This window comes from Archocentrus centrarchus, unplaced genomic scaffold, assembly GCF_007364275.1.
Source record: "Archocentrus centrarchus isolate MPI-CPG fArcCen1 unplaced genomic scaffold, fArcCen1 scaffold_24_ctg1, whole genome shotgun sequence".
NCBI lineage: Eukaryota > Metazoa > Chordata > Actinopteri > Cichliformes > Cichlidae > Archocentrus > Archocentrus centrarchus.
Window position 1 is genome coordinate 734655 of NW_022060254.1, and position 66182 is coordinate 800836.

General features: G+C 41.6%; 2 protein-coding genes and 1 long non-coding RNA gene across 4 annotated transcripts in view; 2 read left to right on the plus strand and 1 right to left on the minus strand.

Moving 5' to 3' along the window:
- The first annotated feature begins 2926 nt into the window (after positions 1-2926).
- On the plus strand, positions 2927-30702 carry LOC115775703 (histidine N-acetyltransferase). 2 transcript variants are annotated; one of them, XM_030723178.1, is made up of 6 exons: positions 2927-3064; positions 23948-24131; positions 27973-28198; positions 29055-29279; positions 29425-29768; positions 29990-30702. In XM_030723178.1, the coding sequence occupies exons 2-6, from the start codon at positions 24088-24090 to the stop codon at positions 30216-30218; spliced, it is 1068 nt and encodes a 355-aa protein (XP_030579038.1). In that variant the 5' UTR covers positions 2927-3064; positions 23948-24087; the 3' UTR covers positions 30219-30702. The 2 variants fall into 2 exon arrangements, with proteins under 2 accessions (XP_030579038.1, XP_030579039.1); XM_030723179.1 differs by lacking the exon at positions 23948-24131.
- Positions 30703-39579: 8877 nt separating this feature from the next.
- Positions 39580-42207, plus strand: LOC115775773 (uncharacterized). The gene is made up of 2 exons (XR_004019382.1): positions 39580-41120; positions 41404-42207. It is a non-coding gene; the product is annotated as an uncharacterized LOC115775773 (long non-coding RNA).
- A 3951-nt stretch (positions 42208-46158) lies between these two features.
- LOC115775614 (peroxisomal acyl-coenzyme A oxidase 3-like) overlaps positions 46159-66182 on the minus strand; it is a 26254-nt gene continuing 6230 nt past the window's right edge. The window contains exons 2-18 of the mRNA XM_030723082.1: positions 64400-64497; positions 64153-64288; positions 63322-63396; positions 63094-63183; positions 60922-61065; positions 60033-60121; positions 55738-55834; positions 55290-55472; positions 53340-53462; positions 53146-53266; positions 51225-51347; positions 50780-50893; positions 50229-50344; positions 47876-48050; positions 47732-47799; positions 46851-46937; positions 46159-46660 (exon numbers count right to left, since the gene is read on the minus strand). Coding sequence (XP_030578942.1) covers positions 46541-46660; positions 46851-46937; positions 47732-47799; positions 47876-48050; positions 50229-50344; positions 50780-50893; positions 51225-51347; positions 53146-53266; positions 53340-53462; positions 55290-55472; positions 55738-55834; positions 60033-60121; positions 60922-61065; positions 63094-63183; positions 63322-63396; positions 64153-64288; positions 64400-64497 — 1959 coding nt within the window. The 3' untranslated portion in view covers positions 46159-46540. The remainder of the gene's footprint in view (positions 46661-46850; positions 46938-47731; positions 47800-47875; positions 48051-50228; positions 50345-50779; positions 50894-51224; positions 51348-53145; positions 53267-53339; positions 53463-55289; positions 55473-55737; positions 55835-60032; positions 60122-60921; positions 61066-63093; positions 63184-63321; positions 63397-64152; positions 64289-64399; positions 64498-66182) is intronic.

The following is a 66182-nucleotide window of genomic DNA, read 5'->3' on the forward strand; positions in this document are numbered from 1 at the left end:
ATAAGAAGCACTGTGGGAAGCATCATGAGCAGATGTTACAATATTCTGTCCACAGAATATTTTGCCAACAGTCTTGGGGATCATTTAGATGATTTTTGGCAAATGTGAGATGAGCCTTTGTGTTTGTTTTGGTCAATAGTGGTTTTAAAAAAAATGTGGTTAATCACAGTTAATTCAAGATTTAAGCATGTAAGTGTGGAAAAATATGCAAAAGAACCTAAGAAATTAGGGAGGGGGCAAATACTTTTTCACAGCACTGAATCTTAATTTGGATTTTATGTCTTCGAAAAGTTTGATTTGGCCGTTTTCACTGCCATTAAACCATTAAAGTAGAGCCAACAGAAGTCTAATGAGAATATAATGAGCTCTTTCACACTTTCCCAAAAGACTGAGGGACCTGTCGGGCAAATCCTGCAAGTTTGCCAGGTCAGCTCTGACCTGGGGAGGTCAGTTCAGGCAGGAAATGTCACGGCTCAGCTGTGTGGCAGGCAGAGTAGGACCCAAATGCAGGACTTGGAGGACAGGGAGTAAACTTAAATACAGCTTTATTGGCTGACGCTCACAGGGAAAGATATACAAAATGCAAATGGGGCTGGGCTGGAGCTGGAAATCTGAAACAGAAAATAGAGCAGAAGGAACACAGGGGAGCACAAGAGTCCAGAGAACAGGGAAAACGGTCCAGGGGTCAATCGGGCCAAGAGGCTTAGCAGAGGAGACACAATAGTTCTGGAGGCTGCCCAGGCCATGGGACAAAGCTTAGGGGCTGAGACTGGCATTGAGGACTGAGCCTCAATGCCTGGCCAGGGGACCAGCCAAGTGCCCAGCAGCAGAAGCAAAACGTTCAGGAGCTGCCAGCTGTGATCCTCTGGAAGCCAATGAAGGACAACTGGTGGACAGTGATGGGGAAGACACACAGGAGGACCAGGTAGATGGAAGTGATGGAGATGTGGGTTCATGCTCAGGTTCAGGCTGCTTGGGGGCCCATGAATGAGCCCACTGGTTCTGGATGCTCAGGCACAGGATGAGAAGAATCCACGGGTTCAGGTTCAGGTTCAGACTGGAGCTCAGGTTCAGACTGCCTTGCAGGTTCTGGGTGTGCTGGCACTGGAGTCTCTGAAGGCACTCTCAGGATACACAGGCTGCACAGGCTGGGGCTGTGCAGGACTCACATTTGGAAGTTCTTACACAGGATATTCAGGACCAACAGGATAATGGGACTGCCCAGCAGGGCAAGCAGCCACCCCCTCTGATGACTGGGGCTCCTGCAGCTTCAGCTCAGGTTGCACAGGATGCTCAGATTGCACAGGATACTCAGCCAAGTGGGGTTGATGTAGAGGCTCACCCTGGGAACAGAAACAGGTGCAGGGTCAGGCTGGGCCCTGACCACACTCACCCTGGGAACAGGAACGTCCAGAGGGTTAGACTTAGTCTCTTTTGATGCCCAAAGCACAGAAACATTCAGATGGAACATCACCTCGAGCTGGCTGAGCAATGAAATGATCAGTTTCAAATTTAGTGGATTTCAAAACACCAAACATTGTTTTATTATCGGCCCATTCAGCAACAAAACCTCACATGTTATTATTTTCTGGCACTGAAGCAAAACAAAGCCAAGACTTATGATCAGTGATTTATGCCCTGCTTTTTCCTCTAGCTTGTAGCTTGTGTGATGGTGTAAAAATGCACCACATCAACCAATTAAAAAAAAATTAGATGGCAATGTTTGACATTTGGTTGCTGAGAAAGACAGATACCGATAATGATATCGAGTTTTTAAATGTGAGAGATTTTACTGTGTTTGGAGTGTGTATTTAGTGTGTTGTGTACTCATAGACAAAGCAGATGCTAAAAAGCCACCAAAGGCAGACTCAGATGTAAATGCTGTCTCCCGGTGTTCAACAGGAGGAGGGCCACACCTGGAAGTGTCAGGCCTGTGATGGCCCCCCCCCTCTCCAGTGGACAGGAACTGTTTTTTGGAGCGGCACAAATAACCTGTGTGGCATCTTATTGTGACACCTGATTGTTCTGTAAATAGTTGTACAAAAAAAAATGCCTGAGGCATTGCCTGCATTTTATGTTTTTTGTTGGTCCAATGTATTAATACAGTATTCCAAAATGAATAAATAAGTGTACAGTCACATGTGTGAGGTTGTGGTGAAAAAAAAAAAAATCATACCAAACAAGACTATGCAGACAGTTTTGAAGGTGAAATCAAAAGTAGTGAAAAGTGGCCAATTATACCTCAGAGCCCAGAGGATTAAAATATAGTGTGTATATTAAAATCTTTTGAAACACAAACAGTAGTAGGAACACACAGCTGTTATGGGGTCCATCCTTAATTGGATGTTTCTGATCTCCTTTGTCTGACTAAAAACTTTTTGTCCCACAGCAGCCATCTCAGCCGGGATTATGCACTTGAATCGGAGGGGTAAGAAAACAGACTGCAATCAGCAATCTACTGATATCTAGTGATGAGATTTTACACTCTGGACCTTTAAGTGACATCCACGTAACCTCAAAACTCTCTAAAGTCCCAAGCACTTCAAGATGGAAAAAAGTAATAGTGGTTAAATATTATAAGTCTTAAAAACAGGTCAAGAAAAAAATGGCCCAAATCATCATGCATTGAGGAGTGTGAACATTTTTGTTGTGTGAGGAGAAAACACGTCTTGCTGTATGAAGCTTTCAGGTAGAAAAACACCTATGTTTGAACAAGACACGAGTTCTAGTGGATTTATGGCCAACTGCTCATCCTGCTTGTAAGTCTCTGCACGTCCCTGATGGTGCCTCAGAAAACCCACGCAAACGGACACACAGAAATAGCGGAGGGGGAGGGGGATGCTGAGCCGCTCCAGTGAACCCAGTATGGATACTGACGTAGGAAACTGGGATAGGCGGAGCTTGCGGTTCGTATTGAGTCTCCGGGAATCACCGACACCGGCCGGTCTGTGGCTTTCATTCATCGGTGGAACTATTCAGCTCGCAAATTGGCCGTGACACCATCAGCCATCCTGACTCCTCCGAACACCGACACCAAGGACGCTACTGTTGGCCATCATCCGTGGTAAGACCCGCAGAGTTTCAGGCCGAAGGCTCGGCGGCAGATGCGAGCTCTGCGCTGTCCTGCATGTTGTCTGAAGGAAAATTACCAGCCTATACTACCATCCTATACGGGCTGCCGAGCGCGCGGTGCTCAGCAGGCCAGCTCGCTTTATTATGACGTCTTGCATGGATGGGATTTATTTTAATGGGCAGTAATGCAGTATCACATTTTTGGTGGTATTATTTCAAAGCAAGCAATCCCACTGTTATGCTCTGCGTCAATATAATTATAATTATAATAATAATAATTATTAATATAGGTCCTTGACGCATATCTACTCTTCGACGCATATCTCGTCCTTGAGACACCGCTCACCAAATCAAACGGCGGCGGCGGACGTACGTTTTCTTGTTTTTTTTTTTTTATTTTTAAATAATTTTTCCGCAAAAATCTGTCCCCGTTCAAGTCAGCTGCAGGGCTGGAGGGGACTAATCAACCGATGTTTTTAACGCACGGAAAATTTCAAAATAAAAGCCCATAGTTAATTTTAGAAAATTAATTGGATGTTCAGAAATAGACCAGATTTAAAAAAAAAAAAAAAAAAAAAAAAAGAAGTCCAGAATGAGTTGATTAATATCGATCTCCGATCTCTCCTCAGCTTTTTTTTTTTTTTTTTTAGCCAAACAATTTCACTTTTTCACAGCCAGCACCAGAGAAAGTCTGACAGCAGTGACAATCCCACCGTTTTTTCCCCACCAAAAATTGCATATTCCATTTTAAATATATAGTAGGCTCTTAAAGATGACAAGAGAGACTTTGTTTGATTATTTAGACTTCTCTGGGGGTTTTCTCGCTTATAATTTCTAATATGCGTTTTATTACATGGCAGGTCAGTACGAACATGTTTAGTCTAATTCCATTAATCCTTATAGACATATATATAATAAGCATAATGAGAATATGCTCAAACTGAATCAACTCCCAATGCATAAGGGGTTAAAGCCTTTAAGTATCTTAAAGTATTAATGTAAGAAATGTGTGTATGAAATTAGTCAAATAATTCATGGCAACATAGTTGCACTGGTTTTTTATTTTATTTTGTCTCTCCACTAATTATGGATAGTAGTTAGATCAGACTCTGCTGTGTGTGAAGGACATTAGCTGTGACTCTCACCGGCAGTGTGTAAAACTGTCTTACTCACACTGTGTGCAGAGATGCACCCACTGCTGCACTGTTCCATGTGACCCTCACACTTAGCATTAAAGCAGGTTGATATGCCTACCTTAATTGAATTCAGCATTAAAGTAATTAAATTAGGGCTTTAGTTATTGTCATTATTATTATTGTTCATTTAATAGTAGGTGGCCTTCTTGCTGGTTAATAGGATTTGTGACAGCTTAGATGTTTTTTATGTTTCTTTAATGCAGCACATTGTGAAATTCTCCCTTTCAAACCAGTCCGGCTGATACACTGACACGAACCTGGTGTCGTATATCAAAATCAATAATTTTGTTTTGATTCATTAAACATTAATTAAATAAAATAGGAATTGCTTGCCAGAATTACACTTGTATCTAAGGTCATAAATCATTCAGTATATTTAGCTTTGATAGTCCCTTTCAGTTAAAAGACTTGAATAATTTTAGTCTGTAGTTTGATTTGAACCTCCAGGTGATATATGATGATATTTTCTGTTTCTGCTAATATGAGCATAATTACAGAAGCAGTTATTTATTAAGGATTAGTGTCGATGAGATTTGCATCTGTTTGCGACATTGCAAGGTCTTCGAGGTCCTCGTTTTAAATCCAGCTATCCAGAGACTTATCCAGAAGGTTTGATGCTCGGTCAGATCTGCAGGTCTTGATCCAGAACTTGCCATAGGAAGATCGCTACATTTTCTACTCTATTGTTCATTTATTTTCCAAGCGGCACACTGGGTAGAAAATAAGGTCATATTCATGTAGTGTATCTCTATTCTACACCACCCTTTCTATTATATGGTGCTGAATGTCATCCTGGATAAAACTACCAAAAAAAAAAAAAGAAAAAACGAAAAAAGAGATGACCCAGTGGGGCTGTAACACTCATTACACGAAACTGAATTAAAGAATGGCCCTTTCTATTCATAGATCTGTGTCAATAGCAGGAGCAGATAGCAGGGATGGGCTGTGTGAAAAGAATCAAGCATATCTTTCCTATATACACTTCCAAGATATTGAAAACTCAGCTTGTCATCACCAGTTATCAAAGGTGTGCACTGTCACCCTCAGCTATGCTAAACTGGGACAACAAAAAGCTTGTGTCTGTTGAAAATGAATATGAAGTCTGCAGCTGTGTGGTAGGCTTTGTTATTCATGCCTCTCTCTTTAAAAAAAAAAAAAAATCAGTTACCAGCAGACACAAGGGCTCAAATTATATAAGATCCTGTATAAACGTGATTTTAAATCTCCCAGCCGGGGATTTGTGTTCTGTGGGAGCTGCAGTATTTACCTGCAGATGGGGGATGGGGGGGTTAAGGGTGTCGAAAGAGGCCTTTTTTTGAGAACGGATATTACCACGAAATAATCCAACAGTGTTCCAACCATTGCTGACCCTCTTGTCCATGTTGCTGTTAAATCCTTAAGAGAGCTCAATTCTGCATTTTATAATGACATCTATGTGAAGGCTTGTGTGTGTATCTGAATGGTCACATGATAGGCATTTAGCCTGAAAAGCAAACACAACGTGACATGAAGATGTCAGTCCATCCAACAAGCCAACCACTGTGGCCAACATTGCAAGCAGGCAGTCAAGGTTATAGTAGCAACTTTTTTTTTGTGTCAAATGAGAAGACAAGATCAAGATGTCTGTCTAGTCTAGCTTACCCTATACCACAGATGTCATTAGATACATGAGACTCATGCAACATTAACAGATGTGAGGCTTATCTCATTACCTCTCCCATCACTCTTTGCCAGTGCTCTTTATTGAGTAGCCCTCTGAAATGGAGTCAAAGGACCAGGGGTTCGATCTTTAACTATGAACTGAGATGCAAGTTGCATTACTGGACACAAACTACTGGTGATAGTTATTCACTCAAAACAGTACGTCTGTGTTGTCTTGTATTCATATAACATTCATCATGAAGATTCAGTAGCACACTGTATTACACGGCATAAGATATTCCAAAATTATTTTTGCACTGTTACATATTATGAAGCATATTAACACTGGTATGAACTGGCATGTTGGAATGAGGAATTTGCAGGTTCTCCCTGTATCTGTGTGGGCTTTCTCCGGGTACCCCGGGTTCCTCCGACAGTCCAAAGACATGCATGTTTAATTGGCGAATCTAAATTGGCTGCAGGTGTGATGTGACTGGTTAGATAGCCTGTCTCTCTGTGTTAGCCCCGTGGTATGCTGATGACCTGTTCAGGGTGCACCCTGCCTCTTGCCCTGGAACAGCTGGGATAGGCTCCAGCCCAACCATGCCCTTCAATTGGAGTGGAAGGAAATGGATGGGTGGATGTTGGAACGGTCTGTTTGGTGGCCCATCTGGACTCTACATAGCTGCTATGCTACAGTACATATGTGTGCTCAAAATGGAGAGATGGCTCCATGAGGCATTTGCAACTGCACAAAGATTGCTTATGGATAGGTTTCCCTTTTCATAATAAATATCAAACATACTTTTAGCAAAATAGAGGTCATTGGTTACAATAATTCAGGTTAGTAGAGAATTACATTGTTAAAATGTTGTGATGTCACATCCGTTTTGATATGTTGGGAGGTATGTGTTCATGCAGAATTTCTACTGACTTAAATGTAATGCAATCGATTTGCTTAGAGGAAACAAACAAGCTAAAAACAGCATCTGACATCTGAAGAAAACATTTGTTTTATATTCGCATGCAGCAGAAACAGAACAACGTTGGCCCTATGTCATGTTTATGTCATTAATTAAACCTGGAATAAAATAATATTATAAGTGAATTGAGCATACTGACACAAAATCTGATTCTTACTTGGGTACAGGGCTACATTTTGGTTGCAAGGAACCAAGTGGACCCATGAAGGCTTCTATTGCCGCGTTTCCACTAAAACCTACTCAGCGCGTCGACTCGCCATGGTCTTGTTTTGCTTCCATTACAATTGAGTAACACCTCATTGTGGGTGGAGTCGATATAGCGACGCAGGCAGCAGTCTCTTGACATAATTTGTATGCGACTCAAACACAACGCAGCAATGGATAGATAGATAGAGGCAAGCTAACGGTAGCTAATGCTAGTTTACTATCATCATCATGCATAAGTCCCCCCGTACAATATTTTAATGGACGAAGGTTATCATTGTTAAGTATTATAATATGTATGCTGTGTGCATGTTTCAGATGGCCCTCTTGTTGCAAACCATCGGTCTGGGCATTCAACCGAGCTTCCCAGCGCTTTGCGTGCCTGCTTTTTCTTGCTGTCGGGTTTTAAAAATGACGCAGTTGATTCCTGGTGAAGGAGTCACTGTCATGACACTGTCATGATGACACTCCCTGGCCAATCAGTGGCATGCTGTTCTTTGACGTCACATTTTTGGATCGCCTTGGATGAGTGGGTACTAAAAAAGTACCTCGTACCAGGTACTAATGGAAAAGGCTACAAACCGTGCCGAGTCGAGTCGAGCAGTGCTGAGTAGGTACTAGTGGAAAGGTGGCATAACACAGGCATCTAATTAAACCTGTGGGGTCTAGGGTAGAATTGGCTGCTATTGATTTCTTTGGATTTCACCTTTATATTTCACCTTAAAAGCTGTTTACCTTGCCTTGTTTGATATCGTTTTTTTCAGCATAAACTTACATGTGTGACTGTACAGTTATTTCTTCATTCTGACATACTGTATTAACACATTAATACATTAATAAATTCAAAATTAAGAAGAAAAAAGTTATTTTTTTACTGTGAAAACCACAGACATGTTCAATAAAATTTTTTTTATAACTTAAAATACAAATATAAGTTGTAAATTTTAAAGACTTATGCACAAATTTACCAACTATTCGTACTAACATGCTGCAGATGTTTTTGTTTTTCAGAACTATCAGGCATCACAATAAGTTCAGATACACCATTGAAAGCCCAGAATTACCACAACAATCATGCCCATCGTGAGTGTAGGTAAACGTTTGTCTACAGCTGTATGGTGTTTCCAATTTGAACAAGAAGACTTCAGCCAAAAGTGTAACTTTTAAGTCTAATGTGGAGTCAGTTTATTTAGTTATTTATTTGCTTTTTAGTTTGAATTTTCACTTGCAACTAGTTTAAATGACGATAATGAAAGCAGAGACGTATTCGACGACTAAAGTTCAACACAGCCTGGCTTTCTTTGCATTAACTGGCTCGACAACCTAAAACCCCATTTGAAAATAGCAGGTCTCACAGTGCTTCAGGCTCTGTGCCCGCTCACATACAAATGGGCGTTTTACGAGTCATGTGACTCTACTACGGCACAAAATGATCCCCATGAGTGCCGCCTACTCCAATCAGAGATGTTATGGGATTAACAATCTATAAAGAACACAAAAAATGCAACACTACTGCAAATAAGACAAAGAGCTTAATGCTGCAGAAAATTGTTAATGTGGTGATTTAGTGCACAGAGCGGTAAAATAAGTATTTCAAGTTAATTATTTTAACCCTGAGTGCATTCTCAGAGTTGCTGTTTGTCTCTAAGGTGATGGCTGCACATTCGAGCTCTGGAACTTTAAATTGCATGAATGCAAAAATGAAAACTTACTTAAAGCTTACTGTCCCACAGCCTAGTATATAAGACGGGGAAACTGCTTTAGTTTGTCAGCAGATCAAAGTGAAATGCATTTAATTCATTGAACAGCTATTCTTTGCGTGTCTTCTAGTAGTGACAATTCTAGCAGTGTAAAAGAGACTTAGCAGCAACCAGCTGTAAAAATATTTTCTGCATAACCAAATTAATACATGCACATTCCTGTGACAATGTGCATATAAACCATATCCTCCCAGCAGAGGATCTGTATTGCACTTAAAACATGTTGCAAGTAAAAGAACCAAAAAGTGGCACTTCCAGATGATTTTAAAATGAACCTGCTCCCAACCAGGTTGTGTGTTCACATTAAGTTAGCACAGTGATTTAGCTAGGTAAAGTGAGAGCCACTTTTCTGACTTTAAGCTTGACATACAGTAACTTGCTAAGCCTTTAATTTTGCTTCGTAGTACACCCCCTCAGATTCTGTTAACCTAATGCAGTGCACTGAAATAGTCCAATATCATAATTAGCTCTGCTTTATCAGTGAGCCACTGTCATTTGATCCCCAGAAATATAACACTATCAGTTCTTGCATTTTTTGTGATTGAACAGGTGCGTTTTAATATATTCCTCTCTACATGAGGGATGTTGTGATATTTTCCATGCATGCTGTTAATGAATGAAGTGAAACACTGCCATGAAATGCTGCCATGTAGCTTTTATGGATGCTGGGGTGGGGGGAGGGGGTCTGATATGAACTGATCTCTTTTGACAGCTTGGTATTTGGAATTGAAAGAGTGGAGGCATTATTGTATTAATCATGCAAGGGAGAGAAAAAATAGGGAAACACAACATGGACATCCACTTTTGTCAACACATTTACCTACGCAGTCTAGTCTCTTTGCCTCTAACACCGGCAGTCGATGTGCGCGCAGGAGGGGGATGGGCACAAGCGTCTGCTCATATTCTACTACTCTGGTTGCAGTTGGTTAAGCATGTCATCGTGTAAGATCCTAACAGGTTAGTGGTAAACTCAGTGTGCACAGCTTGTGGAGTCATGCTGTGTCATAATGATGAGCTAATACTTTTAGCCCACCCTGCTTTACCCACATCTCATCACCAGTGACTGCAAACCAGTGTCTAATAGGGCAGTATGTTTTATAAGTGATCATGTGACCATTTGTATCGCGCTTGCATAAGTGCAGTAAATTGATTTATGCCTGCTTTGAGTGACTTTGAGACCTTTATAGTATTAGTTTGGGCAGCATGACATAATGAGCCAGACAGATACCTCACGCTTAAGGGTTTTTCCAGTTACCCAGCCCCCAGGAGGGGGGTGCCTGGTTGTCTGTTTATTTACCAATATTACAGCAACACTACCAGTCCCATTCATACTAAATTTGCACACAAGGTGGCCAGTCACAACTAGATCACCTGATTACATTTTTGCCATAATTGGTTCAAGGTCAAGGTAAAAAATAAATAAATAAAAAATCCCTGTGTTAAAGACAGGGATTTTTTATTTATTTTTTAAAATGATATCTCCCTCAAAACCAGATATCAGATTCATCTGATATTCGGTACTCAGTTGTGGAGCACGATTTTGGCCACATCTCAGCTGGAAAAAGACACAACATCCTCATTTGTAGCAGTAAGAAACATATCACTATAGATGTGTAACATTTGATCAGGATATGATCCGGATATGTGGATATGACACAACTTTTGAGTCTTAATCAATCCCATCACTCACTTCCCTTATTATCACCCACCTGACAGATCACATATTCTCTCATTATAAGAAATAAAGCTGTAGTTGTAATATACAGTTCTGTGAAAAAGCATCTGAAACACTTACATGTTTCAGATCATCAAATAAATTTTAATATTAAACAAACTTGAGTAAATACAAAATGCAGTTTTTAAATGATGATTTCATTTGTTAAGGGAAAGAAGCTATCTAAACCTCCCTGGCCTTAAACCCCTGAAACCTAACAACTGGTTGTGCTGCCCTTAGCAAGAACTGCAATCAAGTGTTTGCACTGAGTATTTCACATTGCACTAGAGGAATTTTGGCCCACTGTTCTTTGCAAAGTTGTTTGAATTCAGCCACACTGGAGGGTTTTTGAGCATGAATGGTCTGTTTAAGGTCATGCCAAAGCATCTCAATGGGATTTAAGTCTGGAATTTGATTAGGCCACTCCAAAACCTTCATTTTGTTTTTTAGCCATTCAGGACTTGCTGGGGGGGTTTGGGTCACTGTCCTGCTGTACAACCCAAGTGCCCTTGTGCTTTGGAGCAAAAACTGATGGCAAGACATTCTCCTTCACGATTTTCTGGTAGACAGCAGAATTCATGGTTCCATCAACTATGGCAAGTCATCCAGGTCCTGAAGCAGCACTATTGAACTGGTGAATGATGGCTTCCACTCCCGGTTAGCTTTTCCCCTTAATAAATTAAAACATAATCTAAAACCTGCATTTTGTATTTACTCTGGTTATTTTTGTAAATGTTAGCGGACTGGTTCTTATATAGCACTTTTCTACCCTACTTGAACACTCACAGTGATTTATACAGCATGCCTCATTCACCCATTTACACCAGCACTTTTTACAACATCTAAGTGCTTTCTATCTAACATTCACACTCCAATGAACACATTGAAGAGCAACTTGGTGTTCTTTGGCATGCAGACTGGACAGCCGGGGATTGAACCGACCTTACGATTTGTCAGTGACCTGCTCTGCCTCCTGAGCTACAGCCACTCCAAAGGATAGCTGTCTGAGGATGGTATAGACTGTCTAATATGGTTTATATCAAATAAATGTATTTGAAGATTTGAAAAATGAAGTTTTATAAATGCTGAGTCTGTCAGGCCTTAGTGTTTGATCAGCCCAGCTTAATCTACTGCTTTTCCCCAGTGTTTTAAGAGCCATTAAGCTTTTAAGAATCTCTGTGAGCAATGATTGTTTCTTGCATTGTACATTGTGCATTGTGCATTGTGAATTGTGCAGGTCTTGCAGGGCTCTCACATGCATGAAACCCAAACTGAACTTTCAGCTTTCACAGGTCTTCACCTTTAAATGTAATGGTTACATTCTGGGAATTTGGTTTTGTCCCCATAATGTAAATGATGTGACTGCACAATCAGATTCAGGTTCCCACAACATACACACACGTAATCATATTTAAGGAAAAGTTGGACTCTGGATTTAGAGTGAGCACACCAGGAATGGTTTTAAAAGGATTATTGAAATGTAGATAATAGTTAATGGAGAATGAATGTGGAACAAAAGGAAGAGAATGGTTTAATTTGTGAAAGATGGACTGCGGGATGGATCTTAAGATTGTCACTTCTCCTTCCTGAATGGGAAACAATGGTGGCTGATACCCTAAAGAGGCTTCAAAGGGTGACAATCCTGAGGCAGAGGAAGTAAGAGTGTTGTCAGCATATTCTATCCAGGGGAGGTGTGTACTCCAAGATGAGGGATTTGAGGAAGAGATGCCAACCAGGAGTTAGAAGCAGCTCTGCATGCTTCAAACTATCTTTCTGTTTGACTGACGGTGAAAACCGGAGGATGGAGTGACTTTGGCACCTAAAGCTTCACAGGATGCCTTCCACACTTGAGATGAAGCAATATCAGTGGGGATGCTTTGGAGACAGAAAACGTGTACTAGGAGATGAGCGGTTTTAGGGACTGAGGGGAGTTTTGGTAGGGCTATGCAATTAGCTGAATTGATGATGACCTGTGTCAAACTCTAGTGCAATATGTGACCATGGATGACTGGGAGTGGGGAATGGGTGTAGGAGATGTGAGAGTGACTGTGAACTAGTCTTACCGCTGGCACATAAAGAACAAGGTTGAACATATTCTTGGGTGTCTAAGGTCGGCCACAAGAAAGAGCGTTTTAACAAAGAGATGGTACGGCTTATACTAGAGTGGTAGGCAAACTTGGTGATGTGGACCCAATGAATAACCTGTGAGCGAACAGATGAGGCTAAGTGTAATCTGTTTGCTGGGTGGGGGTGGGGGTGGTGGGTGGGGACTTTGGAGGGGTTACCGGAAAGTGGGCAGGTTTCCAAATTGCAGTGCGGAACAATAGTCCAGAGTGGGCAAGCATGTGGTGACCTTCTCTTCACAGATTTGGGATTCTAGATGTGGATTAAGAGGTAAGTGGCTGGTGGTGTGCTCCTGAGAGGAACAAGTTTCTGAGGCTAAACTTGACTCAGGGTTACTGGACACAAACACAGACACTAGCAGATAACCAAGAGGGCCTGATTGTCACCAGGAAGTTAAATACCATGAGGTTGGTGAGGTTATTCAGAAGAGGTGTGAGAAGGATGATTTGGAGGAGCTCGTGCCCACAAATCCACCTGCATCTCAGAGACAGAAGAGAGAAAGGGGGAGGGTGGGGGGTGGAACACACAAATCCCAAGCCTGCCCAGGCCATATCACACACACACACACACACACACACACACACACACACACACACACACACACACACACACACACACACACAATGTTGTCCTTGGAGATTAATGGCTGTACAGGCGCTGCAGTGCAGAGGAGAGGCCAAAGAGAGGCTAAGAGAGAGGAAAGATGAGAGGGGGATGGTAGGATTGAAAGAAGGGAGAGGAGTGGAGGTTTTTTAAAAGAGCTGAACAGATGGTTCAGGGGAGGCTGAGGTTTGACAGAGGAAGGACTTGAGATAAGTGTTAAGGCTTAAATGGAAAGAAAAACCAAGAGGAGATGGAGGGGGGTCTTGCTTGTAAATATTCCTCACTTGTGATGCACTGCTGCAATGTCAAACAGGGCTTTGCTAAATCTGTGAATGGACTGCTTAACTCACTCCCTCCCTCTCTCTGAAACTGGACAGAGGAGACACAGAAATACAAAACACAAAGCCCTCATTCTCGCTGTCCTCTCGCCTTCCACAGTTTCATCATATTTATTACGTCCGCTGACAGCTGTGGCTGTAATGACACATAATCCACGCCCCCCCCCCCCCCCCCTACAACACACACATTCCCCCGTCTCCTCCCCCCTACGACCCTCATTCATTTTATAGACAAGCAGTTTTTGCCAGAAGCATTGGCTTTGTTTGTAAACATCCCTTGAACAAGAAACCAGTCTCTGAAGGAGAAATCTGATTGCTTCAGAGATTTTCTCAGTGTGAAGTTATAAATTATCATTATGACATATAAAGATGACATGCAATCATTAAGAAAACTCATATTACCATGTCCCGTATGTAATTATGCGAACATATCCATGCATACATAATAATTAGAAATAAAATAATATTTAAAATGCTGCTTAATACTATGACTCTGTGTCACCTGCTTCCATCATCCCACCTTGGTGTCTGTGATGGTTCATCATAAGTAATCGATAAAGTTATGGCTCTTGTTCCATTTGATAGAATTGTCCATGAATGGATTCTGCTGGGAAAAAAAGATGATTTAAGTGACTTTGAATGTAGCACGGTTTTTGGTGCCAGACAGGCTGGTCTCAGTATTTCAGAAACTGCTGCTCTGCTGGGATTTTCCCACACAATCACCTCTATGGTTTACAGAGAATGGTCCGAAAAATAGAAGATATCTAGTGAGTGGCAGTTCTCTGGTGGAAAATGTGTTGCTGATGGCAGATGTCAGAGGAGAATGGCCAGATTGCTGCAAGCTGATAGCAGGGCAGCAGTGACTCAAATAAACATTTGCTACAACCACAGTATGCAGAAAGGCATCTTCATGCATAGAACATTGTATCTTGTAGCAGATGTGCTATGGCACCAGCAAACCTCACTGGGTGCCAGACCTGTCAGCTAAGAAAAAGAAACTGAGACTGTGGCTCATTAAAATTGGACACTGAAAGATTGGAACAGTCTCCAGAGTCTCCATTTCAGATTGTAGGGTCAGAATTTGGCATAAACAACACAAAAGGATGGGCTCATCCTGTGTGGTATCAGTGGTTTTGGCTAGTATACCACCTGAGCCTTGAAAAAGGCGACTGGACTTTTTTGAAGACATCATTTTTTGAAGACATTTAATCTCTTATGCAAGAGGCTTCTTCAGTTCTAAAACCAAAAGGTGGAGAGTCCCAGGTATTTAAACCGTAGTGGGGGGTGTCTGCTTCTGAGACATTAAGTTCACCAGGGGAGGACACCAGGCATAATAGGTTACTGTTCTTGGACTGTGCTGTGCTCATTGGGGAGGATGGAAGCCTCAACATTGAAGTTTACCAGAAGTCCACACACACAGACCAGTACCTATCTTTGACTCCCACCACCCACTGGAACATAAACTTGGGGTGATCAGGACCCTGCAACACTGGTCAGAAAGCAAGAAAGAAGGTCAGACACCAACTAGGGCGAAAGAGAATGACAACCAGAACACCATTGTCATCCCTTATGTAGCAGGTTTGTTAGAGAAACTCAGGAGATTTTTCTCCAAGTATGATACCCCAGTGTGCTTCAGACTCAGCCACACTCTAAGACAAAAACTGGTTCATCCCAAGTGCAAAAACTCCCAAATACAAACTAAGCAACATAGTGTATAGTCAATACACCCAATCTTGTCTAATCTCAGAAACTAAGCAGGGTTGGGCCTGATTAGAACTTGGATGGCGATCGCCTGGGAATACTGTGTGCTGAATAGGGTGGCTGTAGCTCAGGAGGTAGAGCAGGTCTACGATCCCTGGCTACCCCAGTCTGCATGCCAAAGTATCCTTGGGCAAAATACTGAGCCCCAAGTTACTCTCTGATGTGTTCATTGGAGTGTGAATGTTAGATAGAAAGCACTCAAATATGGAAGAAATTGCTTGCATGAATGGGTGAATGAGGCAGGTTGCATAAAGTGCTTTGAGTGCTCAAGTAGAGTAGAAAAGCATTATATAAGAACCAGCCCAAAAAGCCACTGCACAAACACATGGCACAACATAGAAGAGCCACCTTGATGGGGCAAGACTCAGCTGTACATCTGCACCTAAAGGATAAAGGTCACTCCTTCGAGGATGTCAGTGTTCACATTCTGACCCAGGAAGACAGGTGGTTTGAAAGAGGAATAAAACAGGCCATCTATGTCCACTGTGAATGGCCGTCATTGATCCTTACGACACCAGTGGCTAGCCTCTTACAATGCAGTTTTGAGATCCCTTTCCAGGCTCCTCAACTCCCACTCACACCACATGACAGTGGGGCAAGGTCTCACACTAGGGTTTAAATACCCAGCACTCTCCACCTTTTGATTTTAGAACCAACGAAGCCTCTCTGATAAGAGGTAAGACACTGAGACTACCATGACCTGGATGACTGAGAATCTACACAGATGCTTGAGCCTCGTTTAAATGCCATAGCTCATGACCATAGTATACTTGTTGTTAAGTTTCCAGCAGGATAGCATGCCATGACATGAAGCTCAAACCAGCTGAAATGTTTTTCTTGAAGATGACAGTGAATTCACTGAACTGAAATGCCCTCCACAGTCGCCAGATCTCAGTCAATAGAGCACCTTTGGAATGTGGTGGATTGAGAGATTTGCACAGAGGATGTGCAGCTGACAAATGTACAGCAACTCCAAAATCTCTGAGGGATGGATGTTTCCAGCACCTGTTGAGTCTGTGTCATAAAGAATTAAGGCATTCAATTCCATTACTTCAGTTAAAACCCTGCATGACTGTGACTTCTTACTCAGTGGTCTAATTAAATGAAACACTTGAGCACTAATTGTAGCTTAATCAGCCTTTGACCAACACATAAGAGTAAAGTTGTGAAGCACAGAAAAAAAAGATTGAAAGAAATGGAAGCAAAAATATTTCTGGCTTAAGATTAGTTCGATCCCCGGCTGCTCCAGTCTGTATGCCAAAGTATCCGTGGGCAAGATACTGAACCCTTACTGTGGCTGTGTGACTGTTAAAGCATATGAATGTATGAATGTGTGTATGAATGGGTGAATGAGTACTCAGAGTAGAAAAGCACTACATAAGAACCACTCCATTTACTTTGCACTTTTGTTTTGTAAACTCATTAATCTTAAAAGCTAATCAACAGATTGCAGATCCCAAGGAAACAACTGTGGAAAGTGGTAACCCTATATACCCTTTTCTGAATTATGCATGCCGTATTAGATAACCCATTATCCATTACCAGTGCTATGTTGTACAGGTGGTGGCCTTAAACCATTTAACACATATGCTAAAGAGATTCAGTGAGTGCTTGGGGAAGGTAATGCTTAGCGGATTGATGCTTTCTCTGATGCTGGTTGCAGGACTCCACAGTTCTTGCCCAGGTAAGGTAAAAAATCTGTAAAGTGTGCTTTTTGATTTTTATGTTTGGTAACTAATTGCTGACAAATGTCAAAATTCATAGCATAATATGTGTTTCTTTATTTCCAGGAAAAACAGGGGAAAAGGTCTTGTGCTTTTCCCTTCAAGAATGGATCCAATGGCCCCTAAAACCTTGAACACAATAAAAGTTTCTGTTCTATTTCCATTTACCAAAAAAATAAAACTTTTAAACACAAAATGTTTTGGGATCTTTTCTATTTTGGGGCTCTCTATGGGACCACCGTGCTTAAAGCAGATAACCCATAAGCTAGACAGGAAATGGCGTTTCACTAATTTCTAAATTAGTTTAGTCTAAATTCATTTAGCCTGGAAGAAGAGTGTTGCTCTATACATTAAAACCCTCCTTAAAGCTAGGACATCTTACTATTCATCACTGACTGAAGAAAATAAGAACAACCCCAGGTTTCTTTTCAGCACTGTAGCCAGGCTGACAAAGAGTCAGCTCCGTAGAGCCGAGTATTCCTTTAACTTTAATTATAAAGTTAAAGTTTCCAGTTAAAGAAACTTTAACTAGATGCACCTGTGACCTGCCCTTGCCTGCAATGAACAACTGGTTAACACGAGCGTATCACCGCTGAGATGTCTTATCAAATGCACTTTGAATTACCATAAATACCGTTTGTCCTATCGAAAAAATTCAAATGGTTTCTGAAAGCTGAGAAATTGCGCTTCACAGACAACATAAGGTTATTACGGTAATTGTTGCCAGAAGTCCACGAACAGAGGGATATTTGAAGTACGCTCTGTTCCCGATGACACGTTTGGCTTTATAGGGTTAGTATTGTGTAGGACCTCCTTGTGTTGTCAAAACAGTGCATGGGTATTGAGATATCTTGAGGGTGTTGTGTGCTGTGGAACATTGACAGCTGGGATGTCAATGACTTTGGGATGTGGAATGGCCTTCTTCTGTTGGATCCCACAGATCCTCAGTTAGATTAGGATCTGGGGAGTCTTTGTTGTGTTTCTTTTCTTCCAGCAGTCGGCGCACAGTGTCTCTGAAACAGGCGGCTGCCATCAGGGAGCACTGTTAGCATGTGGAGGTGTGCTTGATCTTCAGTAGTCTTTAGGTGCATTGTATGTGTCAAAGTAAAATCTGCACAAATGCCAGAACCCAAGGTTTTCCAGCAGAACATAGCATTGCAGTGAGATGATAAATATTATTTATGTCATCTGTCAGTGCTTTTAATATTGAGGCTAGCTTGTGTAACTCCAAACCACTGCATGGAAAAAAATGCTCTATTGGAGCTTTTCTTATCATTGACTCAAGCGGTCTTTGCTATAATCTTCCGGTAGCTAGATGCATACCTCTTGGATCTGGAATGTAAGCTACACTTGTGACATAGTACTATGTCACAAGTAGACAGAAAGACTAAGAGAATATTAAAAGTTTTGGCATGTGTGTTTGCTGAGGACTAGCAGTGGTAGTCGGGAGTGTGTAAAGAAACTGTTGATACTGTATTGCAAGAGTTGCCTAGTAGTCTCCTGTATGAAGTACCTGAATATTTAAATATGCTTTGCAAATTTAGGGCCTGTCTACTTCTCAGTCAAGCCTGCAGAGCCTGCATGACTGAGAGATGGCTTTTTAAACTCTAAATTACAGTGACATATTTTTGGGTAAGTGTAAGAATTGTGGGTTGGTCTTGATAGCATCTTCATATACACTCCCCTCAAAAAGTATTGCATCACTGAGGCAAATCTCTTTATTTTTGCTGTAGACTGAAAACATTTGGGTTTGACATTAAAAGATGAAACATATGAGACAAAAGAGCAACAGCTCAGCTTTTATTTGCAGGTATTTATACCTGGACCTGACACACAATTCAGAAGATAGCACCTTTTGACTGAAGCCATCCATTTTCCTGTGAGCAAAAGTATTCAAACGTGACTGACAGGTGCGTCCTGTTACACTGACTATTCAAACAATAAATCGCGTTGAATGTCTACACTCAGTTTCAGATTTGGGTTTGCCTGTGCAGACTGTGCATTTATAGTTAGAGGAGTAACCAACATGAAAACCAGAGAGCTGTCTGTGGATGAAAAACAAGCAAATGTGACGCTGAGAGAAGATGGAAAACCAGTCATTGCACAAACATTAGCCATAGCCAGTAACAACCATATGGAAGGTCCTGAAGAAGAAAGTCATCACTGGTGTACTAAGTAACAGGTGCGGAACAGGTAGACCAAAGAAAACAGCAGCAGCTGATGACAGAAACATTGTAAGTGCTTTAAAGAAAGACCCTAAACAGCTGTTAGCAACAACCTCCAGAGGGCAGGAGTGAAGGTATCAGAGTCTACTGTCCACAGAAGACTTCATGAACAAAAGCACAGAGGCTTCAGCAGAAGATGCAAACCACTAATTAGCAAGAAGAACAGGAAGGCCAGGCTGGAATTTGCCAAGAAGTACAGAGAGAAGCCTCAGGAAGTCTGGGAAAAAGTTTTATGGGCTGATGAACCGTTACCAAGGTGATGGAGAGGCTAAAGTTTGGAGAAAGAAAAGATCCCAAACATACGAGCTCATCTGTGAAACAATGGAGGTGATGTCATGGCTTGGGCTGCATGGCTTCATCTGGGACAGGCTCATTGATCTTCACTGATGATGTCACCATAATGGCAGCAGTACAATGAACTCAGAAGTCGACAGAAACATTTTGTTTCTCAGTTTAAAGAAAGATGCAACCAAACGGACTGGGAGATCCTTCATCATTGCGGCAAGATAATGACCCCAAACACACTGACAACACTACAAAGGAGGCAGGAAGTGGAAGGTTTTAGACTGGCCCAGTCAATATCCAGACTTAAACCCTATAGAGCATTTTAGCTGCTAAAGAGGAGACTGAAGACATTAACACCCCCCCCCCCCCCCCCCCCCCCCCCCCCCCCAACAAAGAAGCAGCAGTGAAAGCCTACACCACAGAAGAAGAATGAAAATGTTGAGTTATGTCACTGGGTCACAGGCTTGATGCAGTTATTGCAGCAAAGGACTTGCAATTAAATATTCAGTCTTATTCACTTTAATCTATTTTATCTGTTCCAATATTTTGATCACAAAAAAAGATGTGTGGGCTCAGACAGAAGGTGCCATCTTCTGAACTCTGTATCAGATCCAGATGGAAGTACCTGGAAATAAATAGTCCATATGTTTCATCTTTTAATGTCAAACCCAAATGTTTTCATTCTACAGCAAAAATAAAGGGATTGGCCTCACTGTTCCAATACTTTTGGAGGGGAGTGTAGTAAGTTATTTAAGGAAATTTTAAAATCAAAAGACCTGAATGTTTTTTTTTTAGAACTGGAATAAACTTTATTTTCAAGTCAAGTCCATATTTTTTTCAAGTTTTATTCTGTACATAAAACCATAGCTGCAGGCTGTGTGAGTACTTTTAATTCCACCTAATCAAGATAGCTATACTCCAGAAGAAAGAACTCAGCTCATTCTTTGCATGGAAACAGGATAATTGCAATTTCTCCTTATACTGATACGGTATGTCAGCAGATACAGGTGAGTGACAGTAAATCAGATGGAGCTTGAACTGGATCCAGTCCTGAAATATTTCAGTGCCCTTATTTGGTGCATTATATATACAGGTCAGAAGTTTACATACGCTCTTCATGGGCATGAATGTACTTTTGGGCTTTGAAGTGATTATAAAGTGCACACCTTTAATGACTTTAAAAAACAACAATTGTATATAGAAGTTTAAACTTATCTTGGCTTTTGTCAAATCTACACAGGGCCAAAACTATATATACACACTCGAGTATACACCCACTTAAAGTTTTAAGAAGCGGTGCTGATGTTTCTACAATGTTTTTTTAAATTGACAAGGCCTGTTAACTTCTCATTAGTGATCATGACTGACTACGTCTGGCAGTTTCTCTTTGTCAGTATGAAAAGAATTTGTGTGACAGCACTCATTGGATTGACTAATGCTCAGAACAACGGTCCAAGGAACTCACTTAAGATCTGAAAAGCAGAATTGCAGATTTACACAAGTTAGAAAGGTCTCTTGGAGCCATGTCTAAACAGCTGTAGGTTCCAGGATCATCAGGTTAAATCAAATGGAAAGGTACTCAAGAATGGAGTTAGGCCAAAGCAATTTTGCAAAAGTTATTGGTAGGGCAGCCAGGGCTCTGGATATTGCCTGAAAACCTTACAGCATCTGCATCTAGGTTTGAGTGGACTGTGCATATATGGCCCTGACAAGTGCAGGTGCCCTTCCTACCTGGTGTGTAGAGAATTGAATTCACCAGCAGCTAATGGTTGCTCGACTTTCGTCACCTGTCTCATTAGGTGCAGTAAGATTCTGGCGCTTCCAGCTGTATGTGTGAGCTTCAGATGGCGGTGCTTCTCTTCTATCATGAAGTAGCAGGCAGATGTGCGGTAGCCTATCTAGGTGCAACAAGGTCTTAAAGAGGGCCAGGTCTCTTTGCCTCAGCCAACACCTGGGATCCCAATATGAGGCCCAGGGGATCTCAGGCCCCTTCTGGAGGCTTTTTGCAGGCACAACAACTGCTGAAAAGGAAGGGGAGAAGAACAAGCAGCTAAGGTACTCCAAACAGCCTCTCCCCTCCTGACTTTTCCCAGAGCCTGGCTGGCCTCCTGAAGTCCTCAGATGGGTTCCTGGACTTTATCCCATTCTGGACCTCAAATGGCTCAATGGGTTTCTTTGCACCCTGGGAAGCAAAATTCCAAGGGTCAGGCAGGCCATCAATAAAGGAGACTGGTTTACAACCATCGACCATCTGATAGTCCTACCAGTAGGACAATTAGATTTATGTATTTCATTCTTAGATTTATTTCTTTAGTCTAACAAACAGTAGCTTTGTCCAAGACAGCATGTTTTTTAGGGTTCTAACAGACTGTATACTGGTTTGAATAACAGTTAACCCACTGAAGTAATGCATTCTTATCTGATCTTGCTACAGAAAATAGAACTCCTCACATGCTGGCCAAAGGCTTCATTTTGAGGATTTTGTATTATGCCTCAATTTTGTGCTTTTCACAACAAACTGCTCTGACTCATTTTATAAATCTAACAGTCCTACTTCCTGTATCAGAATATACATAGCTAATGTACTGGAAGTTCACTGACCACACCTTCTGACCCTACTTTGAGGACCATTTTTTTTCTGTACCCATAATTAATTTTTTTTGGCTTGCAATATCCATCCAATACTGATTAAGTGATAATAAAGAAACCTGTGGGACCTGTAAGAAAATGTGAGATTCTGATCTCCTTGCAGGACCAAAAGTCAATGAATGGAGCAAATCCAGGTGGTGCTGCTGCAGATCTGCATGAAGGTCCCACTAATTTTGATGACCCATATGGCCTAACATTTGCAATTGTCAAAGTCATGGGATCTTCAATAAGATTTTAGATAATTAGGGGTAAAGTTACTTTAGTGCTCAGGCCTCCCAAAATGTGGGGTTGACCCACTTAGCATAGAAGGGGTTAATCTGAAAATTAATATATATAATCAACCTTATTACCTTGTTAACCATCTGTCTGTCCATGCCAGTTGTCTAAATAAAGGTAAAAGATAAGTCTGTCTGAAAACTATCCATCCATCCATCCATCCATTCATTTCCGCTTATCCTGGTCAGGGTCGCGGGGGGGCTGGAGCCTATCCCAGCTGTCATAGGGCGAGAGGCAGGGTACACCCTGAACAGGTCGCCAGCCTGTCACAGGTCTGAAAACTATGCAAAATAAATAAATAAATGAATAGAAATGGGAGGTAATAGGGTGTAAGAGATGTGGTATACTCATCAATCTAGTGGAGGGATTTTTTTTGCCCACTTCTACTTATCTTGCTACCTATTTGGTGGGTAAGTTTCTTAGATTTCTTTTCACCACAAAGCTTTCTATACACTGTAACATCCAAACGCTTTCAAACACTGCACAGTAAGAAAAAACCCCAGGTTTCCATGCCTTCAAGATACAAATAGCATATTTGCAATAACTCTTTAATCTCCAAAAAAATGTAAGAGTTACCATCAGCTATAACCCCAGTCCTGTAACAAACCATCTGGTATGGAGTCATCTTTATTGTAGTGTATTCCTTTGGTCCTGAAGAATTGTGTAGCTGCACTCAGATGGCTTGTAATCACATATAGAAATGAAATAGGATTCACTTTAAGCTTTTTGATCATTTTAACTGTATTTAGAGTGAGATGTTACCGTTTGTGACGTTAAAGTTTGTGAAGTTTAACACATCTTACAGCTTAACCTTACAGAATTCATTGACCTTTTGAGATTGCTTGTTCATCGGTTATACTGTTGTTGTTTTTTTAAAATATAAACCCCCCCCCAAAAAAATAAATAAACAAATAAATAAAATAAAATAAAAACATAGGGATGCTAGTCAGTTTGTCTGTTGAAGGATACAAAGTTTAGTGGCAATGTGCAATTACCTTAGTTAATAATTTGCATTAAAAACATAAGAAATTGTAGTATGTTTCAGTAGCGGTGATTTTACGTATTATAAATATTATAAATTATAAATACTGGTGTATTTGTTATCTGTTACAGTCTGGTGACTGTAGACAGGCTTTCAACCTGTCTACAGTTACATTAGAATATCCACTGAATTTTGGGTGTGGTTTATAGAAATGGGGAGTTGTCCTGCATTGCTTTAAATATGCACTTTCTTGAATTCTGATTAATCCTACACAGAAGCAGTGAGTGTAGGTGGCAATCTTGGAGTACATTGCACAGTTGTCTTAATTTCATCACAACAAGCACAGGGTGATTATTGACAAACTAATGATTTTCTGGTACCTGTGTGTCAATGGTTTGTTTCATGTATAGGCGGGGCTGCGTGGGAGAAATGGACCCTGCTATCATGCAACAGAGTGATATGCTAATGTCTTTGCATCAACATGGAGCCTACTGGCATGAAGCACTGGAGCCAAGGATGTACCCAGGAGACATGAATCATTTTGGTGTCCATGTTCTCATCACTTGACCAACAGGATAACCTACTGAATCCATGGTGTGTTCCTTTGAGTTTTGTATTCTTTGGGTGCTTAAGAGACCTGTTCTTTACAGTATGACGGTCCGATCAATTTTGTGTGTAACTGTCGGGAAACAAAGTGGAAAGCTGGCAGCATGTTGCAAATGAATTTTATTTGCTTTCTTAGCAGAGGGAAAATGGTATGTTCATGATGAATGTATGCTGCATTTGGCTTTGCTCACCACAGTGTACTTGCCTTATTACCCATCAGTGTCACTTTGTGTGCTGAATTTTGCAATGTTAAACTATCCTATGAGTTATGTCTTTGGAGATAATTCATGTGATATTTGCTTAGCTTTACTCACAGGTTGTTAAAGAACATCAGCATTGCTAAAAAATAATAATAAAAGATTGAAGCTATTAGTTTTAGCAGGGGTAGAAACCGCAGTATGTTTTACCTAGGCCACTGTACAATGCATTGAGAGTGCTGTATTTTTACACTATGCTAAAAAGGCAGAAGCACAACAATGTGCCAACCACATGGCTTATTCTCTGGCTGTAAAGAATTGAATATGTTCAAATGTAGAAAAATGTATGTTTGCCATTTGTGTCCTCGCAAATGGCAGCGTGTGCCAAAAATATCCCAGCTTTGGGCCGACAGTGTGCTTTGGTGTCATTTCAACTTGTATTGCATATTGCAGTGTTTGTCACCTGGTGCACATGGCAGTACCGGTGCTTTTCAATCATGTATGGATGCAGAAGCATGGAGATGGCACACAGGGAAACCTCAGTAACCACTTGGTTTCCTTCTTAAACTACTGCAGCTGTACATACTTCAACCATGAGTATAAATGGTTACAGGAATGTGTTCACATCATAGTTTGCACCAAAGTGGACCAATGCCTTGGCTTTAATCAGAGGAATAGTTTTTCAAGTTATTCTTATCTCGGTCAAAAATGGTGTATATTGAATTATAACCTCAAACAGCCAGATTTATTTTTAATTTTTTACTGAACTCAACTGAATTTACTGACAGTTCTGCTTGTTCTCCATGACTCGCCAATAAAGTCACGTCATGGTCTGTTCCTTGTTTTTGTGAATCTTTTGGTTGCATTTTTTTTTTCTCCACTGTGCGTTTTCATACCGCCAACTCTAAATCTCCTTCGTGTGGCTTGGGCATCATTAAATACTAGACCTATGTGTGCACTGAGTGTACTGACATTTACTCTCAGTTTTGTCTGGAGTACATGCCAGCCACTGAGAGAGAGCCATTAAGAACACGAGCGAATGATAAGAGTGAATCAATGAGTGTGTGAGAGGCAGCAACACAAAAACAAAATAGCATTACTCTCACTGGCAGGACCAGGGTACCGAGCCAAGCCTGACAGCTCATCTCACAGCTTCAAAAGCATGATGGAAAAATTCCAGTGTCCCCAGTGTGTATGTTTGAATCTGCTGTGACCAGACAGTGTTTTCTCTGCAAATGCCCTTACAGCTCACGTGGCCCATTGATAGATTGCTGGAACATGGCTAACATTTCTGTGTTAGACACTACAAACCAATAATTCCCCTATGACACGAACCGGCCACTCCTCCAGTGCTTAAACACATCACAAACCCCCAACAAACAGGCCATAACGAAGGACTTATAATAATTCAGTTCAGCCAGGACAACAGTGAACAGAAATAATATTATGTTTTAAAGGTTATCTTACAAAAAGTTTAAAATGGGTTGACATTTATATAGTGCTTTTCTAGTTTTACTTGCCACTCAGAGTGCTTTAGATAGAAGCCATATTTATTTAGCATCCAAGCCAATTTCCGCTCACCAGCAGATGTAACACGGACATGTTTGGAATGATGGAAGAAACCAGAGCAGAAGTGAAACTCCAACCAAAAAAGCCTCAGGAGAGTCCAAACCCAGAAACCCAGATCAATGCTGTGAGCCACTAGTGCTAACCACTGCACACCTGCTCAATTGATAAAAACAGCAAAGGCACATGTCATCCAGCTGTTATACAGAAATATGGCCTAATTTGTTGAGCAAAAAGAAATCACGGTGCAATGTCCATTCTTACTACAGACTGTGTTTATTGTTCATTTTTGAGGTTTCACTCACTAGTTTACGATGGGCTGCTATTACAAAATTTGAAGCTGTTCTCCATTTGCAAAATGTATATTTCAGAAGTTTGTGATATTGAAAGATAATAAGCTTCTTATTATTAGTTTGTTAAATTATGAATTTTCCACAAAAGTGATGTGCCAGCTGTAGATATTATGTATATATTGTATAAGTGAGAGAGAAAGGCAGCAGGCTTGACAGGCTCTGTTAATGCTGTCAAAAACTGGTTTCTATGAAGCTACTGTGGGGACACGTATACAGGAGCTGGTACAGCTCCATTCACCACTGGAGCCACCTTTGCATTTACTTTCTGCATACTCTCTAGAGTTCCTCTTTCAGCTCATGGTGTAAAGTGCTACACCTCTTGCTGAACTGGACTCATGTGGTTTTGTGTTTTCAAAACCACATGAGTCCCCTACTTCTATGTCTGCCATTTGTACTTAGAAGCCATAACTCCGTGGGAAAGATATACTCACTTTCTTCAACCTGGTTGCTAGTTGGTTGGTATGCTGAGGATTATGTACAGTCTATGCCTTGGGTATTACCCTGCTGCCGGTATGTTCTACTACTTTCATTTCTTTTATTTTCCCTGTGAACCATCTTTTTTCAGCTGCCAGTAAACTGTAAAACCCCATTAACAGCTCCTCCGTGGAAGGCACCATATGGCTGTACCCACTGGCAGATCGGTCCTGTTCTTTTAGAGGTGTACCCAACAAATGATAGAATCCTTGTTTCTTGCTTTGGTAATAGTTCAAGGCCTTGTGGTTTGCTGTTGCCACAGCCTTGACTTTTCCACCTCTTGTATACAGACTGACAGGTGATGACTGGTATGCCTACCCAGCTGGTCCACGGGAATAACTGTCCCATTCCTGTATGGGACCACAATGGAATCATTGGATGGTCTTTACCTTACAATATGAAGCGCCCTGGGGCGACTTGTATTCATGATCACCACTCAGAATTATCTGCAGCTGTTGTTCTTCACATTCCTTAATGTTTCATAGAAAGCAGAAGAGAAAGACTTTATAGTCTTCGAGGTGTTTTATTTTGGCGTTGCACAGTGGGGGGTGCTCTGTGTGTGTTCTGTGCTGTTGTGGCAGAGAAGTTTCATCCCAGGATCTGCATTGTTCTTGCCTTCAGCAGCTGTTTTTGTGAACTGTTGCTAAATAAAATTTCATTAAAATGGAAAAAAAAGGACCTATGGAAAACCTGTGTGCGTCCATAAAGCATCTGAGGACTGACCAAATAGACCCAAAGATAATTAGACCCAATGCAAAATGGGACATACCAACAGTGTGTGAGAAAGCACTGACAGTAGCATCATGTACTATTAAATAATTTGATTAATTAACAATGACTACTGTTGGCCGCTGTCCCAGACAGCACTACTTTTTTTAACCTCTCGGTTTACATGCATGGCTGGCACAGGGGCAAAGTTCCTTTCCATTAATTAATGCAAAAGCTTGTGGTCCAATTGCAGAAGCAGTCAGCACTTAACTCTCCTTCTCATGTATGTTTAGTTTCCCTTTTGGTTGGTGCCTTGGAAGAATGGATGTGTGCCTCTTGGTGTGGCCAGCAGTTGAGTGATTGATGTTTTGTCCCCTTTGCCAAGGATGGAGATACTAGTGAACATGCAAAGATTCAGCAGTTACTACAGCTCCTGAGCTCTACTATGTTCTGCTTTCATCCTGCTCTGAAACACAAAATACAATTTAATATCATCCACAATAATCTTTCTTCCATTTTTTATCTTATCAGTTGTTCCAAGATGAAGATTGATACCAGCCTGACAATGTCCCAGCTCCCAGAGGCCCTGTCCCAGGCAGGCCTTCAGTTTGCTGTGGCTACTGAGGAGGACTTTGATGACATCATGGCTATGAGCCAGGACATCTATGGAGGCCTTGACTACCTCCCTACTAGATACACCAGTTGGCTGCAGGAAACCAATCGCACAGTAATATTGGCACGCAAACAGGGAAAAGTGGTAAGTTCAATCAGTAGCAACTGTGATGAGAATAAGATAAATGGCTATAAAGTATCACCGCGTGGTATTCGTGCCATTTGTGCCCCCCACCCCATGATGTAACCTGATGCGCACCACTCGAAAAATGTAACTACACATCAGGTTGATGCAGCTTGCAAGGACTCTGATTACATGCAGGGTTCAGAGGGGATTTCTGGTTACATACGTACAGTAGGCCCCGCAATAACCCAACGCAGAAGCATAATTCATGCCTCAGGCAGAGCGCCGTGAGAGAGAGAGGCTGCAGGCAGATGATAAACTTTTTTACTTTTACAATAATTCATTAAAATGTGTTTCTGATTTTGCAGTAGCTGTAGGACAGTTTTAAAATGCAGGCAGTCACTGGAACAATCCGTTTCACAGTGACTGCTCTGTTTTTATATCTTCGTTATTTTAGCACAACTAATCCCACACTTTATCCAAAGTTCATTCTTAAATTTTCCATAATGCTCATCTTCAACAATAATTAAATTATTTAGAGGTGTTAGGTATTGTGCTGTTTGTTGTACTCCTTATTTAGTAGTAGCTTCTAAAATATATTTTACCTTCACGAATCTGTAATGTAATTATCAAAATAATTAGTAAAATGAATAAAACACTTATAATTGGGAGAATTAGTTGAAAATTAACTTTTTTCTTTATTCTCCATTATTTCTCTTGTAGGATTGGGGTCAAAATCTTCCCCGTAGTATCAAAAATGGTGTTGAGTATCAAATATTTTCCTGGGTGTCGGTGTGGGGTTTGACGTTTTAGTATCATGATAACCCTAACAGGCTATCATTCTCTGTCTGTCATCATCTTCTGCTGTTCTTGATAGATTGCTCTGGAGTCTGTTTGTGTCATTGATGATGGAGAGACTATGCTGGTGGAAGGTCTGCGTGTTGCCCCTCAGGAAAGGGGCAAGGGCGTGGCAGGGGTGCTGCTACGCTTTTGCGCTGAGCTGGTTAAATCCAAGTATCCAGAGGTCAAAGTGAGCCGCTTGACCCGCGATGATCAGCTTAGACCGAAGGACTTTGAAAAGTACCGCATCATAACTAAGCAGGTAAAGCAAACCAGCCTAAAACCCCTCTGCATTGATCTGTCCTCATGCTTAACATCTCGTTGTTAGCGGCCAACAAAATGAAAGCAAAATGTCATTAGCCTCTTTAGGCTCTTCGCTCTTTCAGCACTGGCTTCTCTCTCTCCAGGGAATTCTGCTGGTGCGCTTTAGAGCTGAAGACCTCAAGCTGCGTCTCTCTGAGCTCGGGTTAGAAGGAGCCAATGAGTCCACTCTGTCCACCTTTTGCTCCAGCCCTCCTCCAGTGCGTCTTGACCATACAGCAATCCACCAGCTTTATCTGACCACTGACCTGATGCAGGGAGTCCTCCCTAATGCCACCATCATTCAAGACTGGCAGCCATTCAAGATTTTGCAAAGTAACATGGCCATCCTACTAAAGAAGGAGATTGACTGGATGGTGGATGATGTGTCCAATCCTACTGTGGCCAGCCTCTGTACCTTTCCTTTCAGGGTTCCCATTGGAGATGACTGGTAAGTGTTCCTCCTTCACTTATTGATAAGGCCAAATTGATGTCACTGGTTACAGGGACAGGGAAAACTGTTCTGAAGAAAGTGTGCTAACTGCTGTCTACCATGACAGAATCTTATACACAGTACACATAATTTCTTTAATACCTTCTTTACATTTAGAAATAGTCTTACTTTTAAGAACAGTCAACTGATGCTTTTTTTTTTTTTTTTTTTTAAACCAGGTATTATCTGAACATTGACATGTTTGGCAAAGACCTCAACCTGGCTCGGCAGCAGTTCTTGTGCCACTTGCAGCGCCACACTGCCACCTTGAAGGGTCACGTGATGTGCCAGATGTTCCTGGACCCGCCACTCTGGAAGCCCATGGCTGAATTCTGCCGCAACATCTTGAGCGTGGAGCTGGTGAAAGAGTATACCGAGCAATGCGTGGTGGAGTGTGATCTCGTCTAGTTACAGAAGGTGGATGGAAATAAGCAGAAGCTGTAGGGGTGCGACAGGAAGGAAGACGGGTTTAATCAACAAGGAAGTAACACAAATCAGTTACACTTATTAAATAAATGCAATGCTGTACTGAGGAGGAAAATCACGTAAACAAAATGTAGTTTCAGATTTAAAACAAAACTTTGAAGAATGCAGAAAAACAAATGATGGGAACTTAAATTCATTAACGCATCATGTAATCAACTACAAGAGGTCTGTGACAAATACTGAATTTATAAAGTTTGTAATAATTAATCAGTGTTAGAGAGGTGTTGATTTTGCTACTGAGGTGTATTTAATATGTTGTTCCCATAAAATACAATAAGCGAAGGCACAAATACATCTTGCCATGGATTTAAACGGACTCATGGAAAACATACTAAAACACACTGTTAATGCATCAGAATGATCAAATCTGATAGAGACCCAATGAGTAAAGTACAATGTGAATACACTTGAGGATTACTGGGTTTGTCAAGAAGTCATGCAATCAGTCAGGAGTGCACATTTATGTGACAAGGTCCTTCAAAGTTTATAAAAAAGAAAAGAAAAGAAAAGAAACTTGAATGGGAGTTCTTTAATTTCTCTGAAAACTATTTATTTTTGTCATTGTTCTAAATCCTGAGTGGGCCCCATCGCAGTTGAGCTACAAAGGTGTAAATAAAGGGTGAGCTTGTGGAAGCCTTTCTCACGCTGCTTGCAGTGATGTGAAGTAGAAATTGTGCAAACAACATGCAAAAGCTCTTTTTCTAAAAATAAATAGAATTACTGTTAGGACATCTTAGACCTTTGAATTCAGTGTTCTCTGTGTAAATGGAGCTTCTAAATATGTATAACGGCTGAGTTGGGTCATTAAATCTGCACAGCTCTAAAGGCACTTTATTAAAACTATCCTGGAAGGCTGTGTCGACATTAGAATGAGGAGGACTAGTTTAAGATCAAATACAGTGCCCTCCGTAATGTTTGGGACAAAGACACCATTTTTTGTAGTTTTGCTTCTGAACTGCTGCAGTGGACTGTAAATCAAACAACCAACCAACTGCTATTGAAGTGCAGACTTTCAGCTTTAATTCGAGGGGTTTTACAAAATGTCACACAAACTGTTTAAGAATTGCAGCCATTTTTATACACAGCCCCCCATTTTCAGTGGTTCCAAATGAATGGACTTCCTTGTTACTTTATTACAAATGAAGCACAAACACATGTAAGTGAGGGAGGCCATCATAAATTCAATTGTATTCAACTTGAGTTATATAGCACCAAATCACAACAAACAGTCACCTCAAGACACTTTATATTTTATATCTTGGTGACAGTGGGAAGCAAAAACTTCCTTTTAACAGGAAGAAACCTCCAGCAGAACCAGGCTCAGTCAGCAGTCATCTGTTGGGAATGGTTGGGCATTAGGCTGAACAACCCAAATAAACCCATCAGAGAGACAGCAAAAACTTTAGAAGTGGCCAAATCAACAATCGGGGGCATTGTTAAAATGAACGAAGGCCGGCCAGCTCAGCAACACCAAAAGACTTCAGGCAGACACTGGTTTCAGTGTTTTTTCCTTCAAGTATTAAAAGGAGTCTTTATATTTAAATTGACGTTAGTTTGTCCCATTCATTTTTGAACCTCTGATAAATGGGGCCGTGTCTAAAAATGGCTGCAATTCTCATAGAGTTCATGTAAATGTTTTTAAAACCCTTTGAATTAAATTAAATTAAATTAAAGCTGGAAGTCTGCCCTTCAATCACATATTGATAGTTTGGTGTACAGAGACAAAACTACAACAAATGGTGTCTTTGTCCCAAACATTATGGAGGGCACTGTGGGTGTAATTTGCAGTTCCCATCACTTATGTTGATGGGTGCATCTTTAACCAGCATTACCTTAGGATTGTCCACAGCAGGTGGATCCCTGACAATTTATCCTCAATTATGGACAGGTTTGTTTTTTTCTTTCAATTTCAAATCTTGTACTGTAAATATTTATGTTACTAATTTAATATTTAAATGCTGCAATATGATTATTAACTTCTTAAGCTGTACGGGAAATGTAGGCTTACTGTTTTAGGTTCCTAACACAATGCCAAACGAAAGGCTAATGCTTCAAAAACACTTAACTGATGACAGAGCAGCTCACTGGCTTCATATAAAGCAGGAAAGAGAGTTACAAAAGTCAAAGTTTGCATTAACAAAGTATTAAGTATAATGTTACATGTTTTGATATCAAGTAGCATTTGAGGATTTTGTCAAAGATAATCTTAATCTGTGCACAACCAGCCCATTGAAATCACAGCACAGATTAGACAGGCGTTTAATGCATGCAGTGTTGGTCCACACTGAGCCTCCAAACAGCTTTAGTGCTACTTTTCATAGACTGTGTAAGTGTGCTCTGCTGGATGTGTTTTCATGATGAGCGTTCGGAGGTAGAGGAAAAAGTCACTTTGATAGTCCCCTGGCTTTTTTAAATGTAGCACCACCATCATACAAAACTGCTGTAGTTCATTTTGTCTAAAAAAAATCCATTTATTCCCAAATCCCTGCAAAACCAATGTTATTCCCAACAGCCTTAGATGTAATTCTTGTTTAGCGCTGATACTCGAATCAGCTGCTAAATTAAGATGGCAACATGGTAACCATTACACCTGTTGAATATTCTCATGCAAACCGTCTACAGTCCCACAAAGTTGCTAGCTTAGCTTTAGATTTGTTCCTTTGGTGCATGGCCGTGGAAAGAGCACAAAACCAATCCCATTAGTGTCATATAGAAAACAACATGTCACATTCATTGACCTCCACCTGTCTGTAGTACATTACGTCCTTGCGCTTCATCTCCAACATATTTAATTGTACCAGGAAGCTTTATGGGCATAACTGTCCTTTAGAATTCTCCACGGATTAACTTCCTGCGTAGACCTGCATCAGCGTTCACCACAGTCTTTATTTCTCCATTTGAATGAGCAGATACAGAGAGTGAGACCAGGCAGTTAGTCTGAGCCACACAGGTGAATCTTTTTGGAAATACACTTTAGTTTTACCTTCCCATCGCCTCGACAAGCTTTAATCTTGATGCTGACTACCTTCTTCTTCTGGTATGCAAATATAGGTGTGAGGATGACTGCGTCTATTTTTTAAGAAAGACACACAAACAAAGAGTCAAATCCTAAAACTTTTACACAACGGAATTATTAAACAGGCATCATCACATCCCGAACACATTCCTAACAAAAGTGGTCAGTCAACTCTCTTTTCACTCTATAGTTTGTAACCAAAGAAAGTAAATCCTCAGCTAAGCCGATGTGCCAGGAGAGAGTGGAAAGTTGAGTATTTTGTCCGACAAAGAAGAAAAGAAATTGACAACTTCACTCTGTCCCACACTGCTGTAAGCAATAGTCTCAGCCGGGCCCGCCCTAAATATGGTTTTGGCTCTGCTGCTGCGTCTTATTCTAACTCGTCAATAAGACTCCGGGAGATTTGAATTCCACTTCGGTACATCCGGTATTCCAGCTTTCCTTTGAGCCCAAGATAACTGAAATTTGGCTTCCAGCTCTGAGTTAGCCATAACGTACAGCACCGTCACCTCCTACTGAGATATCCTAACCACAGACACACACGTCAGCATATGAATGTTGACTGCTTTTGTGTAATGAAAGTCAGTTCATGAGGCTGTGTTGATTTTTGTAATCACAGGAAAAAAAAGCTTTCTAGTGACTACAAGGGAACAACAACAACTCAAAGCCTTTGTCCAACAAAGACAAGTGTACATGTGCAGCTCTGTAGGTGTAGAGTTCAATTTACAACCCTAAAACGCACATAGAGACATCACACTTTTTAAACACATTTTATATAAGTAGCTGGATATTTTCATCACAATCAAATATACCTTGTGATAAGCCTAAACCTAATCTATTACTAGCAACTAGGAGTAGCCGAGACAATTAAATGGATGATAGTTTGTTACTTTTTTGTCATAAAATTGTAAAATAGATGTAAATACTGTACCTGTGCCTGGAAACATGATGTGAGCTTGTGTGATACCAGAATGAAGAAAAATGAAGACCATAAAACTTGACCGAGTAGCGACTGGAAAGAGACTGCAGAGTTTCTCTGGGGTACAACGCTTAATAAATTTATTAAACCACCTGTCATAAAAACAAGAAAACACAAATATTTTAGGAATCTGTGAAAAACATTCTTAAAACTACAAATTATTTTGTTATTTATTGGCACACTGGATCTCTCTGAGAAGTCAGAAATTAATCAAGCATAACTTCATCCCCTAAACTAAATGTTTGTGTTCAGGAATAACTGTAGTTTGGCATCGTAATCAAAAAATAATGATGTGCTTCCTGCTTCTTTGTAAAATAGTTAATTAGAAAATTCGTGGATAACAACAGTAGTTATATTTTAGCATTATGTTCCCATTTTGGTGGCTGTGACACTCCTCAGCTTAGACGTGCACAGATGGGAAATGCTGATGAGTTAGTGACAAAGCTGATTGGTGGTGGCATGATCAATACATGAGATTTTGCATTTAGGCATTTGAACAAGTACCCTGTGCTTGGAGGTAAAAAAAAAAGTACAGAAACATACACACCAGCCTGATGCTCACGATCCAAACGTTTTTCACTCTACTGTTTTTGGTCAGTTAAATATTAACAATGCCATTTTGTCTGCAGTTAGAAGAAGTAAGTATAAGAATTGTGACACCATACAGCTGACACACAAATCACTGACAGAGTTGATGATGAGGGAAATAGGAACCAAAATATTTTTTATTAGAAATTCAAACCACTTCAGATTGGCTTCAGTGCTCTGCAGCGCTTTCATATCTGAGGATATTAATCAGAGACAGTATGTTCAGCTGTTACAGGTTCTCTCTCTTTGGTGCGGTTCTCACATCAGGAACGTCACTCTCACCACTTTGGAAAGAGTGCTGCAAAAAATGTGCAGTAAAAAAAATGTTCAGACGCAAAAATGAATGAGAAGGAAAACTTTACAAAACTGGTGAAATCGAGAAAAGCAAAATGATATTCAGAAAATAGATACAATCTGAGAACTTTGCACCAACAGTCCAGTAAAGTCATGCTGCATACAGTCAGCAGACACTTTATTAGGTACATCTGTTTGCCTGCTTGTAGACATGATCACGAAAGCCTGCTAAAGTTCAAACCGAGCATCAGAATGTGAACAAAGGATAAATGTGGCTGGTCGTTGGTGAGTAATTCAGAAGCTGCTGATCCGCTGGGATTTTCCTACACAACCATCTCTGGGGTCGACAGAGAATGGTCCGAAAAAGAGAAAGTATCTAGTAAGCGGCAGTTCTCTTTCACATATTTGAAAAAAAGTTTGAGGTAATTTGGTTGCAAAGCTGGAAGGTGTAAAGAAACGTGAGACAAAGGTGCAGACTGTTTTGATGAGCTGTGCATCGACACAATAACAGATATCTGCAGTAGCGAAGCATGTGCAGAAACAACAGCAGGGTGCACAAAAACAACGAGAGGTGGGGTGGGGAGAACGTCACTGGTGTGAGAGCTGCAGTGAGAGCGATGTTTCTGATGTGAGAGCTGCACCAAAGCGACTGAGACAAACTGTAAGTCACAGATCAGAGGAGTTCTCCGAGCCAGAGGCCTTTCCTTTGCCATGTATGCAGTAAATAACGCACAAATAAAAAATAGGTTGATTTCATGATTTCATTCATTTCATTGAATGCTGATGACTGTGTGTGCAAAAGGAAAGCTCAAAGAAGTGCCAAATTTCATGCTGAACTGGTTAACTGAAGGAAGTTATGAAAGAGCAGCAAATTTTATGTCCTTTTTTTTTCCCACTTCAAGGATCATTTGAAAATGATATGCCTCATTTTTACTCAATAACCTATAATAACCTATTTGCTTTGAGGCTACTTAAATCACTTTGAAGGGTGTGATGATTGTATACTTAGTATACAAGTAGATCAATAAAGACAAAGGCATTATAGGGCAAAGTATTATATTACTGTATGTTTTATGAATTACTGTATATACCATTAAGTTAGTGGGTAAGCAACATGCACTTTAGTTGTCTTTGGCAATAATAGCTAAGCTCCCATCTCATGTACAGTAGCACCAACCTCCTGTTGTTGTCACACATCTTGAAGTTATACAGTGTCATAATGTAAGCTGTCACTTTGTTCCTTCAAACATTAATAACAGTTCACATCAGAAATGAAACTATATTTTTTTTATTCTCTGGTCAGGCGAACAGATGGTGAAAGTTTGCTGCATGTTTGGGTTTGTTAAACCGAGAGACAAAAAAAAAAAAAAAAAAAACCCGTGCATTTAGTGGTCTAGTTTATAGGTATTTTATAAGTGTGATTACATTTTGTGAAACCCTATACTTTTACATTTTAGCGGGAAATATTAGCCTTCCTACTCCCATACATTAACAGGTGTTGTCACTGGATACCTTGAAAACTAACAGTGTTACATGCAAAATATAAATAAGATGAATTTTAAGATTTTAGACTAGCCAGTGTGATGCAAAAATGTGTAGTCTTCAAAAATCATTTTATTTTAATATGTACTCAGTGATGCAAATCTTTATAATATGTACTTTTCAACCTTTCCCTGTGCTTCATTTGTGTTGCTTGCTTCATCATGTCTTATATGATAAGGCCTTGGACCTCTAGAATGACATGAACAAACCTTCCTCATTTGTTGTATTTTAAGTAAAGGCAAGTAATGAGTCTGTGCTTTCTTTGATATTATTTTTCTCTTTTTTAACAAACTGTTTAAGATGTTTGGAAATATTCTTATTTGCTTTCTCTCTGCGAGTAAGTGAAGAAATGGTATTTCCTGTCTTTAGAACGTGAGGTGAGGAAGGAGCTTAAAACACGGTTAGCTACAAGCACAGAGCACATCGATAATCGGAAGAAGAAAGTACTAATTGGTGTTTTTAGGAGACAGGCTGAACGTTATGAGGAAGAACAGTCTAATCACCCAGCCAATCAGCTACAGGGTCTTCAGCTCCTACCCAAACTGGCAACCTCACTCACAAACCAGACCTTTTGTCATACACGTTCTACAAGAAGTACAGTACTGTGCAAAACCCTTGAGACACCCTCATTTTTTATATTCTGCTTCCAAGGAGCCAGACAATCCTGTAACTTTTAAAGTGGTCCTGAGAAATAGTTCTCCAGCTCTCTGAAGGACTTTCAGAGTTTGGCTTTAGACATTGGCAGCTTTTTTTTTTTTTTTTTTTTACTCATTTTCAGTCCAGTTCTCGTACCTGACCATTTTCAGAGTAATGTTTTTTTTGTTGTTGTTGTTTATTTGTTTGTTTGTTAAGCCATTTAACACTGACCTATCAATCATTCTTAAAAAAAGGTACCAAGGGATGAACAGATGTTGTGTCTGCATACGACACACAACTTAGCAAAGAACTCAAACTCGAGCTAGATTTATTGTAGAATGTAGGCACTTTGTTACTTAATAGACTGTTGCAAAAACACAATTTATTCTGATTTCTTTAGTCAAATCTATGAAAAATGCCAAAGATAACACAGTTTGATTGGCATAAAATTATATTTTTGCACCTGATTCCTAAAGACTATTAGTCAAAAGCTGTGCATATCTGGCCATGTGTCCTTATGTAGGACAAAAGAAGATGACTGGAAAAGCAGAGTACCAGTCCATTTACCATCTACTGTTTGCCAAAGCCTAAAAATTGTCTTAATGGATGGGTGGATGTCAAGAAGCCATTCTCATGAAAAACAGAGAGAAAGGCCAAAGTATGCCACGTTATACAACAACTGCACTGGAGTGATAATCCAAATGTAAAATCTTTGGTTAAAATCATAGTCAATATGCATGGAGGAGGTCAGGAGGGAGTTATAACAGTGAGTGTCTACAGCCATCTGTGAAACACAGTCATGGTTTGGGCCTGCATTTCAGCCAGCGGTGTTGGAGATCTTGTCAAAATTGATGGAACCCAGAAAAGTAGTATCAGATTTTAGGGGTGAAGATTTGGTGCTTTGTGGATCAGCTCAGTCAAAGGTGGAGGTCCTGGCAGTCAGACCCCCAGTTGACAAATCTGGCTATAGGAACATGGAACATCACCTCTCTGGTGGGGAAGAAGCCTGAGCTAGTGTGTGAAATAGAAGTACCGGCTAGACATAACCAGACCTGCCTCAACGCACAGCATGGTCCCTGGAGCGAGTCTCCTGGAGAGGGGCTAGTCTCTGTACCACTCTGGAGTTCCTCTCAGTGAGGGTAGGTCTACTTGTATCCCCCTTGGTTTGGTGCCTGTTTATTGGGCCTTTCCCAATTGCTGTAGCCAATGGCTGGTGCCTTTCATAGCAGTAACTCTCAAACTAGATGGTGGACACCAGAGGTGAAGGGAGCCATCTAGCTGCTTGAGGAGTCCTCTCAATCTTGACTGGCTTGTAGGACTCTGGAGACAGCTGATAGGCACTGATAGGCCAAACGGAGGGGGGGCTGGCCCACTGTTATGGGCTACTTGATTGAAGTAAATCCGCTTGGTACCTGCCAGGAACGGGTTTGTCTGGTTGAACTCTGCCAGGGCTGCCCTTTGTCACTGATTCTGTTGATAACGTTTATGGACAGAACTTCTCAGTGCAGCCACTAAGTGGGAATTTTGCTTTGGTGGCATCAGGATCACATCTCTGACCTTTGCTGAGGTTGTTCTGCTGGCTTCATCAGGTGGTTTGCAGCTGAGTGTGAAGTGGCTGGGATGAGAATCAGAATTTCAAAATCTGAGACTATGGTCCTCAGCTGGAAAACGGTGGAGTGCTCTCTCTGGGTCAGAGACGAGTTACTGTTTAAGCAGGAGTTTAAATATCTCGGGGTCTTGGGCTCAGGAGTGAGGGGAGAGTGGAGTGGGAGACTGACAGATTGCCGATTATTAGCTATGTTCTTACCCTCGTCTATGGCCATGAGCTCTGGATAGTGACCAAAATAATGAGAACGTGGATACAAGTGGCAGAACTGAGTTGAGGTGGTTTGGGCATCTGACAAGGATGTCTCCTGGACACCTCCTAGATGAGGTGTTTCCGGCACTAGAGCAGATCCAGGACACCCTGGAGAATGCTGGCTTGGGAACACCTCAGTGTCTCCCTGGATGAGCTGGAGATAGTGGCCAGGGAGAGGGAGGTCTGGGCATCTCTCATTAGACTGCTGCCCCCCTAAAGACTTTTACACAGTACTACAGGTCTGTGTAAAAGTCTTGAGCTCTAATTTCATAATTATATAATTTTATATATAATTTTTCTCCAGCATGAAGTTGGAGAGAAATTAGATCCCATTCACAAACCATATTGATTGGAAATGGTGCCTAGTGTTACAATCAATTAATATTTGTAAAATTCCTTTAAAACAGTAAAAACTCTCACAGAAAAAAGGGGGTACAGTAACACATTATATTACTGCATTACTGAAAAAGGTAGTGTAATTACAATAATGCTTTACTTTGGAACGTGTTACATCCAACACTGCACACACTGTAAACTCTGTGTGGTATTTCACTATACAAATAGAAAGCTTTTTGATTTGCAAGTCAAAGGTTGGACACACTCGCTGTACTCAGACTTTTGACTGTTAACTGTAACTTGGCATTTTTCTTGGCAACGGTTGATATGGTGATATTTGATAATAATTTCCAGACTCGTCTTTTCTCACCAGTTGAGTCCTTATTTATCCTGTTGAAAAATGTCCTTGATGAAATGACTTAAAACAGATCTTTGGGTTGAACCAACTTTAAAGGTTTAGGAGGGGGGAATTCCCTCAGCTGGAAGCTACCATCCAGTCTGTTGCCATCTGGAGGCTTCAGTGTCACAGCTGCAGCAGGCGGATCGTGTAGCCTATTTTTGGAACAGGCTGACCAATGTGATGATTTAATTAGCCCATTTTGATTATGAACAGAACATAATCAAAAGCAGAGGTTAATTAGCCCACTGATAATGCTCCTGAAGACTCTGATTGGCCACACCATCATTGAGTACCATGCTAGAAAGAACAAAGATTAAGTGAAATGTGTGGTACTTTCAGCTACTCTCTTATTTGCCAAAGGGGTCACCACAGCAGATGGATCCACATATTTGGTTTGACAGATTTTACACCAGATGTCTTTCCAGCCATAAACCTCCCATTTATCTGGTCCAGCACTAGGAGTGCACTGACCTGTGACCCTTCTGTGGCTGTGTCCGTGTCTCCTCCCAGTCTCAACCTGGGAATCCTTCACATGTAAGGTGAATGTGTTAAAAGTAAAGTAAGTGACAGCTGATATGTGGTGGCTGGGACTTCTGCTAACTGGGTTCAGTTTGGGAATTCAAACATTTCTGTCTTCTTGTGGTGGAAACATTTTCACTTTATCTGGAGCAATTTCCAAAATGCTTGAATCCATTTACTTGTATAGGGCAAAAAAGTTGGGCCAGAATGACAGAACTCAACATTTTCCAGCTAGTATGGTGCAACCCAACTGATGATTCTCTGAACTCTCCCAAAGTCATGTCCAGTACTGTGAGTACATTGCTCATTGCCCTCTTCTTCATTCTGCAGTACTTGTTTGACATGAATTATGTTTGCGCATGCAGGCCAGGAATACGTAGTGGCTGGGCTTTCCTGGGATCTCCCACTTTATCGTCATCTTAAGCGAACCTTTCTAAAAGGGGATATATTGTTACCACTGTCTTTATTGCTGCAATAATATCTGGAGCTTTAGTGTTTTTGTTTGAGTGCTGTTTGGGTGTCCTCCGTCTGGTTGGATGGAGACTGGTACCTCTGCCCAAAGATAAACATTTACATCAACCCGACTGGAATTCCTTGTAAGGAACAGCTGACCTGCAGGGAGACGCTCTTCGGAGAAAAAGTATAAGAATGCATCGGTAAGTGCAAACGCCCAGCAATCAAATATGGAATTGTAAATGAAAAATGGGTTGCTATATTTATAAATATATCCATATAAAATGTCATATATTCACCTTTGTTCATATTGGAAGATTTACAGTGTAGTTTGGAAAGATATGTGAACCTACTGCCCAGTGACATCAGCACAGACTGTTCACAGCAAACCTGCAGTGCAGTTAAACTGTTGTGTTTTGTCTTTGTTGTTCATGCTCTGCTACTCTCCTGTTCTCGCTCTTCTCTCTCCCCTCACCTCCAAATCAGTTGAAGCAGATGCCCGTCCCTTCCTGTTCTTCCTCACCACCGAGCGGTATTGTCATTGTTGTGAACTGGCACTGAAGTATGCATAGAAACAATAGCAGTGTGTACAAAAGCCTAGTCAATCCTCTCCCTGTGCCCCTGACTCTTATCTGTCCTCTATGTGCTCCGTTCCCCCCTCGCCGTACCACACATTCAGATGCCGCATCTCCTGACAAATCCTGGTTCTTGTATCTAAATGGCACCTTCTTGCTCCATTACTCAATGAGTGAAACATGAGCATCGTACATGCGTGTGTGTAATTAGCAGTGACATGACACACACGTGTGAAACAAGATTGAGAGCATGTGTTTCTGTTTACTTTCAACTGCAGGGCAGTTTTACTGCTACCACTGACAGTGTGGGACAGGCCGCCTTCTTTCATACTGATTTTTAAGTAATTTGATTGAAAGCACTGATGTAATGCTGCACAGTGTAAAGGAGAATCAGAGTTCGAGCGCTCTGACTGACAAAATTGCAAATTGTTCTGATGAGTTGTGAGATTCAGATGAGAAATGTAACAACACAATAACAAATATCTTTAATCGTGAAGTATGCACAGAAACAATGGCAGTGTGTAGAAAAACACAGAAAAGGCTGATGTGGGTGGTGAGATGCATTACTGGTTTGAGAACTGCATTAAGAGTGGTGAGGATGATGCTTCTGATGTGAGAACTGCACCAAAGTGATTGAGAAAAAACTGTAATTCCAGTGGTTATCTCATCTTTCTGCCATCAATACTGATTGTGTTCAATAAAGAAATGAAAGATTTTAAGTGTCCTTGTGTGTGTGTATATGTGTGTGTACGTGTATGTGCGCACTGTATAGATTTTGCATAATTAACTCACTGCAGCAGCAAATCTCACTTTTCTCTTCAACATATTCCTGGAGAAATTTGTTTGTTTGGAAGGTTACCCGTAAACAGTTGTAATTTTGAGAAGATCATAAAGGAATAATGACATAGTATTATAATTATGTTACAAGATAAGGTAGTTAAAGAAAAAAAAAAATTCTATGCTTTGTTGCTGGTGCAAAGAAGCCAAAACAGGTGGAACAGTTTCGCTTGCATGAGCCTGTCAGGCTGCTGGATTCTGGACGAGCTGCAGGACAGAGGCTGGCGGCTGATGCCCAAATAAAGGCAACGACCGAGCCTGGATGAAACGAAGGCAGGAATTACTTTCTCAATAACAGCACTAACGTCAGCATATATTTGTCTATCAAATGTGAAGCTGCTGCCAGTAATCACTCACAGGTTTTTTTTTTTTGCAAAGGGTGTTTTGAAATTTTCCAAATGGTAAAATTAAAGGGGGAGTGAGTCAGGAGGTCTGAATACTGTCACTTCTGATTTTAGTTTATTCCAGCTGAGGACGTTTAATGGTAAATGGACTCCTTATAACCACTTTCCTACTCGAGCACTCAAAGTGCTTTATACAACACGTTTGCATTCACACATTCATACACACCTTTTCTGCGTCTAAGTGCTTTCTATCATTCACACACTGATGAATACCTCAGGAGCAACTCAGGGTTCAGTATCTTGCCCAAGGATACTTTGGCATGCAGACTGGAGCAGCCAGGAATCAAACCACCAACCTTCTGATTAGTAGATGACCTGCTCTACCTCCTGAGCCACAGATTTTGTGTCAGCTCATCAAGGCTTTCAAAGGGGTTGTGGTATTGTTTTTGAGGGTGAGATAGATTTATGATCATCTGCATAACAGTGATTTTTTAAAAAATTGATCCTCATGGGAGTGTATGAAGCGAACACAGTACAGGACCAAGAAAGGACCCCAAGTGTTAGGGGAGCAGGTGATAGTGAAAAGCCAGCCAACCCGATGGAAAAGCTTCTGTCCATTAAATATGATTTAAAAGATTAACCCTTTCATGCATAGTGGTCACTACAGTGGACAGCTATTCAGAAGCTGAAAACAACTGAAACAGTCCCTGTGAGAAGACAGTGTTAATGATGCACACTTGGCCTGATGGTGTCAAAGACCCCTTTGAATAATAAGGTGTGAATAATGTCTATATCAGAAATAAAACAGACTCAAAGTGGTCAAAAATAGCAAACGGTTTAGGAGGAGCAGTGGAGCCACAGGCAGGGGGAGTGATATGAGACCGGATACCGGGAATCTTAACAAAAAACTAAGGAATTTTCACGTATAGCTGGACTGTCTAGAAGGTCAGTGGTGGGTGAGGATTGACAACAGTATTATTTATTGGCGTTAAATAAAGCATGTGGTCTGTGGCAGCTATTACAGATAATGTGTGGTGCATTCTCAGTTCTTGCTGCTCTAACAGCATCCTGGTAATTACACAGAGCTTCACTTAACGTGTCCATTACCTTTCAGCTCACCCACAAATCCTTGTGAGAGCCTGAGGGACACTGCTTAGCCACACATCCATTTTAACATGCTTCATTATAAGGTGGGCAACACGATCAAGAACATTTGAGCAGATGATCAGCAGTCAGCTGAAGATTAGTATTTTGATAAACAATAATAAAAAAAAAAAGTAATCATGGGTGAGTGGGAGCAAATAGTTAACAGATACCTGGGAATGTACAGCTGGAGTGGTGAAGGAGACTGGCAGGGTGGAGTTTGGTGTATATTCTGGACAGAGGAAAGAAGACGAGGACACTTGGTGGTGGAATGAGGAAGTACAGGAAAGTATTCAAAGGAAGAGGTTGGTAAAGGAAATGTGGGATATTCAGGGAGATGAAGAAAGTAGAAGTAGTGGGGGGGTTAGGCACATGGCAAAGGCAAATGGAAATGCTTCTAGTGAGTTGTATGGGAGACTCGACACTGAGAAAGGAGAAAAGAAGTATCAATCGGCTCGACACAGAGATCGAGCTGGAAAGAATGTGCATCAGGTCAGAGTGATTAAGGATACAGATGGAAATGTACAAGTGAAGAGAATGCGTTGAGAAGATGGAAGGAGTACAGTGGTGTGAAAAAAATATTTGCCTTGTCACACTTAAATGTTTCAGCTCAAAACTCATTGTAGACAAAGATAACCTGAGGAAACACAAAATGCAGTTTTTAAATGATGAGCTCATTTTCAGGGGAAAATAAGCCATCCAAACCTCTGTGTGAACAAGAAATTACCCTTGAACTGCGATTAACCTCATTGTTTGGAAAGTCACCGTCACACCCAGGCCTGATTACTGCCAGACCTGCTGAATCCAGAAATGAGCTAAAGAGAACCTGTCTGACAAAGCGAAGCAGGCTAAAAGATCTCAAACAGCAACACATCACGGCACGATCTAAAGAAGCAGTCGAGAAACAAAGTCACTGACATCTATCAGTCTGGAAAGGGTATCAAAACCAGGCTTTGGGGCGCCAGTGAACCATGGCAAGAGCCATTATCCATGAACACAAAACTCGGAACAGTGGGGAACCTTCCCAGGAGTGGCCGACCAACCGAAGTTATTCCGAAAGTGCATCAATGGCTCATCCAGGAGGTCACAGAAGAACCCAGAAAAACATCTAAAGAACTGCCAGCCTGAAATTCCTCAGTTAAGGTCAGAGTTCATTATTCAACAATAAGAAAGAGACTGGGCAAAAATGGCCCCCATGGCAGAGCTTGAAGGAGAAAACTACACCTGACCAAAAAGAACACAAAGACTCATCTCACATCTGCCAAAAAACATCTGGATGATCTCCAAGACTTTGGGGAAAACATTCTGTGGACTGATGAGACCCGTTTAATCTCTCATAAACAGCATTTCATAAAAAGATCATCATACCAAGAGTCAAACACGATGGTGGTAGTGTGATGGTCTGGGACTGTTTTGCTGGTTCAGGACCTGAATTGTGTTTACAGCAGGGATGAATCGTTCATGAACGGGCCGGCTCAACTCAACTCTGCTGAGAATCCATGCAGGCAGGGGCTGGACTTTATTTTGATGTCATCACTAAACTTCTTCCAGTTTAGTGAGGACCCTGAAAGACTTGAATTTGAAAAAAGCGACTGGACCTCCTCAAGTTTTTGATGACGTTTCACTTCTTACCCAAGAGGCCTCTTCAGTTCTAAAACCAGAAGGTGGAGAGTCCCGGGTATTTAAACCCTAGTGGGGGTTGTTCCCTTGGAGGTGGTTGCTGACCCACTACTGTTCATGTGCATCATTACATGAGCCAAGGCGTGAAAAAAGACGTGTCATCACCACCAGGTGTTTTGGGTAAAACCACTGAGAAACCTTGCCTCCCTCGATCAAATGACCTATTGAGGTCACCTGAAGTAGCGTGAGAGCGGAGGCTGAGGTGCCTGTGCATTGTGGATGGCTGACAGCTGGTGTTGTAAGCCACCACCGCTGTTCAGTGATGGTTGTTCACAGTGGACATAGATGCTTCTTCTACTCCTCTTTCAAACCATCTGTCTTCCCTTCAGCTGTACCTCTGCACCTAAGCGTTTTTGAGGATGCCAATATTCGCATTTTTGGATCGGGAACATTGACCTTGTTTTGAAATGCATGTATTGTGAAATGGACCCGATTTATTTCACTGTAAAGCTGGTTCTGTGCTTTTCCTGAGATCTGCTCAGTCCACCAGTGTGGACTGTCTGCATCTCAGGTTAAAGCAGAGGTGGTTATAGTTATAGTCCACTAGTTTCCTTGACTCCCTTTCTTACTCCTGCACCAATTCAAGGGTGCAAGGCAATATGCGCATACACGCACACTTCAAAATTAATCAAAATATTACATTTTTGCCAACAAATCCCTTTATTAGCACATTAAATAAGTAGACATTTCTCATGTGGAATTACAAATACAGGATGCCATAGATTGTAAACAGTAAACATGCTAGTTAGCATGGACAGAGTGATGCAGCAATGCTGAAGAATCTCAAGGAAATCAGGGCTGCAACCAATTTTCTAAAAGCGATTAAAGTGAATCTTAAGTGTATTAAAGAGGATTAAGTGAAAAAAAAACAACTTTCTGGCTCAGTTTATAAACACTGTAATGCATTTCTATACCACATAGTTTTGGCAAAGAGTTTTGTACATATAGAAATTACATTTTCATGTACCTTTTCCAAACTATTACATTGTAAAATTAAAAAATTCCAGCACTTAAGCTTCAGGCACTGAAGAGCGTGGCTGGGTTTCAGAGTTTTGGACGCAGGGATCCAAGCTCAGGTTTGTTTGAGCAAAACTCTTTCCACCAGGAGGGACGTTCCAGCACCTTACTGCCCTGCATCATCGTGGACCACAGGTGGTTGTAAATCTGCAGGATGGAGAAAAAAATAATCAACTTATTTAACAGGGTCTCAACCTTTTCTAAAAAGGTCATGAACTGATTTATGTTATGACGGCTGAACATAAATAAAACTGAAATGCATCACTGCCCTTCTTGGAATGACACGGAACAAGGTTTCTACTATATAATTAGAGTTTTTGTGTTTGTGTGTCTTTACCTGTCCATCAGCACAGCCAATAGGTGAGTTGAGGATGAAATCAGTGGGTGCCAGAACATCCACTAATGCTACTGCATCATTCTTCAGCTGGGGGAGAGACAGCACATTTTAAAGTCAGGTAGAGAGCTGCATCAGCCACATCTTGCAAGTGAGTGGCAGACCTGACTGAGACCAAGGACACTGACCCTAAAGGACACCTGGCTTGATTGTCTTTTTTTTTTTACTTTGATGTAAACCACAAATTTAATGAACATAAATGGCTCAGTTAAAAGAGAAAAGAAAAGATCTGCTGGCAACATGTCCAGGGTGTACCCTGCCTTTCCCTCTATGGTAGCTGGGATAGGCTCCAGCCCCCATGCAACCCTGGACTGGATAAGTGGAATGCTGATGATGGATGAGACAAGTAATTGAAATGATAAAATCATGAAGTTTTACTGATGTCATAAATCAAGTGAGAAATGAGACCAGGAGTCTCCTCCTGCTGGTCATTATACAGAATGCAAGTTCGAGGCATTTCTTTTCTGGCTTCATGTCTTCAAACCTGGACGCTCCGTCAGCTTTTATACACAGTACTGAATCCTTTTCAGATATGACTGTGTAGCATATTTGCAACATTGTGTTAAAGAGAGGGTTTGTCAGCCAAACGAGAGTCACTTTTATGTTCCTCACAGCTTCATTCATAAATTCCCACAATCTAACAAAAAATACAGAACATAAGCAGATATAATGCACTAGTTTTCTTAACATATTTTGACATTTGCCTTGATAACTAGTGAAGCTGTGTCCTAGATGTAGGTATCTGAATGCATTCATATACACTCGAGCCATAAGCAGACAGAGATCCATCCTTCTGTCTCGATCTCTGGTTGCAGTTTGTGTACCTGGGAGCAGAGAGTAAGGATGGCCATCTGGACCAGCTCAGCAGGCTTATGTCCGCTCCAGTAATTACCTACAAATAACACTGTGTTAACACATCGATATCATCAAGATTTCTCTGTGTGTACAGCATTGAGCACAATACATACCCTGGTACAGTGTGGCCATGTGACTGCTGAGGCCCCACAGCCCATACAAAGCACAAAGCTTGCTTAATACTGGCCTGAGACCAGCTGGTGTGTTCCGATCAATAGTCTGCTCATGAAATCTCTGCAGGCAGCTGTGCTCAATGTAGGCCATGGCCAGGGATCTGCAGTAGTAGACCTGAACACACACACACACACACACACACACACACACACACACACACACACACACACACACACACACACGAGGGATGTTTAACAAGGGGAAAACAAAAAAATCTGACTCTTGAGATTAAAAATCTTTTTTTAAGAGTCTCCTAGTTTATTATTTCCACCCACACTGTACACATTGTATTCTGAAAACGTGGACTGTCCATAGATTAAAGACATTGATTCTGGAAACAGATATTTGCAATGAATTCTCCAAATGTCACATTTCAAATATTTTACTACAAACTAAGCTGACGTGTTAATTCCATTTAATTCCTATGGATCAAGTTGCAGCTGTAAGTAACTAGTTGCCAGTATCCTGAATTGTGTGTTATTTGTATGTTTTCTGTAACTTTTGCTGCTGCAGATACAGGCCAGCGGCCTCTGTTAATATTCACACCAAAAATCAGAAGGAAAAAGATGAGATATTTGAGAATGAAAGTGGCATGATTGGTGGTGCACACCCTGCTCTGAATATTTCTGAAATGATCTGTTTATTATTATGATTTACGTGTTAAGAGGAAGATGAGCAAAGATGAGATTCTGAGGCCACCAAGGCAGAAGCCTTCTACGCCTAGAAATTCTTTCTATAAAAATTATGAACAGAATTGGTGGTAAAGGGCAGTCCTGGCACAGTCCAACACCCACAGGACATGAGTCTGAATGATTACCGGCAATATGGACCACGAGCTCGCTGCAGTTTTATAGGAACTGATAGCCCGTAACAACGGGATAAGTTCCACAGCACCCCCCACAGGATGCCCTGAGAGACACAGTCGAATGCCTTCTCCAAGTCCACAAAGCACACGCAGACTGGACGGACAAATTTCCATGCACTCTCTCATACCTTTGAGGAGATAAAGAGCTGGTCCGGCGTTCTGCGACCAGGACAAAAAATACATTGTTCCTCTTAAATCAAAGGTTTGACTAATGGATGAACCGCCCTTTCCAGCATCCTGGCATAGACCTTCCCGGAGAGGCTGAGGAGTGTGATTCCCCCAATAGTTGGAGCACACCCTCCGGACTCCCTTCTTCTCAAATACTGGGTCCGTGCAAGGCAGGAGCAAAGAGCCTGATTTATTTGTTGAATCCAAACCAGATGACCTTTCGATGAACGGCATCACTGAGCCTCATTTACTAATATTTGTGCAGAAACATTCTTACCCGGTGCAAAAAACGAGATTGCAATTACTGTCAGATTTACGAAACAAATGTGCTAACCTGTTTTGTTCTCTCCACTGTGCATATTATTGATAAATGAGAATAATTCTGAACCAACAGCCGTGTGTAATCTCCATACAATCTGCATACTGCCCCACCCCATTTCTTTATATAAGGAAACATGTTCACCTCCAGGGGAAGGTAAACCTACACGTCTAAGGCAAGAAATAAGGAGAAAGTCTGACTGTAGAAAACTGAATAATGGTGTCTGATATCCAAGGAGGAAGTCAGAAGAGGTGCAGCTTTCCAAAAAAATCCAGATTTTCCAGCATCCATGGGATAGTGCCAAGAAATTATACTGTAAGTGATGACATCCAGCAGTGACGGAAACCATTTTAATGAAACATTTAAGATATTATAAAATGAGATAAGGGGTAATGGACTATGTTTAAATTAAAAGGTAAAGCCTACACTTTTCCATTTAGTATTTTGATTACATACATTTTTTAAAATTATAATTCAGAGCATTTTGTGGCTCGTGGTCTTTTGGAAAACTGTAAATGATGACCAATAGGCAACAACCGAAATAATAATAATTATTGTTATTATTAGCAGTATTTATTTTAAAAGACTTCTGTTTAAATTCAGGCAGCCAGGCTGTCATTTGTTCGTATGCATGGTCAGAAGGACTTCTAAATTTATTCCCAAAGTACGAACAAATTTAGGTACGAAAATACAGATAACACACAGATTTGTGTGTGAAATGTTTGTATGCACGAGTTGTGGGTACGCACTGTTAGCGAATGACGTCCATCGTTCTGTCAAAACTTCATACAGAATCAAGCCTCAGCTTAGCAGCCAGAGCCACCTAAAGCAGCATGTGACCGCTGAAATCCCACCAAGAACCAGAGTTCTGGTTTTGAAGTTGAGCCACCTGAATTTATCAATAATGGTTTATGTGTGTGTCTGCACATGTGTGTCTTACTTGGCAGTTGTTACGCGCAGCAAAGTCATCCATGCCCAATGCTCTCTCTTGTTCCAGCCTCTTCTGACTCGCCTCCAGTAGGAAACACACCAGCCACTTGTAGGCTGCTAAAGGCACTGATATGACAGACAACAAAGAGGATGTTCACTAAGCTGAAAAAGGTTTGTACAATATAGTCTGTAGCCAAATGACCCCGCCTTATGAATTCACATCTGAAAAATATATACATTTAAATATTTAAGGCTAACTATAATAAATTACCAATTTATGCATCAACTATGAGAATAAATTCCTCATTTGTTCATTTTATGTAAATTTGAACTTCAGGGCTAATTGATTAACAATAACTACACTCACATAACTTTACTGTAAATTATTTATAGTTATATATTCAATTCCCCTCATTTGCAAATATCTCCTCTGCTTTGAAATGATAAGTATATAACAGGATCTAAGAGCTCATATGTACCATTGTTCTATGGAAAACGGCTAATTTGAGGTTCTAGCAGTTTGGAAATATACAGTCTAATTAAATGATAGAGCTGAAATACCTGCAGAGTCCATGCAGTCGTCCACTGTGAGGGCAGTAAACCTGCTTTTGAGGATCCCCTGAGAGTCATCCAGAAAATCCACGGTGTGAAAGGGAGACTCAATCCGCAAACCATCTGAAACCCACCCAACATTCATTCACACACACACACACACACACACACACACACACACACACACACACACACACACACACACACACACACACACACACACACACACACACACACACAAGAGAAGCTTTAGTGACTTACCAAAGTTCATTTACTGACCATTAATGCAGCTGACACTGCACATAGCATGTGTTACTGAATCCTTCAAATACTTGTTCAGGGTAAAAAATAGACTCATCTGAGCCTTTTAGCATGGCTACATTTAGATGATATTAATATGTTGGAAGCCACTTGGATAACAAAGTATACAGGTCTTGGTGAACAGAAGACTAACCACACTGCTTGGCGTGGCGCCAGGTGAGCAGGTAGTTGCTGGTCTGTTGCAGCAGCACGTTGTTGTCTCCTTCATATGTGCAGTTTGGGTCATTGTCATCACGAAGATCACCCAGCCGATTCACTGAAACAAAAGAAGGAAACTGACAGTTAGCTCTATGTGTGTGTGTGTGTGTGTGTTTGTGGGGGTGGGGGGGTGAGAGTGTGAATATATGCACATCAATCAAGCATAACATTATGACCACTGCTACATGATGTGAACACCACTGATTTGTCATGGCACCATGGGTGGGATATATTGGGGAGCAAGGGAACATTTTGTTCTCAAAGTTGATGCGTTAGAAACGGGAACAGTGGTGAACCAGCGACAGGGTCATGGGCAGCCAAGGCTTACTGATGGACGTGATGAGCAAAGGCTGACCCGTGTTGTCTGATCTAACAAATGAGCCGCTGTAGCTCAAATTGCCGGAAAACGTAATGCTGGTTCTAATAGAAAGCTGTCAATACACAGTGCATTGCTGTTTGATGCAGATGGAGCTGCATAGCCGCAGACAAGTCAGGGTGCCCATGCTGACCCTGGTCTTTGTCCTTTGGCCTGGAAGCTTAAGGGGCCTGTGCCATATCTTAGCTGTTGCTAGGACTGTTCTCAGTGTCTACAATGTTGCCTTCTAGTTGTGTTATGTTCTGGTATTCTGGACATTCCAATGCCATTGCTGTAGATCCTAGTGGTGTGAATCAGTGAATCAATGTCTTGTTCACTCCTGGCATACAGCTGTAGAGGTGGGGGCTGATGTTTGCTCCATTCTGTAGTTGGTATCTGTAGCCAGTCTTGTTAATCTGGCTGAAGGGGTTCAGGCCTATGCAGAACAGTAGTGAGAACAGAACATCTCCTGTGTGTGTGTGTGTGTGTGTGTGTGTGTGTGTGTGTGTGTGTGTGTGTGTGTGTGTGTGTGTGTGTGTCAGTGACGATGGACAGGTCCTACAGGTCTTTGAAGGCACCTGAATCTGATTGGACCATGTGATTTAATGACGATAGGGAGTGTGGATCCTTCTAGTCTGTGTTACGCTGCTCTAAAATAAAGATGCGTGGCGTGCATCAGCTTCCTAATTGCAATGACAGAACAGCAAATCGGTGAAATTCTCAGCCTGGCGCGACACGACCTCAGCATGGGACGGCGCAGGGCGATCAACTGCTGGCTAGAACCCTGACCTTGTTAGCAAACCCTGCACTTGATAGTTACTTGTGCAGTTGGCTTGAAGTTGGCATCTAGTATTGTTCTCCACATCCCCACTGAGTTTTTGGTGAAGGTTCTTAGGGTTCTGTTGAGCTTGTACAGTTCTAGGCATTCCAGGATCCATGTGTGCGTTATCGAGTCATAGGCTTTCTTGTAGTCAATCCAGGCAGTGCACAGGTTGGTCAGTCTGGTCTTGTAGTTGCAAGTGACTGCTCTATCTACTAGTAGCTCCTGTTTTGCTCCTCTGGTGCTACTGAAAATCCCTTTCTGGGTCCTACTCATGTATTGAGCCATGTGCTTGTTCATTTTAGCCACAATGATGCCTGACAGGAGTCTCCATGTTGTGCTGAGGGAGGTGATTGGTTGGTAGTTGGAATGGACTGGTCCCTTATGGGGATCAAGACCGTCTGGCCTTCAGTCAGCCATTCTGGGTGTGTCTCCATTAGCAGCCGGTTCATTTGTGCTGCCAGGCAATCATGGAGTGCAGTTACCAAGCCCTGGGAGTCAAACCACCACCCTATTGTTCCAAAGACAGTAGTGTTGGTAAATGGACTAGTTCTTGTATAGCGCTTTTCTACTCTGTGTGAGCATTCAAAGCGCTTAGTGTTGCCACTACATTATAATATAATAAAAATATAATATTTGTGTATGTGAGTGAGTGTGTGAGAGAAAGAGAGGGAAACTGACTGGCTAAGTATCCATGTCCACCGCAGGCCTCCCTGCACTCCTGGATACCCTTTTGAGCAGTCCATGAGCCCAGTGGTTTACTGGAGCAGCCAATTGCATGGATCTCCCTGCCCATTTCTGCCTGAGAAACACAGCTATATTAAATGCCACTTTACACAGAGCACCCTAAATCCACGTGTTGCACGCTTACTCACTTCTCGGTCATAGTTTTCCTTGAGCATCCGTGCAATCTGGAACTCAACAAAGTTCTTGAAGATGGATTTGGTGAAGTTTTCAAGAGCGTATGCTGCTGCCAAGTACGGAATCAAACGCCATTGCTAGAAGACACAATAAGGCAAAATAATATAACAGCAACATTAAAGCACTTTCTCTCTAAATCTCATTACTCATTTTTATCCAGTAATGGCAGAGATGATAAAGTTTTCCATTAAAAAACAGTTTGCAATTACAACAGTTTTCATTTAGTTAAAAAAACTGAGTTGAGGGTAGATCTGCCCCCGGGGTCTAATTGCTATCTGGGTATTAGTTTCTGTCTCCTGCATTTTATCCTGGTCAGGTTGCAGCTGAATAATTAGATTTATAAAAAAATTGTAAAATTAGGATTCCAGCTTCATCTCATAAAAGTTCCAGTTGGGTAAATGATGACAACAGACATAAAATAAGTTGTATATTTTATATCAAACTTTTATTGTATCCATGAAGATTTCTTTCCTTACTCACACCCGCTTAACTCAGCGTGAACATACTCTGATCAGCTGTTCTGGAATGAGAAACTCAGAGTCGGTTCAGTCAACTCTGAGTTGCTGAGTTGATCAATTCAGTTTATTTTTAAACTCCACAGTTTGTTGAACACGTTTCCTGGAATAGGGCCCTTGTATATGAGACCTATGCAGCAGTGTGAACAAACCAACTGTGGGGTCTGAAAGGCCTGAAAAGTGTTTGGAGGATGTTTCTGAAATACTAATTTATGAGCTCAGATGACAGTATTTTATCCACATCTTAAGGTTTTTGACTCTATTGGTCACTTTGTGGTGTCTTTGATAAACGGGGTGTTGTCTAACCTAAGTAAGTAACAGTGACCCTAATCTTGACCCCAGTGACCCCCATTTACAATCCCAACCTTGCTTTGGTCATAAGCCATCTATCTGCCCATGAAGTTTAGTAAGTGTGCCCCGCAGACCCCTGCTTGCCGTGGGTGCTCACATAATACATTCTGTTATTCGACAGGGGTATAAAAACACGGACCTGTCACTACTCATGAGAAGACATACAATATTCCTGATAACTTTCAGACTGGTTTCAGAAAGTTACATTCCACTGAAACAGCTCGCCTTAAAGTCTCAAATGACCTTTTCATGGCTGCACATAAGGGTGACTGTTTCGTCCTTGCAGACCAGAGGGCCTAATACTCCTGAGAGCATTACAGCCCAAATCAGACAGCAGTTGGGGTAAACCGTAAAAGTTAATGTGCAGAACCTGGCGATAATTTTTGATCAACCTTTGACATTTGATGCTCACATCAAGTCTGACCTGTTCATGTTTTTCCCCAAGAAATATAGCTAAACTCAGGAATGTTGCCTCAAAATCAATTGGCGAAGCTTCTCCATGGCTTCATCTCCTCTAGCTTGGATTATTGTAATGCGCTGTCTGAGAACCGCATCTATTAATTAACCACCTGTTTAAAAGTGGGTTGATATGTGAAGCTTTATGGGAGCGAGCTAAAAACCTTACAGCAGCATTTTGAGGCTTTTGCACTGGCTTCCTTTCAGGTTTAGATTTCAGTTTAAAATCTTGGCTCTTACTTTTATGGGCTGGTAGGGTGAGAGAGCCGCATGTATATTACCAAACGGCTCCACCCCATTCTACATGCCGGGGTCTTCGGTCCTCAGACAGGGGCCCTTTGTCTGTTTCTCCATTGTTTCTCCAAACCTTAGACCTTAAACTTTGGAAATACCCCGGACTCTGTGGCATCCTTTAAAAAGCAGCTTAAAACTCATCTTTTCAGACAGGCATTTAGATAGTGTTTGGGTCATTTTGCTTGGTTCCTGTGTGCCCATTTTGCCTTGGGTTTTTACTGATACCTCATTTTGTGGCTATTCTTTGTCTTAAGAGCTATATAAATAAACTTTACCTTCTATTCTTACCTGTAATTGGTACTCTAAAACAGGAATTTCCTCTGTGTCTTTGGGTCCAAACTGTCTCCTGGCAGCTGAGAAGCGAATCGCCACAGTCAGAGCCAGCTTCAGGTTGATAAGCGCCATCCTGGTGATATACACTCTGCCTCCTGATAAGGCACCCAGAGACGCCCCAAAACGTTTTTTAGGGTCCTGGAGCAGATGAAAGAAACATTATTATTGATTAAAAACAAGTGGAAGACATACACTTGTATCAGAACTTACTGCTCATGCATGTTGTGGTTGAATCTTCTAGAATTTAAGCCTTCAACAATTAGCAGTAAATGGTTAATTAGCTTTTTTTTCAGGAAAGCCTGCAATGCTGTTCCAGATAGAGCAAGTTACCAAACAGCTTTACGTCAACAACTTGGTTTTTGTGAAGTCCCATCTTTGGCTGCCACAGAAAACCTATACTGACCTTAAATGGTGTCACATAGCTGCCATCAGGAGTAACATCTCCTGTCTTATTCAGCAGGTTCTCACGTGGGATCCTCACATTGTGGAACATTGCAAATCTGTTGTGAGTGTAAGAAAAGTAAACGTTACAGAAAAGAATTGGTTACACAGACAAGACAGAAGCAGGTCATCCAGAGGATTTCTAAATGTTGTTTGTGTCAGATGGTAGCACTTTGTTTCTACAAATCCTAAACTGAACAAATCCTAAACTGATCACTGAACATTCCATCATCAATAATCCAGCCCACTTACTGGACAGGCAGTAGAGCACCTTCTCTGCTGCTGCAAGGGCAGACGTACCACAAGCCATCACTCAATATAATACAATAATTTGTCTGGTAGATAGTTTTTAATTGTATTCACCATCATCATCATCGTGTTGAATCAAATTACAGTTCAATTACTGTAACACCAGTGTCATTTGACTTATCTGTAGCTAAAAATGTTTTCAAACTAAAGAGAATAAGAATGCACCGCAAAACTTATAAAACCCAAAACAGATCAAGACTAAGAACAATTAATCATACAGTTTCCAACAATGAGAAATGTGTGATTAATCATTTCCAGCTGAGAAAGATGAATGAAAATAAGTGTCTGAAAGGAGATAATCTCTGGAGCTTGAAAAAGGCGACTGGACTTCTTTTTGTTTCTTGAAGACGTTTCACCTCTCATCCGAAAGGCTTCTTCAGTTCTCAACCAAATGGTGGAGAGACCCAGGTATTTAAACCCCTGTGGGCGTAGTCCCCTGGAGGTGGTTATGACCCTCTATTGATCATGTGCTTGAACACATGTGCCCAGGTGTGAAGGGGGCGTGGGTCATATTTAATCAGTGGTTTCAGTTGAAACCAATTTAGGACTCCGCTCCATTGTTTCCTGTGGCCTATTGAGGTCACTGGAACAAAGGTGTGAATGGGGGTTGAGACGTCTGGGAAGGGAGCTCAGGACAGCACTGTAAGCGGGGGAAAGTTGGTGACGTAATCCACCTCCTCTGTTCAATGATGGTTGTTCACAGTGGACATAGATGGCTTCTTTCACTCCTCTTTCAAACCATCTGTTTTCCCTGTCCAAAATGTGAACATTGGCATCCTCAAAAGAGTGCCCTTTTCCTTCAGATGCAGATGTACTGCTGAATCTTGTCCTGTCGAGGTGGCTCTTCTATGTTGTGCCATTCGTTTGTGAAGAGGCTGTTTGGTTTCACCAATGTAGAGGTCCGAGCACTCTTCACTGCACTGAACAGCATACACTACATCGCTGATCTTGTGTTTGGCGGGTTTGTCCTTGGGATGAACCAGTTTTTGTCTTAGGGTGTGACTTGGTTTGAAGTATACTGAGATGTCATGCTTGGAGAAAATTCTTCTGAGTTTCTCTGACAAGCCTGACACATATGGGATGACAATGTTGTTCCTCTTGTCCTTCCCATTCTCTGTAGTTTGTGTTTGGCCTTCATTCCTGTGCATCTTAGCTGATTTGATGAAGGCCCAGTTGGGGTAACCACATGTTTTGAGGGCTTTCTTAATGTGTGTGTGTTCCTTATGCTTCCCTTCTGCCTTAGAGGGAACACTTTCCGCATGGTGTTGTAGGGTCCTGATCACCCCAAGTTTGTGTTCCAGAGGGTGGTGGAGTCAAAGAGGAGATACTGGTCTGTGTGTGTGGGCTTCCGGTAAACTTCAATGTTGAGGCTACCATCTTCCTCGATAAGCACCGCACAGTCCAGGAATGGTAACTTGTTATCTCTGGTGTCCTCCCTGGTAAAACGTATGTATTTATCCACTGAGTTAATGTGACGAGTGAAGGCTTCTACTTCTTGGGTTTTGATTTTGACCCAGGTGTCATCTACATATCTGTACCAGTGGCTAGGTGCCATCCCTTTGAAAGAACCAAGAGCTTTACTTTCCACTTCCTCCATGTAAAGGTTGGCTACAATGGGAGACACTGGGGAGCCCATGGCACATCCATGCTTCTGTCTGTAGAATCCATCATTGTATTTAAAATATGTTGTGGTAAGGCAGAGATCTAAAAGTGCTGCCTGCAACAACTTGAAAAGTGCTGCCTGCAACAACTTGAAAAGGAAAAAGCCATTGACCACCCCACTTACTACCGCCTGTACCCTGGAGAAGCCACTCCATGCATTTATGGACTCCCAAAGATCCACAAAGAAGGAGTCCCACTTCGACCCATTATCAGCAGTATAAACTCGGTCACCTACAACATTTCCAAACACCTCGCCACCATCTTATCACCGCTTGTTGGCATCACACCCCACCACATTGAAAACTCTACAGATTTTACTAACAAGGTCCAGAATCTTGTACTGGATCCAGATGAAACCATGGTGTCCTTTGATGTGGTTTCACTTTTCACTTGCATACCTACAACTGAGGCAGTGGAGACCGTCAGAAGACGACTACAGGAAGACGATTCCTTACTGAACAGAACCAGCTTCACCCCAGATCAGATTTGTGCACTTTTAGATCTCTGCCTTACCACAACATATTTTAAATACAATGATGGATTCTACAGACAGAAGCATGGATGTGCCATGGGCTCCCCAGTGTCTCCCATTGTAGCCAACCTTTACATGGAGGAAGTGGAAAGTAAAGCTCTTGGTTCTTTCAAAGGGATGGCACCTAGCCACTGGTACAGATATGTAGATGACACCTGGGTCAAAATCAAAACCCAAGAAGTAGAAGCCTTCACTCGTCACATTAACTCAGTGGATAAATACATACGTTTTACCAGGGAGGACACCAGAGATAACAAGTTACCATTCCTGGACTGTGCGGTGCTTATCGAGGAAGATGGAAGCCTCAACATTGAAGTTTACCGGAAGCCCACACACACAGACCAGTATCTCCTCTTTGACTCCCACCACCCTCTGGAACACAAACTTGGGGTGATCAGGACCCTACAACACCATGCGGAAAGTGTTCCCTCTAAGGCAGAAGGGAAGCATAAGGAACACACACACATTAAGAAAGCCCTCAAAACATGTGGTTACCCCAACTGGGCCTTCATCAAATCAGCTAAGATGCACAGGAATGAAGGCCAAACACAAACTACAGAGAATGGGAAGGACAAGAGGAACAACATTGTCATCCCATATGTGTCAGGCTTGTCAGAGAAACTCAGAAGAATTTTCTCCAAGCATGACATCTCAGTATACTTCAAACCAAGTCACACCCTAAGACAAAAACTGGTTCATCCCAAGGACAAACCCGCCAAACACAAGATCAGCGATGTAGTGTATGCTGTTCAGTGCAGTGAAGAGTGCTCGGACCTCTACATTGGTGAAACCAAACAGCCTCTTCACAAACGAATGGCACAACATAGAAGAGCCACCTCGACAGGACAAGATTCAGCAGTACATCTGCATCTGAAGGAAAAAGGGCACTCTTTTGAGGATGCCAATGTCCACATTTTGGACAGGGAAAACAGATGGTTTGAAAGAGGAGTGAAAGAAGCCATCTATGTCCACTGTGAACAACCATCATTGAACAGAGGAGGTGGATTACGTCACCAACTTTCCCCCGCTTACAGTGCTGTCCTGAGCTCCCTTCCCAGACGTCTCAACCCCCATTCACACCTTTGTTCCAGTGACCTCAATAGGCCACAGGAAACAATGGAGCGGAGTCCTAAATTGGTTTCAACTGAAACCACTGATTAAATATGACCCACGCCCCCTTCACACCTGGGCACATGTGGTCACGCACATGATCAATAGAGGGTCATAACCACCTCCAGGGGACTACGCCCACAGGGTTTAAATACCTGGGTCTCTCCACCATTTGGTTGAGAACTGAAGAAGCCTTTCGGATGAGAGGTGAAACGTCTTCAAGAAACAAAAAGAAGTCCAGTCGCCTTTTTCAAGCTCCAGAGACTACTATGACCTGGATGACTGAGAATCTACACAGACATACGAAAGGAGATAATGTTGCATGTGTATGGTACGGTTTTCCTGTCAGTGTCACGTCACTACTCAGTATATCAAAACACTGCATCCATCAAAACACTGCATGCGTACTATTGCAACAGACCAACATCTATACCCCTGTCTCTGAATCAGTTTTGCATTACTTACTGACTACAGTCACCAGTCAGGATATTTCCACAAGGGTCAAGGAAGTCATTTCTTTTACTTCTTGTGCTTTTTGTTTTGCAAATGCAGCATTTGTGTTAAACTGTTTAAAGACTTTGATGCTTACCGAATCATTTGCTTCTTATGAAACTTAAGTGCTAATGTCTGCTGCAGCCACTCACCCATTATCAAGTCCATTCTGGCCCAGCTTCTTACCCATGTCACCAACCAGCACACCAGGCAGAGCCAGCAGGGTCTTGGGATCTCTCACCTGCAGCACAGTGATAAGAGTATACACTGCTCAAAAAAATTAAAGGAACACTTAATCAGAGTACAGAATCAAGTCAATTAAATGTCTGGGAAACAGATCTGGTCACTTAAGTAGCAGAGGGGGTTAACTGGTTTCAGCTGCTTTGGTATTAGTGAAATTAACAACAGTGCACCAGAGGGGCAACAATGAGACAACCTCCAAAATAGGAATGGTTTTCATTTGGCTAGGGTCAGTGCCACTACTGGTTGTTGCATGAGGCAGATTTCCAGAAATGAGAACTGCTCCATCTGAAGACGAATGGATGCCGTCTCTCCTAAAAAAGGTTAGGTTTTTATTTATCATTTATATAATTTATTATTTTTGGCTTAACAGTTATTATTGTTAAGCCAAAAATAATAAATTATCCACCCATCCATCATCTTCAAATCCCCCTGCTCCAATTTAGGGATGTGCAGGGGCTGGAGCCTATCCCTGCTGCCATAGGGTGAGAGGCAGGGTATACACTGGACAGGCTGCCAGTCTGTTGCAGCGCTAACACAGAGAGACAGACAACCATGTGCACTCACATTCAAACTGCTGGGCAATTTAGAATCATCAATTAACCTAACCCCACTAATTGCATGTCTTTGGACTGTGGGAGGAAGCTGGAGCCCATGCAGAAAGAGCCCATGCAGACATGGGGAGAACAATGCAAAGTCCACAGAGAAAACCCAGGCCAGACAGTGGATTCAAACCCTGTGATTATATATTATTAAATATGTATATATAGAATTTAGCTAATTAAATTAGCTAGGACTCACCGGGACAACAAAAGAGTGCAGTCCATGGCACACCTGGTCAGGTGTGTAGAGCTGAGCAAACACCACAGCATGAGTAGCAGTCTTACCCAGATTCCCCACCCAGAACTTTGCAGCCTCAAAGTCTGGAGAGTTGATCACAAACTCCTACAGAAGAGAAACAGCTAGAAATTATTTCAATTAAGGAAACATTTTAAGTGCTCTTTGTGAACTTTCACATACTGAAATGAGGAATCAACTATTGTTCAACTACTGGTCAAGGCCCCAGTGGGTCACACTCGTCTGCCTTCATACGCATATGAACATGAGTGACATCCCTTTCTTAAGCCATGGAGTTTAACATGATGTCGGCCCACCCTTTGCAACAATAACAACTCTTCTGGGAAAGCTTTCCACGAGGTTCAGGGGTGTTTATGGGACTCTGCCACTGCATCCGACACTTGCACAATATATAGATATAAGGCTTGGATGCAGCTGCTCAGCCATGGAAACCCATTCCATGCACTCTATGCACTGTTCTTGAGCTGATTTGAAGGCCACATGAAGTTTGGAGGTGTTTAGCGATTGCAGAAATTTCATTATTTGCAATGCCATATGCCAATGCAATGCAGAGCAGATACCTTCTACTCTCACAGAGGCCAGCTATCTCGATAATAGTCTTACATCCCACTGAGTACGACTCTGGATAATGTGGCTCCTCTGAAGATGAAAGCCTCAAATCTAAAGTGCCTGACTTCCTGGTATAACTCACAAATGTGCAGCTTAATATAGATAACCTGTAAGCTCGGAGAGGAAATGGCATCTCACTAGATTCCATTTAGCCTGGAAAAAAAAAGAGTTTGTTGCTCTACAGAAAAAGCCCTCCATAAAGCGAGGACATCTTACTGTTCATCACTGACAATCACTCAGCTCCAATCCCGATGGATAGTGACACTACCATCCCATGGTCTGGTTCCGTTACCACCAGAATTCCAGCGGCTGCCCCTGGTCTCGCTGAAAATCCCTGGATCGTCCTAGGAGCAAAACCTAAGGCCCCCGCCAGCTCTACACCCACCACTGGGCCAACTGATGGTTGGACTGCAGTTGGCAAAGGAAAGCACAGTGCCAGGCAGTCATGCCACGCCCAACATCATCTGGAGATCCAGCTCAAAAATAAATTTAGCATCCTGGATGTCCATGAATTCCCCCCACTAGCCTGTTCCTTCCCTGCACCCAAGCCAATAATTCTGTGATTATCCACTTTAGCTGCCTTCTGTGGTCTTTTGGGTGTTTTGGTGCCCGAGCTGGTCAGTGTATTCCCTCTGTTTAAGAACGGAACAGATTGTTGATTTGGCCACACCTATAGTTTTTAAATCTCTCTGATAGGTTGAAAAACCACACTAAACCTAATGTTGGCCTCTTTCACTTGCATCGACATCACTTTGGTGGTTTCTACGAGCGCGTCTGTGAGACAACATAAGCTCTGATGTTCCTCTTGCAAAGATACATTTCTGTGATGTCTGGATTAAATCTGTGGTTTTCATATCTGTTTACAGCTGTGCAGCCCACAGTCATTCAAGTTTTAGCTATGTCACAACATATTGTCATCTCAGACGGGGGTGCACTCAGCATGCATTTGTTTGTGCTAAATGCCTACAATTTTTGCCAAACATTATAAAAGCGACAGGGGGGAAAAAAAAAAAAAAAAAGCTTACTGTGAGTATTAAAACACAAATTCCTAAAAACCAAACTCATGGCTTAGTTTTGATTTTTGGCAGTTCATTATGTCCATACAATACCATTACAAAGCAAACATGACATAACGGAGTATTGTCAACTGATATTTATGCTGTCACAGGCCAAAAATACTATGATTTAACATTCATACAAATAACCGGAATGCTAGTGGTGCAGTAGCTCACTCGACTCACGATCCATCACAGTTCACAGGTTGTTGTAATTTGTGAAGTACAGAAAGAAAGTAATATGTTTTATTGTTGGCTGTATTGCACAAAATAATGAGAAATCAAAATCCATTGAGAATGAAAACTGGCCTTGACTTTAAGCACAGTTTGTCTGACCCACTGGATGATCATTGTTCCACTAAAATCTGACCAATATTATAGGAGTAGTGGTAAAAAGACCGTTCCTTTGACTGGATGAGCACATGTTTTAAAAAAATAAATAACTGCTGACCTGAGTGGAGGGGTCATACTTGGCTGTGGTCCTCATGGCTCTGGTGTTGCTGCCGTGGCTCAGCTCAGTGAGTGCGAAGCAACCAAAGATCTACAAGCACATACAAATTTACTCAGAACATCAGCAGGTGCTCTTTGAAAATCTATGAAAAAGGTTTATGAACAGGATAGTAGGACATCACCCTCGCTTAGTCTGCTTCATCCTGTTAATAAAGGGTTCCTGTCTTACCGTCATGTTGTCAGTGTTTTCAACATATTTGTTGTGCCTGCTTGACCCTGAGCTGACCACAGTTGCTCCAAACATCTGAAACAGAAACTGGAATGAGACAATAGAAGAGAACAAAAACACAAATACTAGCACATTATGAATGTGCAACCAAGTAGGGTTGCTGTGGCTCAAGAGAGCAGGTCATCTACCAACTGGAAGGCTGGCGGTTCGGATCCCTGTCTGCATACCAAAGTATCCTTGAGCAAGACACTGAATCCCGAGTTCACCGGAGTCTTAATGTGCACACGAATGTTGACATGTTGTATAAAGCACTTTGAGTTTGCTCTATATAAAACCCAGTTCATTTACCAAGTATTAGATAGATGAAAGCCTTTAAATGTTTTATTTTAAAAGCTCGTATTTAAAAAGCAAGCAATCAGGCGCCAGTTTGGTTCAGTGGGCGAGCAGGTGATATGCCACACGGCTGAAAGGCAGCCAGCCTGGGTTCTAGTCTTTTCCCTTCTCCCTCTCACCGCTTTCCTATCTGTTCATCTTAACTGTACTGCTATCCAATGAAGGCAAAAGTGACCCCCCCCCCCAAACAAGTCCAAAAACTAGAAACCTCATAGTGTAGGTGGAAATTTAAACAGCAGGATACTTTTTCCCTTGATCCAAGTACACGTTAAAATGAAACAATTCAAATCATAAATTCTTATTTTGAAATTGCTCAGAAACAATGATACTACAATCTGAATTTAGCTCATTTGACATAACTATTTACTATATGTAAAACTGTCTTACTTACTTACACTATTACCACAGTTTTACACACACACACAGACACACACCTACCCCTAGGCTGAGGAAGAGCTTAGCAACCAAGGCCCAGTCGTACATTCCCAGACAGTCATCGAGGTATATAGCTTTCCAGGGGTTGGCCATTGCCTCTTCATTTGTGACAAAGTTGTATCGAAGCAGCTGCTTCATCCTGTTAAGTTCCAACTGGAGTTGTAGTGTCTTCAGACATTACTTAGGCTTGGATTGCATAACAGAGGAATTCACAGTGGCTATATGAATGTAAATATTACCACACAGATACCTTAGAAAGGTCAGCTCTCTCTTTTTCTCTATAGAGGCATCTTCACCAGGCTGACGGGCAAACAGAGGGTCATTCTCCAGGGTCTTGAAAACATGTTGCTGCAACGTGGAGAAAATCAGGCAGTATAAGACAGTGAAATTCACATGACAAAATGCTTGTAGCAAGTTTACTTTTTCTTTTAAATGCTTTTGATAACCACAGCTTTATGGAAAAATTTACTTGCTGAAAATACCCATATGAATATTGAAAGATGCTAAAATGTCTCAAGTTACTCTTATTGTTATTACTACTATTATGATTGTACAGAACAGAAGCTTAAAAGAATAAGTGTAAGCATCACAAAGTTAAATCTTAAGCGTAAAGCTGTTTGAGGTGTCACTGGTGAAAGGCATTTGTTGTTTAACTGAGTAGAATAAATTTAAGCCCTGTGAGCAGTTAAACTGCCAGGTTAACCCTATAATGCTGAATGTGTCGAATGAGACACAGCGCACTTCCAAAGTGCCGTAATGACCCTATATTGTGTGTAAAGTGCAATTTCTCAGCTTTCAGACCCTGTTTGAATTTTTCCGATAGGACAAACGGTCACAGAATTACAGTAATTCAAGGTTCCTTTGATCAACCGGCTCAGCGGAGATATGCTCGGTCTTAAAAAGCTGTTCACGACAGGTAAGGGCACGTAATGGATGCTTCAGCGGCGATTGTCTGTGCTTAATGAATTATTATTAAGACAATTAAGGAGGTCAATGAAACCATGGAAAAAGACTTTCGGACGACCTTGAAGCAATTATGGCAAACGGCCAGGTGACTCAGGAGGGGAAAACGGTGCTCTACTCACACGGTCTATACTACGGGTGGGGTGCTGCTGACTTCAAATGAGGGTATAGTCAGATGGTGAAAAGAATACTTCGAGGACCTCCTTAATCCCACAGACACGCCTTCTGTAGTGGAAGCAGTGTCTGGGGATGAGGGGGATGACTTGGCCATCACTGGGGGTGAGGTCACTCAGTGGCAGGGCCCCCGGGGTGGATGAGTCTTCAGAGTCTACAACACAACACAAGAGTCTACAACATCCTGAGTCTTCAGGAGAAGGCTCTGGATGTTGTAGGGCTGTCTTGGTTGACATGTCTCTGCAACATTGAGTGGAGATCTGGGGCGGTGCCACTGGGTTGGTAGACCAGGGTGGTGGTCCCCACCTTCCAAAAGGGAGACCGGAAAGTGTGCTCCAGCTATCACACTCCTCAGCCTCCTCGGTAAGGTCTATGCCAGGATGCTGGAAAGAAGGGTCCGTCCGCTGGTTAAACCTCAGATTCAAGAGGAACAATGCGGTTTCTGTCCTGGTCATGGAACGCTGGACCAGCTCTTCCTCCTTTTGAGAATATCTGAGTGTGTGTGGGAGTTTGCCCGTCCAGTCAACTTCAAGACTTTATTTGCCATTTGTACTCACACGCAAGGTTTGGGTACATAGGAATTCTTGTGCAGAGCTTTCGGGTAAGAGTGTAGAATAAAAAACAAAATAAAATAAAATATAATTAAAAAGTATAGAATAAAATATGTAAGTATTTACATAAATATATATGTATATACACATATACAAAAACGGTTGCTTAAGTTGGAAGGTTGATGGATACTGAGCAGCAGTTATTGCACACTTAGTGTTACAAAGAACACAGTATAAATTGCACGTGTAGACCAGACAAATATTGCACCAACATGTGTTATTTTAATAACTGAATAAAATAAAATGTTGCACATTAGGTTTTAGCTGTGTGAGGAGTATTGCACA

Bases quoted from the DNA above. Each gene is read 5' to 3' on its own strand.
- LOC115775703 (XM_030723178.1), top strand. From the start codon at position 24,088: ATGTTCTCATCACTTGACCAACAGGATAACCTACTGAATCCATG. The intron at 24,132-27,972 runs GTGTGTTCCTTT...TTATCTTATCAG, and splicing joins GATAACCTACTGAATCCATG to TTGTTCCAAGATGAAGATTG. The intron at 29,280-29,424 runs GTAAAGCAAACC...CTCTCTCTCCAG, and splicing joins ACCGCATCATAACTAAGCAG to GGAATTCTGCTGGTGCGCTT.